We start from the raw sequence: 60,948 nt of genomic DNA on the forward strand, positions 1-60,948 counted from the left end.
GGGTAGTTTGGCCACATCTGGCCAGTGCTCAGGGCTTACTACTGGCTCTGCCTCAGAGATCACTCCTGATGGGGCTCAGAGCACCATATGCAGTGCTGGGGATGGATCCCAGGTTGGTTTACATGCAAAGCAAGCACTCTGCCCACTGTACTACCTCTCCAGCCCCAGAATCCTGCTTTTCATGCAGGAGACCTGGGTTTAATCCCTAGCACTGCAGGGTCCTCTGAACACAATCTGGAGGGACTCATGAGCATTGAGCAGCAAAGAGCACATAGCATCCTCCAGAACTTTCGGAGGCAGAGGGGAAGCACCACTCAATGTAATATTGAATAAGCCAGAGTCTCTCTCGTCTGAGTTTGATAAACTATGGCTTCTTAGAAAACCGAATGATTAGGGAAAGGTCTTCTTCCGGTATTTAAACATTGTTTGTATTATCTCCTGCACTCATTTATTTAATGAATTGGGAAGAGAAGAACATCAACCTTTGTTTGCTCCAGCTGGGTTTCTTCGGAGGTGGGGAGAAGACAGGGCCACACCCAGCAGTCCACAGTATCACTCACGGCAGTGCACTGGAGACCATATATGGTGCTGGAGATTGAACCTGGGTCAGCCCAGGTATAATGAAAGTGCCTCATTGTAAATCAGTCATGTACAATGAAAGTACAAGATAGTACCCTTGTACTATTTCTCCAGCCTCCCTTCCACTGATTCTTGTGTAAGAAGATGCATTCTTTCAGGGTCAGGCATGTGGTTGTGAAACAGAATATATTCTTACATGTGTGAAGCCCTGGATTTGATTTTTTGCACCAAAAATATATCCCAGCACTTCAGTCTTGTTCCATGGGACGTCAAAAGACCGCGTGGCCACCACCTATGAGATGGTCAGACTTCTTTGTCAAAACACTGAATGAACGATTTGAGGCTCTTCCTGTTCCTGGAGCGAGCCCATATCATTGGGCTACACTAGCACACGACAGGGACAAACGGAGATGTTACTGGTGCTCGCTCAAGCAAAGCGAAGACCAATGGGATGACAAATGACAAGTGACAAGTGACTTCAGTCTTATAAGGTTTATTGGAGTAAACCCTATAAAGGACCCCTCTTCAATCTGTGGAAGGGCATTTGGGGGACCTCCTGGTGAGGCTGTTGAGGTGAGACTTTTTTTTGGGGTCATACTTGGCGATGCACAGGGGTTACTTCTGGCTCTGCACTCAGGAACTACTCCTGGTGGTGCTCAGGGGACCATATGGGATGTTGGGAATTGAACCCAGGTCGGCTGTGTGCAAGGCAAACGCCCTCCCCGATGTGCTATCACTCCAGACCCTGAGGTGAGACTCTTGAGTCTTAACTCTGGCCTTGAATCTTGCCCCAAAGAAATCTTGACCAAGTCCTTCTTTCTCTGGCCTGAGCTCTCTTATATGCAGAGTGCTAATAGTACCATGTCTTGTAATACTATGTTGATGGGGATGAATTACATAAAAACACTCACAGCAGTGGCTGGCATAGTATATGCACAATCAATATTCATTATCATTAAATAATTCTCTTCAAGAAGTTTTCTCTCAGGGGGCCAAGGTTGTAACCGAGGTGGTAGATCACATTCTTGCACAGGCAAGGCCCCAGATGGTTCGACTTGCACATCCCACCACCCCACCAACACTGAAGGTGTAGCCCAGGTGGCCCTCAAGTTCCCCACAGACACACATTTCCAACATCACTGATGAAAAATCTCTGAAATAACTATTTCAGATCAGGGTTTCCAATCAGAACAGGATTCTCTATGGAAGAAACTTCTCTAAGAATTCTTAAAGCATCAGAGAAGGGAATCCTACCATTCAAGTAAGAATCAACAGATGGACTTTCTTACTGTAGGGCACAGTTCCCTATTCTTGGAAAATGGTACCCACCTCCCAGCTTGGGATGTATACTTTTCCCCCCACTCCCACTCTGGAGAAGCCCATATTCTCTCTTAAACATGAATCTTTACCTCTCTCTTTCCCTTTATTTCCCAAATAGTTGTCTTATTTACAGAAAAAGAAAAGAAAAATTTCCAGAGAGCCTGAGAATAGGATCAAAGCAGCAAGAATTAATATCCTGCTAAAGTTTATTTAAATAATAGTTTTATAATTCAAACAGGCATGTCCCCATCAAAAATATGAAGCAGAGTGTTTAAAAATAATAAAACGAGGGACAGGGATGTAGATTAGGGGGAGGGAACTTGCCTTGCATGTATGAGGCCCTGAATTCAATCTCCAGCACTGTAATAGTAATAGTAATTCATCACTAATAAAAGGATAAATCCTACTATAACATAGCAATTTATTTCCATTATATGAAAGATGGTCCATCAGAACACACAGGGTTTGGGCCACACCTGGTGGTATTCAGGGCTCTGCACTCAGGGATCACTCCTAGTAGGGCTCTGGGGACCATATGTGGCACCAGGGAATCAAACCCGGGTCCATAGTGTGCAAGGCAAGCACCTCCCCTACCATCTCTCTGGTCCCAGGACAAATTCATTTTAAGAAAGGAACCATAGTGACCTAAGAGGCAGTGATATGCATGTATGATAGACAACCTCACATTTATGAAAGATCATAAATTTCCTTTTCACCAGAGATCACTTTTCTCCCAGAGAAATTTTATATGGATATGCTTGAAATAAATGAGAACTCCACCAAGTCGTGAAGCATATGAGATCTCTTTAAATTGGCAGTTGACATTCTTGAAAGCAACGGTTCAATGATCGCTATAAATGATGCACTACTTTAAGTAAAACATAATTCTAATACTTGACAAAATTACAACCAGCCAATAGAAGTTGAATGCAAGCCACATTTGAATAACCAAGGCAGTTCAGCCATTTTTCTAGAATACACTCTAAAGTTACCATATAACCCGTATATGACAATATTGCTGTCTTTAGTCTTTTTTTATACTGAAGGGTCTAAGATATAGTGTGTTCACAAGGTAACACTGTTGCCTTTTTGCAATTTCTATTCCTTCCTAAACAGCGTACTGGGCCGGGACAGGGCTCACAGGCTGAGTGTGTGTTCTGGATGCAGGGGTCTGGGTTTAAGCCCCAGTACCACATGCTTCTCCCCCAGCAGCCCCTGGCTGAGTCCTGCACAGGATCATCAGCCCACACAGCTGGGCCTAGTATTGCTGAGTGGCTCCCAGGCCCCCCTGAGCACTGCTTGGGAGCCCCCCCACTCCCCACCCCTGGGCCAAACCAAACAAAAACACTTACTTTGGCTCTACACTAACACTAAAACACATCACTACAAAGAACCTAAGATGGCATTCTGAAGACCCTCATCTCCACATAGAAGTTCGAATTGTCCCAGAAACCTGTAGGTCATTATTACCCTTTAAAACTGAACAAGTCTTCCCCAGCCACACCTCAGGGCCTTAGATCTGAGACCCAAATGTGGAACACGCTTTGTCATCAGCTTAGTTCTCTACTCAAGAGAAAATTCCAAGGGACTCAAGACTTTCTGATTCCCATAGCAAAATAAGAATACTTGTAAGTATTCAGTAACTTATGTATAAGTATTCATTTTCAATAACGAATACTTACACATAAGCCCTACCTCTCTCTTTTACTAAGAAGACAGGGCCATGTTTTTAGGTCTGAGGGGCCCCAATCTACACATTAGTAATAAGGTTGCGTGTACCCACATCTATTAACTCAGGTCCTACATCATCATAAGATTGATTAATTCTGCCTTTCCCCCAAAGCATCATTTGCTCCTGAAGTAATAGGCATTTCATTTAAGGCACATAGAAAAAAACAAACCCCCATCATATACTCAGCTCAAAAATGGAAGTACTGCTTGTTTACAATTATATAGATACTGAGTAATATGATATACCAAGATAGGCAAGTCTCTCTACTTTGAGGATACAATCGCATTAGAAAAGCAATTCTCTGTTTATTCTAAGTGTAAAAGAAAAATCAGAATTATATTTGTAGGAATAACCCACATATACCAGGCTTATTGGCAAAGGTCCAATGTATTAATGTTTAAAAGTTAGGACAAAGACTTTCTGGTACTCCTATTTCTTCCTCCTCAGGATTCTGAGTAAGAATCATGAGGAAGGTAGATAGGGTATTACAATTAAGTTTTAGATTCTCCCCCCCCCCCAAAAAAAAAAAAAACATAGCCCTGGGAAACTCAATCAACTACTGTTCTAAACTGTCCTTCCCATCTTACCGGAGCAGGACTTAGGAGAAGAGGGGAGAAGCTGGACGGAAGCCCCAGTTAAAAGTGGGGCAGTTTCAGGGACAAGTTGCTTTAGGAACTTGATACATTTGCTCCGATGTCCCATCCAGGCTTCACTAAGACACAATTTTTCCCCCTAGTACCTGCAGGCATGCCCTCAGGATGGACATATTAACCATCTATATGGAAGGGCTTGGGGGGGATGGGTTTAGCTGTCTTTTAACTTCCTGATCACCTAAACTCGAGAGCAGGATTTTCAGATACCATCACGTGCTCACACCAGCTCCAAGCTCTGCCTGACCATGAGGAGAAAGCTCAGGTGACTGCTAGGCTGGGCGGGGCCTGCTTTGGGCGAATTGCTCAGGCCCAGCTCCTAAGGGCGGTCCAGACACAGGTTCCAGGACACGCTCTCACAGCTAAAGAAACTATGTGCCCATCAGAACTGAGCTCTGTGATAGAGCCCCGAGACAATTCTGTGGAGCAAAAACAGCTGAGCCAAGAAACACACTTCAAATGTTATACAACAAACAGGCCCATTTCACAGGACACAAACATACAAGATCAGATATTACATGTATGCATATCGATGTATGTGTACGTGTGTATTGTGTGTGTGTGTGTGTGTGTGTGTGCGTGTGTGTGTGTGTATCTGCAGTTGCCAATCCGTTACACTTAGAGTATCACATGGCCTCTAAATGTGGGCCCTGGGTGGGCAGGAAAGAAAGAGCTTCCTGAAACCCTTCAATTCAGCAACTTCTCATTTTTTTAGTGGTGCTGGTGATCCGACCCAGGGCTTCATCACACATGAAGGCAGGTGCTCTACCACTGGGCTATCTCCCCAGCCCTCAGCAATATTCTGGTTTCTCTCCAATGATCGGCACCATTTTGGAAATCTGGTCCCAAAGGTTTGAAAGAACAGCAGTGCATCAAGAAGTGATGAGTCTGTATAAAATGATCATAGGTGTGCATTTGAGGTAAAAAGCTTTGTAAAACTGTCAAGCAGGGAAGCACAGTGGTGGCTATAGAAACTTTTAGGTAAGTTCAGTACTAACATTGCTCTACAAAACTCCCTTTATACCAATTATAAACGAGAAAGCTCTTATTGCTCCTGGAGTTTAACCTCCAATCTTTCTCTAGTTCCATTGAAAAATGTGTTTTCTCAACAAGTGATAACAAAGAACTCCAAATTTATAAAAAGTCACTGCCAACGCATCATTCTTTGATTAGCTTCTACTGGCCACAACTATATGGACTATTCTATGCCTGGCCTTGACACTGAGTACAGAAAAGACCTTAGAAAAGTTCTTTTATCAAAGTTCGGTTCAATGAGGAATAAAACAACAACACCACCAAGAAAAGGGGCAAAATATATACAGTTCCTGGCGTTTGCACACAGGATCTTTCTGACCAGAGACCATAGAAGTTTACATTTGTGTCATGAAATTACAGGGGATTTCACGTGACTGTGAGTATACAAGATTTTGCTTCAAAGTGCTGACTTTATTGAAAAAAGGGGAAGATCAAGAGGGCTCTAGGGATTTTTTTTTTTAAACAATATATCCGGGTCACATGTCCCAGGCTCCGGGGTTGGTGCTCTTCTGGCTTCGTCCCCAGCACTGCAGCCGTGGCAGGTCTGATTCCCACTGGTGCTCCTAGATCTCACCTACAGCAGCACCCGTGGGGTCCCATTGGGGGTGGCTCCTTTTTTCTTCTGGAGCCGATTCTGAACCTTCCGAGATTTCACCACCTTCATTCTCACCTCAAAAACTTCATGGATGGCCTTCCGAAAGCAATGGAAATTGTAGTCTATTAGCCCTGGAGGTAGAGGGAAATAAAATAATTTAGAATGTCACCTTCCCATGTTGTGCATATCAGGACTGGCCAGTAGGGGGCAGAAGAGGAGCGGCCCAGGCCAAAGGACCCGCTTCCCCCACCCCCTAAAGAAAGGTTCTGAAATACATGACACATTTTCTTTCCGGCAGGTGGGCTACAGTGGTGCTCAGGGGCTTTTTGTGGCTCTGTGTCAGGCGATCTATGATCCAAAAGATTTGGAGAACAAACTAGACTGTTTCCCCTTTTATTTTTATTTATTTATTTATTTATTTTTTGGTTTTTGGGTCACACCTGGCGATGCACAGGGGTTACTCCTGGCTCATGCACTCAGGAATTACTCCTGGCGGTGCTCGGGGGACCATATGGGATGCTGGGAATCGAACCCGGGTCAGTCGCATGCAAGGCAAACGCCCTACCCGCTGTGCTATTGCTCCAGCCCCTGTTTCCCCTTTTAGATGAAAAAAATTTTTTTTTCTTGGGGCAGGAGCGATAGCACAGCGGGTAGGGCATTTGCCTTGCATGCAGCCAACCCGGGTTCGATTTCCAGCATCCCATATGGTCCCCTGAGCACCGCCAAGAGGAATTTCTGAGTACATGAGCCAGGAGTAACCCCTGTGCATCACCAGGTGTGATCCAAAAAGAAAGAAAAAAAAAAAGATTTCTTAGGCCAGAGAGATAGAACAGGGCTTATAGTGCTTGTCCTGCATGAGGCTAACCCTGGTTTGATCCCCAGCACCACATGAGGTGGTACCCACGAGTGAGTCCTTATTACAGCCAAGAGTGTTTCCTGAGCACAGAGTCTGGAGCAAATCCTTGGGCACCACCAGGTGTGTCCCCCTGCTTCCCAGAAAGAAAATAAATTATTTGTTATTATTTTTATTAAATGGCATTATTTAAAAAACAGTCTTGACTGAGTGAAGGCAGACCTTGACGTGCAGTGTGGCTGAGATTTCAAAATTAATCCGTCAGTACTCACTGAATTTCTAATACTGTTTAGGCCAGTGCTACAAAGGCGAGTATGGCCAGGCAAGAAACAACCTCCCTGGTTTTAACCACCAGTCACATTCTCATTCTTTCAGTGTCAAGTGTTTTATTTTTGGTAGTTTTGGGGGTTGGGCCACATCGAGTGGCACTTGGGGACTGACTACTCGCTCTGTGCTCAGGGTAGCACACACAAGCCGTGCTAGGATTTCCAGCCAGTGGCATGCAAGGCGACCTCTTCCATGCTTGTGTTGTCTCTCCAGTCGCTCGGTGTTAAGTTTTAATGGAGAAATAGTAGGACAGAACTCTACTCAGATTAAATATTGCCTTTTGCTACAATGGAGATGGAACTGGAGGATAGCTTACCAAGTAAAATAGAACAGCAAAATAATAACAAAAACCTGACTACTTCTTTCACAGATGGTACAAAAATAAACTGAATCAAGGGTATCCATAAAAGGGATGACCATGGATATAATATTATCTAAAGTAATGGGAGTTCAGTCGCAATTATCCAATAGACTCTGTGACGTTTTATCTGGGCATCACATGGCAACTATGACATATAAACATTTATATTATTGAATACCAGTGTTAAGTCAGTAAACATAAAATTTAAAATATCTATTTTTTGAAAAAAGAAATAGTAGGAAAGAATCATCTTGCATTTTCAGAAACCAGTAGTAAAACAAAATAAAAAGGAGAAAATATAATTCAACTATTATACATTTTTATCACTATCATTCATTAATTATACCATTTAGGATAGGTAGTTGGTTCTATTTACTAGATTTATTTTTATTTATTTCATTATGCCAAAAACAGTAACAACAAGTCTCATAATAGAGATGTTACTGATGCCCGCTCAAGCAAATAGATGAGCAATAGGATGACAGTGTTACTTATTTATTTGCTTTTTGGGCCACACCTGCCAATCCTCAGGGCTTTCCACCCAGGAATTACTCCTGGCAGTGCTCTGGGACCATATGGGATGTCAGGGACTCAACCTAGGTTGGCCACCTGCAAGGCAAATGACCTACTGGCTGTACTATCGCTCTAGTCCTTATTTGCTATCTATTTTTTTCAAGGTTTTATCATTTATTCACTTATTTTGCTTTCTGGCTCTGCACTCTGGAATTACTCCTGGCAGTGCTTGGGGGACCATATGGGATGCTGGAAATCGAACTTGGATTGGTCGAGTGCAAGGCAAATGCCTACCCGCTTATTTGCTATCTTTAAACTTACTAAACTTGGGCCTGGAGTGGCCAGGGTGGAACAGTGGCTAGGGTGGTTCCTGTGCATGTGGGGACCACCTGGGTTCGATCCCCAGAGCCCCATATGGTCTCCTGAGCCCCTTCAGGAGTGATCCCTGAGTGTAGAGTCAGAAGTAAGCCCTGAGCATTTGCCGGGTGTAGCCCCCAAACAAACAAACAAACAAAAATTACTAAACTTAATAAAATTAGCCCAGTGATTACTCCTATCAATCCATGATGTTTCCAGACACCCAAACAAAAACAAAGGAGAGCTGGGATTCCAGCCAAGGATGAGATTCCTCAAAGCAGTCTCTTGCATACAGAACTGGGGAGAACACGACCCCCCCCACCCCAGCCCCCTCCGCCCGTTTCCAGGAGCAACGCCTTCTGCTGCTTCTGCATTGATGCGAACTCCAGAGCAGGGAAACTCAAACTCAAGAGCAGGGAAACTCGGTGACCAATCAGAAGACTTACTCTACCCTCCTAGTACCTCCTGCTCCCAAGCTCTCTCTGTTTGTTTTGGGGGCCACATGTTTTGGGTATGCTCAGGGCTTCCCCCTGGTTCTGTGCACAGGGATCACTCCTGGGGGTGCTGGGGGAACCATACAAAGTACCTGGGACCAAACATGGTCGGCCACATGCAAGGCAAGCACCTGTATTTTACCCACTGTACTATTACGTCTCTGGCCCTCATACATGCTTTGGGGGCCACACCCTATGGTGCTCATAACACAGCGCTCAGGGGGTACATACAGTGTCCAGAATGGAACACGGGGCTCCCACATGCAGAGAATGCACTTCAGTCCTCTAAGCCATCTCCCATGCCACAGGAGATTGTTTCATCAAGAATGAGGCACACCTTGGGGCTGGAGCGATAGCACAGCGGGTAGGGCATTTGTTTGCCTTGTACGCGGCCAACCCGGGTTCGATTCCCAGCATCCCATATGGTCCCCAGAGCAGCACCAGGAGTAATTCCTGAGTGCATGAGGCAGAAGTAACCCCTGTGCAATGCTGGGTGTAGCCGGAAAAAAAAAAAAAAGAATGAGGCACACCAATGAGGCACTTTTAGGGAAAGAAATATAAATAAAAAAGCAAGGAGAAGAAAAAGGGATATGATAGTTCTCTGCCTGTCACATGTGAGATACACTGGTCAGGAGAAGCTCTGAAAAAGGACTGGGTCTCAACATGATACAGGGACAACTTGGGGGATTTCAGAGACAAACTATTCTTGGCAATAGTGCTTGACCATCTTAAATTTATTCACTCTGGCCTGTTGTTAGAGATGACTGTCATCTCGCTGGATTTGAAGTGTTAATATTCACAGGTGGGGAGGAGGGAAGCTCGAAAGGCCAGAGGGCAGGCTTTGCATGCAGGAGCCCTGGGTTTGATCACCGGCACCACAGGGTCCCCTGAGCACCAGGAGGGACCCTGAGCACTGAGCTGGAAGCAGCTCCTAGACGCCTCGAGTGTTACCTATAAGCAAACACAAACCAAATCCCAAAAGACAGAATAGAGATTTCTTTTTTTTTTTTTTGGTTTTTGGGTCACACCTGGCGATGCACAGGGGTTACTCCTGGCTCATGCACTCAGGAATCACTCCTGGCGGTGCTCAGGGGACCATATGGGATGCTGGGAATCGAACCCGGGTCCACCGCGTGCAAGGCAAACGCCCTACCCGCTGTGCTATCGCTCCAGCCCCAGAGAATAGAGATTTCTAAAGAAAGTAGTCATACAAAATATTTCGATTGGTTTCAACCCTTTTATGAAAGGTAGTTGAAAGTATAAAAAATCATGAACCAAATAAGCTCATAACTCAACCCACACAGCCAGGAGCTATCCCACCTCCTCCTCTGTTTAGTGTGTTCAGTGGCTCTTTTTTTTGGGAAGATGGGGGTACATCTGACTACCTCAGGGCTTACTCCTGACTCTGCTCTCAGGGATCATTTCTGGTGACCTTGGGGAACCATGTGGGGTGCCGGGGATAGAACCTGGCTTGGCTGCGTGCAAGCAAGTGCCCTACCCACTGTACTATCATTCCAGTTCCCATTCAGTGGGTCTTAAGCCTAGCAGTACAATAAAACCTTCCAGAGAATTAATAGTGCGCGTATGGGCTAGAGCGATAGCACAGCAGTTAGGCGTTCGCTGACCCGAGTTCGATTCCTCTGCCCCTCTCGGAGAGCCCAGCAAGCTGCCGAGAGTATTGAGCCCTCGAGGCAGAGCCTGGCAAGCTACCCGTGCGTATTGGATATGCCAAAAACAGTAACAATAAGTCTCTCAATGAGAGTTACTGGTGCCTGCTCGAACAAATCGATGAGCAACGGGACGACAGTGACAGTGACAGTGTGCGCATTCTCCCTACACACCAGTCCTCTTCCTAGGAATGCTACAGTATTGGAGAAAGAACCTAAATGTTCACTTTATCCACCTCCCTTCCCAAAGGGACAGAGAGCTTGCACTTTCTCCACCCCTGATATCATGAGGGTGACCCATTCAGATCACGTGCTTGGGATTTTCCAGTTTCCCCCCAAAGGTCTCTGTCCTGAGCAAATACAGAGGTTGGTCACGCTAAGATACACATGTTTTGGGCCAGAGAGTTAATACAGGGGTAAGGCAATTGCCTTGCATGCAGCCAGCCCTGCAAGGCAAGCATTTCCTGCCACTGCATGATCCCCCAAGCACTGTGTGGCCTAAGACCCTCCACCATCTCCCAAAAAATTCACAAAGAATTTTTAATTTTATTTGTTTTTTCTTTTTGGGTCACACCTGGTGATGCACGGGGGTTACTCCTGGCTCTGCACTCAGAAATCACCCCTGGTGGTGCTCAGGGGACCATATGAGATGCTGGGAATTGAATCCGGGTCGGCTGCATGCAAGGCAAATGCCCTACCCGTGTGCTATTGCTAGAAAGGATTTTAATAATGCCTGCCCGGACTAGAGAGATGGTTCAAAGAGTTGGCGTGTGTGCATTAACTAGACCCCACCCCTCCTATCCCCAAAACTTTCTACTTATTTATATCTGAGAGATTACATTAAACTAACACTTAGAGGCCACAGAGATAGTTCATGTGACAGGGCAAATGCCCAGATGGGATGGAGGCCTCGAGGTGACCTCTAGCACCATATCCCCTCAGCAGCCCCCTGCTTGTTTAGCCCCAGAAAGGCCCAGCATCACCGGCCCACAGGCGCCAAGCGCTGCTGGATGTGGCTCTGACAGACACCCTAACACCTAGGTTTCAAGCTGACTCAATAAACACTACCAAATCTAGCTACTCTCAGGCTTAATGCCACCTAAGTGGATTAATGATCCATTACCAAAGATGCCCGCAATGAATTCCTGTTTACACTTACTTCCACAACCATAGATCAAGGCTAATTTTAGCGGGCAAAAGTGCGAGGAGAAACAGGTCATGCGTACTTTGAGAGTAATTATTAACTGCAAAGAGAAATACAGTAACTTTCCAGTGGAAAGAGCTAGACAACACAGTCTTCACGAAATCCTGGCTGGCCTTGCCAATAAGAAGGGTGCGTGGATACCAGGAGCCCTTGGACATGAGATGCCAAAGGCCCCCATTACCTCTGTGGACTCAGGCCCACGGACAGAATCTCATTCCAATTGTATGAAAGTATTCATGGGCCCCATTCACAGGTCACCCTACAGAATGATCAGCACTTCTCAAAAGTGACACCATTGTGGAAAATGAGGAATTGTCACAAATTGGAGGAGAAAAAGGAAAATTATTTGGAACCAGATTAGGAAAAATGGGCATTTCTGGGAGGAAAATAAAAACAACAACTAGGGAAATTGAACTAAGGACTATTGTTCAGTTAATAGTACTATATCAAAGTTAATTTTCTAGTTGTAATAAGAGTATTAAATTGAAAATCAGCACAGGGGAGGCCGGAGTGATAGGAGGGGGGTGGGGGGGATTTACCTTGTACGCTGCCAATCCGGGTTCAATCCCCAGCATCCCATATGGTCCCGCAGCACTGCCAGGAGTGATTCCTGAGTGCAGAGCCAGGAGTAACCCCTGAGCATCAGTGGGTATGACCCCCCCCCCGCAAAAAAAAAAAAAGAAAGAAAATCAGCTCAGGGAGATAGCACAATGTATCTATCTACCAGATAGACAGATGGTAGATGACAAACCTAGCAAATATGAGGCCCTGAGTTCCATGCCCTGCCCACAGCCTCAGGCTTTTCTCCACCCCTCCCCAACATCATCAGGCCCCTAAGCATAGCCCAACTGACACCAGGTATGGCCCTGAGCGGTCCCCAAGGAGCAGCAGGCTGAGTTCAGCTGGGAGTGGCCCCAGGTTCCCTAAGCACCTGTGAAAAGAATCAGTTCAGGGATGGGAGCAATAGTACAAGAGGGAGGGCATTTGCCTTGCACGTGGCTGACCAGTGTTCAAACCCGGCATCCCAAAGGGTCCCCTGAGCATTGTCAGGAATGATTTTTTTTTTTTGCTTTTTGGGTCACACCCGGCGATGCACAGGGGTTACTCCTGGCTCTGCACTCAGGAATTACCCCTGGCCGGGCTCAGGGGACCATAGGGGATGCTGGGATTTGAACCTGGGTCGGCCGCGTGCAAGGCAAACACCCTACCCGCTGTGCTATCTCTCCAGCCCCAGGAAAGATTCTTGAGTGCAGAGCCAGGAGTAATACCTGGTAATCATTGGGTGTGGTCCAAAAACAAATCAAAAAAAGGGACAATTCAAACTAGGATTAGGAAAAAAAACCTGGAAATTCTTAGCTCTGTCTGTCAATCACTGGTGTTGGGGTCTTAGTAGATCATCACCTCTATTTTCTGAGTCTGGGTAAAATCCATTAAACCAGAGAATGAGGGCAGCTGAGACAGTGTAGCTGGTAAGGTGCTTGCGGTGTAGCTGACATGAGTTTGAACCCTGTCACTGGCTCTCTCCTGCCATCCCCTCCGGTGTAACCCCTGAGCAAAGAGCAGGAGGAAGCCCTGAACACAAGGGGATGTGCCCCTCTCTCCGAAAAATGTGCTTTTCTCATGAACATGTATTGCTCGAAAAGCAGGCTATCTTGTTGGGAAATTTTTTTGCCCGACATATTGGTAAATCGTATCAATAATTTGTTCACCCATCAAACCAGTGAATTGTTCTCAAAAAACTAGAGGTTGAGCTCCCATTTGACCCAGCAATACCACTGCTGGGAATATATCCCAGAAAAGCCAAAAAGTATAGTCGAAGTGACATATGCACTTATATGTTCACCGCAGCACTGTTTACAATAGCCAGAATCTGGAAAAAACCCGAGTGCCCTAGAACAGATGACTGGTTGAAGAAACTCTGGTATATCTATACAATGGAATACTATGCAGCTGTTAGAAAAAAATGAGGTCATGACGTTTGCATATAAGTGGATCAACATGGAAAGTATCATGCTAAGTGAAATGAGTCAGAAAGAGAGAGACAGACATAGAAAGATTGCACTCATCTGTGGAATATAAAATAATAGACTATAAGACTAACGCCCAAGAATAGTAGAAATAAGTACCAGGAGGTTGTCTCCATGGCTTGGAGGCTGGTCTCTCATTCTGGGTAACTCAGGGAAGGGACCACCAAGTAAAATGTGGTTGGAGGTCATGTGGGGGAAGGGCGATGTGGGCCGAATACAGATTAGAGACTGAACACAATGGCCACTCAACACCTATATTGCAAACCACAACACCTAATCAGAGAGAGAGAACAAAAGGGAATACCCTGCCATAGTGGCAGGGTGGGGTGGGGGGGAGGGATGTTGGGTTTACTGGTGGTGGAGAATGGGCACTGGTGAAGGGATGGGTTATCGAACTTTGTATGGGGGAAACATGAGCACAAAGATGTATAAATCTGTAACTGTACCCTCACGATGACTCTCTAATTAAAAATAAACTAATAAAAAAAACATAAAAAAAAAAAAACCAGTGAATTGTTAGCAAGCATCTCTGGACGCATCATGCAGCAAGCATTTCTGGATTTAGTTAGGGGAACAAAGTTGATTTTACAAGGTTGCTTTTGCCTTGAAATCAAATTTAATCATGAAAAGGTAAACGATGTTTACCAAGCACCTTCCCGCACTCTGTCTTTGGGGTCACAACACTGTCCCTGTCTTCTGAGGTGTTAAGTGGTACGGAACAACATGGCTCAGTTTTAATAATGCATGAGCCTGGCATCCCCTCTTTCCTGTCATCTCAGGAGGGTCCTTCAGACTGTCTGAGCAGAGGTTCCCAACTTTATTTGGCCTACCACTCCCTTTTCAGAAATAAAATAAACAAGTTTCACTGTGTGTTTACAGGACCTTGAACCTTTAAGCAAATAATCAAAATAATACCTGGCATCTGATATGGTTCCCCCAACACCTCCAGGGTAATTCCTGAGCGCATAGGCAGAAGTAATCCCCAAGCAGCACCAGGTGTGACCCAACAATCAATCAATAATCAATCAATCAGCACTGACACCCCTTCCCAGTGCACCTGTGGATACTTTCATCCCTGCACCATCAGTCCACTTGCACCCTGGGGAGGTATTGCCTAAGGCAAGGGGCGCAGCTCTAGAGACCTGGACAGACAGGGGGGTTGCACCTCCCCAAGAGCCTGGTCCCAGAGTCCCCGGGTCCTCTATTCACTGGCATCAATGCTGGGCCCCCTGCAGGGAGAGGCTAGTGCCGCCTGCCCCCAAAACAGGGCAGAGGCTGGTTCTGTTGGCAAAAGCCTGGCGTAAATGTGCAGGATCTCAGCCCACAGCCGCCCACCCCACCACATTCAACAAGCGCCGAAGGCCCTCAAGTGGCCAGGCTGCCCCGAGCCAGGCCAGAACCAATACCTTTCCTTTCAAAGCTCTCCTCTCGGACAAAGCAAACCAGGGCCAGGAACTTGGTCACCTCCTTCAAATAAAGAACCGTCGTATTATTCAGCTTGATAATGGCGGTCGATTCTTTGTCATAGGGGGTGCCAGCTCCATCTTCTTTGAGACTAAATGGGAAGAGAAAACCAAAACATATTTGACCACTAAAAAGAACTAGAAATTGAAAACTTACATCTCTCTAACACACACAGACACACACAGACACACACACACACACACACACACTCCCCCAACCCAACCCCCAGCTTTAGCACAAAATGTGAGGATCACTAAGACAACTTTGAGTATCTCTCAACCAAAGGGCTCAGAAATATGTGGCCACACTGCTGGACCCAGAAGGCCACAGGCACCTTCCTATGGACACAATCAGTGGCTGCTGTAGTAATGAGTAAGTTCTGCTGCCTAAAATCACAGGTGAGGGGCTGGAGCGATAGCACAGCAGATATGGCGTTTGCCTTGCATGCGTCCGGCCCAGGTTCAATCCCTGGCATCCCATATGGTTCCCCAAGCACCACCAGGAGTAATTCCTGAGTGCAGAGCCAGGAGTAACCCCTAAGCATTGCTGGGTGTGATCCAAAAAGCAAAAATAAATAAAATTAAAAAAAATAAAATCACAGGTGAGGGAGAGAGGGTAGCGTTCCTTTCCTCCATGGCCCCTGAGGTTTCTTGCTTTTCCACTGTCTGAGGAAACTGTGAGAGCTGAAGAACATTCCAAATGAAAGGTGGCTGAAGAGACATGATGGCCAAATGCTGGGCCAGGTTCTGGATCCGGAATGAACTCATAATATATAAGATTAAGATATGTGGGGGCTGGAGTGATAGCACACCGGGTAGGGCATTTGTCTCGCACGCGGCCGACCCAGGTTCTATTCCCAGCATCCCATATGGTCCCCCGAGCACCACCAGGAGTTATTCCTGAGTGCATGAGCCAGGAGTAACCCCCGTGCATCACCAGGTATGGCCCAAAAAGCAAATAATAATAATAATAATAATAATATGTATCTGGATCAGGTGATACACATTAAGAGCAAGTGTAGCAGGTGAAGGTGGTCACTTGGAATGAAACCGTGATCCTCTGAGAGAACTTCTTATGGGCCTGAGCAAGAGCACACGTTCAACCAAGGTTTGATCTTCAGCACTCCATATGGTCCTTAGGAGTGATCAGTGAGCACAAAGCCGGGAGTAAGCCCTGAGCAACCATGGGGTATGGCCTTACCACCACGCCCCTACCAAAAAGAGAGAGAGAGAGAGAGAGAGAGACTGACTGAACGACCGACTATGTTCATAAGACACAGATGCTCAAGTAGCTAGGGTCAGAAAAGCATGTCATGTGGGTTAAAAAGGGAGAGCAAATACAGCACATTGATTATTTTAAAGAGGACCAATGAATTCCAGTGAAGGATATATGGGAATTCACTTATCTTCTTACACAATTTCTACAGGTTTGAAATGCTCTCAAACTAGGATGTTCAATGACTGTGTTGTCTGCCGAGAAAGAGGTGTGTGGTCTGCGGGCACGGGGCCTGGGTTTGAATCCCAGCTCTCTGACTATGTCAACTGGGGCAAGCTGAGCAACTTCTTTGAGCCATCATTTCTTCACTCGTATTCTCACAGCAATTACTTCAGAATTTCCCAATGGAACGAAATGATGCACACACAGCACTCAGCACAGTGCTGACGGCATATGAAATGCACGTGCATGCCACGCTGTCATTTAACCCTGACCTTACTGATTCAAACTGGCCCCTCTATAGACAGTGACAGATTCAACTGTGATTCCTTCCCTCATAGAGGCAGAGGCCTACTTCCCTACCCTTTCCCCTTCATCTGAAACTATAATACACATGTTAAGGGGGGACACACCCAGTACTGTGGGGGTGGGGGGGCAGGGGCGTGGAAGGGTGGTGGGGGGAGACAAACTCCCAGCATTGTACCCAGGAGACTGCTGTGGACTGTGGTCATAGGACAGAAGCTGGGGCACCCACAGACATAGCCTATGCTTCAGCTATTTTGACTATGCCCCATCTCTTGGGCACACACTCATTTTACTTTCCGTCTGTATGAACAATTGACCACAAATGTGACTTAGCTGGAACTATGCTAAAGTAAAAAAAGTGAAAAAAAAAAGTAATGTGCTGAGAACAACAAGCTGAAACATTAAACATTTTTGCACATATGGCCAAGTGTGTAGATCAAGGCGCTGAGGCTGATTCAGTGATTTGCATGTTGGCCAACCTCCACCCACAGAACAAAATAAACAGAAATGGCAATGGTGACACTTTCTAGGGAAGGTAAAGACTAAAGGTTCTTTTCATTTCCTTTTCATCGTTTTACATAGCTTCTATAGTGAGCATGTATTTTCTTCATCATGCACTGCACTGTCGTCCTGTTGTTCATCGATTTGCTTGAGCAGGCACCAGTAACGTCTCCATTGTGAGACTTGTTGTTACTGTTTTTGGGATATCAAACACTCCACGGGTAGCTTGCCAGGCTCTGCTGTGCAGGCAGGATACTCTCGGTAGCTTGCCAGTCTCTCCAAGAGGGACAGAGGAATCGAACCCGGGTTGGCTGCATGCAAGGCAAATGCCCTACCCGCTGTGCTATATAATCATGAAAAAGTTAAGACCAAACAAATTAGGAAAACAAAAAGACCATAAAAAAAGCCACAAGATATTGATGAGGTTTAACAACTACCACAACCATGTGTTACTACTTTTGCTTCCGTTCATGAAGCAAAGGATGCACATAAAGATAGAATGCAACAGCTCAAGTGTGTGTGCGTGCGTGTGCGTGTGCGTGTGTGCGTGTGTGCGTGTGTGTGTGTGTGTGTGTGTGTGTGTGTGTACACACAGCCACAACTCCAGCTGCCCCTGTCTGCACTGAGTCTGGCTGGTACTGGTCCAGCAAACAATCCGAGGAACCCCAAGTCTCATTCTGCCTCAGACTGGTTCTTACTGCTCCCAGTGGCTTCCTGGGAACACTGTCCTCCAGGAAGAAAAAACAATCTGCAAACAGGACACAGCTCCAGGCTCCTTCTCCCTCCCCATGTTTGTTTTCACTGCTTGTGAGTAACTGATGAACAACATTTACTTGAACAACCTACCACTTATTATGTCTAATTACCATATGGCCCAAGGAGGACTCTGAATATCGTTAAGTATGGGCCAGATTAATTGTGTTCTTCCTGTATCTGATTATGACAGCAATCTAGCCTATAATCAGGGTACATTCAGCTTCAAGGAGTATTTCAAGGTCATCCTGTTATTATGTAAAAACAACAATACTGCAGGGCAGTCATCTTGGGGGAAAGGATCTCCTGCCGAAGGCAGATGGCAGTGTTGAATAAACAACAATAAGACAAACAAGAAGATTCGTGGCAGCCACAATTTTACAGTCTATCTACCTAATGATGTTTCGTCTTCTAGATAGTTCTGCACTCCTGTCCTGTTCCATAAAAGGGACTGTGAATATGCACAAATGTAGAACAGAGTTAACAAAATCTGCAAAGGATTTCTAGATAGTGAGGGAAATGGTGAGGTTGAGAGTTCTACAAAATCAACAGGACAGAAGAGACTGTTTAAAGTGGGACACACCATGAGTGAAGAAGAAAATACACAAAAGCCTTGATGAGGCTCTGAATCCAATACAGGGCCAGAGCGATATAATAAAGTGGGTGGGGCATTTGACTTGCATGCAGCCTACTGGGGTTTGTTCCCCGGTATTCCATAGGGTGCCACAAGCCCACAAGGAGTATTGCTAAGTGAAGAGTTAGGAGTAATCCCTAAGCATTGCCAGGTGTGACCCCCCCACAAAACAAACCATCAGTTATTTCCAATAATGAAGATAATAAAACTATTGTTACTATGAGCTATTTATTCAAGGATCCTATTAATCTCTCTGAGTGTAAATGGCATGATGATATGAAGACAAGAATCAGACTAGAGTTCAAATTCTAGTTCTTTGTCTAACTGAGTTATTAGAAGCTCAACCCCTCTTGGCCTCACATTTTCCATCTCTAAAGCGGCATGGAATAATGGATAATTTGATAATATAATGTATACAATGAGATTATTAGAACAATGCAGCATTTACTCAGTAATTGTTATTATTTCACGCCAAGTGATTTGCATATTTATATGAAAGAAAAGTATGCCTTAAGTGTAACCCTTAAGAATGTTTTACTGGGGGGCTGGATCGATAGATAGCACAGCGGGTAGGGCGTTTGCCTTGCACGCGGCCGACCCGGGTTTGAATCCCAGCATCCCATATGGTCCCCCGAGCAATGCCAGGAGTAATTCCTGAGTGCAGAGACAGGAGTAACCCTGTGCATCGCTGTGTGTGACCCAAAAAAGCCAAAAAAAAAAAAGAATGTTTTACTTACTACAGTTGGTAAGGTGCTTGCCTTATACACAGCCAACCCAGATATGGCCTCAGTACCACATACGGTCCCCTGAGCCTCACCAGGAATAAATGATTCCTGAGAACAGAGCCAGGAGTAAGCCCTGAGCACCAGGAAGCATCACCAAAAAGACAAAAGAAGTTTTATTTACATAGGGGCCAGGAAGATGATACCTTAGTGGGCTGGAGTGCATGCTTTACAAGTCAGACATCTGGGTTCAAACACTAGCAATGTATAATCCCCTAAGCACTGCAGGGAACACCCCAGAGTACTAAGCTGGGAGGAGCCCCTGAGCACTGCCAGGTGTGTCCCCCCAAAATTAGTGTTTTACTTACCCATAAATACAAGAGATGTCAATAACCACATCGATCATATCACAGCAGAGCTCGTAGGTTTGCATATCCACGGGGGTACTATCAGTTGCAATATAAATTTTACTGACCACATCAAATAGAAATGCCTTTTCAATTCCAGAATTCTGAAACAAAAAAGTAAATGCTGTCTTTAATGGGATGCCTGAGTTCATACTATGTCACGGTTATATACACATCAGTCTAAACTTGGTATAAAATATGACAGAGCCAGGAATTGCTCCTGAAAGCTTCTTTGGTGTGGTCCCAACCACCCTCCAAAATAAAATATAAAAAAATTTGTTCCTAAAAGTTAAAAAAAATTAAATAACTCAGGTGGTTCTATTTTATTGTAATTAAAACTCATAGCAATAAACTTTATAATGGAGTTCCATAAAAATGAAAAATGAATTCATTATCATGAATTGGGCATTATTTCCTGACTCCAGAGATTTATCTGCTTTAGGGAAAAGGTCAAATAAGAATATTTATTTTACAATTGTAGCGATAGTTTTCTTGTTAGGGATCAAGCCCAGGGCCTGATTCATTCAAGGTATTGTTCTAACACTGAGCTACGTTTCTGCCCTCATTTTAAATTACAAGTCAATTAGGGCTGGAGTGATAGCACAGCGGGTAGGGCATTTGCCTTACACGTGGCTGACCCGGGTTCGATTCCCAGCATCCCATATGGTCCCCTGAGCACCACCAAGAGTGAGTCCTGAGTGCATGAGCCAGGAGTAACCCCTGTGCATCGCCAGGTGTGACCCAAAAAAGTGGGGGGAAAAAAGTCAATTAAAAATCTAAACAAACTCAAAATTGTGCAGTGAGAATAAATCTGAATACAATCACTAGGTCTACTTTAATTCTGCCCTGCAAGCCTGACTAGAGCTGAAAAGTATATAGACTCACTCAGACAGTGCAGTGATCAAGTGTTTTGTTGTTGCTCTGTTAATGTTTTCATGTGTTGAAAATACTAAAATTGGGCTGGAGCAATTTGCATGCGGGTAGGGCATTTGCCTTGCACACAGCCAACCCAGGTTTGATTCCCAGCATCCCATATGGTCCCCCAAGCACCACCAGGAGTAATTCCTGAGTGCAGAGCCAGGAGTAACCCCTGTGCATCGCTGGGTGTGACCCAAAAAGCAAAAAAGCAAAAAAATAAAAAAATAAAAGGAAAATACTAAAATTATTTTTTGGAGCTGGTGAGATAGTACAGAGACTAAGATGCTTGCCTTGCACCTGACCCCAGCATGCCGGGAGCACTGATCCTCCCGAGCACTGCCAGGATTGATGATCTCTAAGCACCACTTAGTGTGGCCTAAAAACCAAAAAAATTTTTTAGAGCCAGGCAGATAGATAGAGCACATATTTCTTTCTTTCTTTTTTTTTTCTTTTTGGGTCACACCCGGCAATGCACAGGGGTCACTCCTGAGGCTCTGCACTCAGGAATCACCCCTGGCGGTGCTCAGGGGACCATATGGGATGCTGGGAATCGAACCCGGGTCAGCCACGTGCAAGGCAAATGCCCTACCCGCTGTGCTATCGCTCCAGCCCCAATAGAGCACATCTTTCATGCAGCCAATCAAGTTGGATTTCCAGCACCACATGGTCCTCTCATCATCAGAGGCAGGAATAAGGCCTGAGCATGGCTGGGTATGGTCCAGAAAACAAACATAATAAAATATTAAACTATATTTCCTAATGACAGAAAAATGGTTTCTATCCCAGACCTCTGATAAAGTTCATCTACTGCTGAATGAATGCCGAAGGCCCAATTCCAGTAAACATTGCAGTTATACCAGTAAACTACAGGCTCCTATTCTGGGAGTTAAAAATTTAATGAAATGAAAGCAATGTGGAGGAATGCCTTCTAAAGCAATATTTCAAAGTTGGAGGCTTGGATCAAAGGACAGGAGCTTATCATTTATGTGTAGGAGGTGTGGGTTCAATCTTTAGCACCTCATGATCCTTCAGACACAACCAGGTATGGGCAAAAATGCAAAAAACAAATTAACAAAACCAGTAACCAAAGACATAGTTCCAGGGGTAAGGCATTTTTCTTTTCTTTTTTTTTTTTTTGCTTTTTGGGTCACACCCAGCAATGCACAGGGGTTACTCCTGGCTCATGCACTCAGGAATTACTCCTGGTGGTGCTCGGGGAACCATACGGGATGCTGGGGAATCGAACCTGGGTCGGCCGCATGCAAGGCAAATGCCCTACCCGCTGTGCTATTGCTCCAGCCCTGGTAAGGCATTTTTCTTGCATGTGGCCAATCTCCAGTTTGATCCCTTTCATCATATATGGCCCCCTTCTCTGAGCCCTACTAGGGATAACCCCTGAACACAGAACTGAGAGAAGCCCCGAAGGACTACCAGCTATGGCCCCCAGACTCCAAAATAAATAAAAACTAAACACTTCAGGGGCCAGAGATGTAACTCAGTAGTGCTTTGAATGTGTGAGGCACTGGATTTGGTCCCCAGCACCAAGGGGTGGGGGATAATACTTCTATAACTTTGAAAGGCTAATAGAGCAAGCAGAATTCAGATCTTTTTTTACTCTGGAATTTTATTCTCAAATTCTAAGACCAGTTTAACAGGGTGATATTATTTACTTACGGAGATAAAGATGTTTAGCAAATTCTCCAGGGTGGGGAGTTGAGGAATCAGTTTCTGAACCACTTTGCTAAAAGCTTCAAATATTGAGTGATCGTATATGCTCGTCAGATAGAAGCTGCAAGAGGAAGTGGTATTTTGTCATGGTTTCCTTTGAGGAGTAGATTGCTTCGGCTATGTCACAACCCCTGCCTTCTGCTCCACCGCATGCGAAATTCCACATGACACAGCCCCAAAATGCACACATCCCTAACTCCCCCAAAGCAAGTGACGAGCCATTCTCATCTGCAGACTCACTGCACTGGGAAGCGAAAGATACAGTGATGGAAGGGACACCGAGCTCAAAAGGCTGAGTGCATGCCTGGCAGGCAGGAGGCTGGGGGCGATCCCTGGCACCACCTGGCCCCCCAAGCACCATGGGTAGCAACCCCAGAACAGCATCGGGAGTAAACCCGAAGCACCACCCAAATAATAAACAAATTAATAAGAATCTTTTTTAAAAAGGGAGTGGTATGTGTCCATACCAGCGTCCTTATGGTTTGTGAAAGAATTCATACCAGATCATCTTCATAAGACTACGAGCCGAGCAAGTTATATTATTAAAACCGAAGTGCTCATCTTCTTCATTTTCCACTCAAATTTACAAATGGAATGAGGCATATACCACTCCATCGAAAATAAATAAATAAAAAGACAGGAGGGCCAGAGAAATAGTACAGTGAGCAAGGCGCTTATCTTGCATGAGGCCAACCTGGGTTCAATCCCTGGTATCCCTGATGGCCCCCTAAGCACCTCCAGGAGTTATCCCTGAGTGCAGAACCAAGAGTAACTTCCAAGCACCGCTGGGTGTGCTCCCAAAACAAGAGTTGTAATTGTCTCTATAAAATATAAAATGAGTACAGGAAAAATAATTTGTGTAACGGATAGAAATTATTTTCGTCTATATTTCTTTTATTTGAATTAGTTTCAGTTTTTTTTTATTATTATTACTGTTTTTGGACCACAACCTGGCAGTGTTCGGATATTCTGCTCACTCCTGGGAGGCTTGGGACCATATGGGGTGACAGGGATTGAACCCAGTCAGCCGTGTGCAAGGCAAGCACCCTACCCACTATATATGATCGCTCTGGCCCCTCATAGTCTTCTTTTACTTATGACTACAGGTACCATCATACTGATCAGGAAATAGAAATTTCAAGGGCTGGAGAAATAGAGCAGGAGTTAAGGCATTTGCCTTGTATGCAGCTGACCTCTGGGCACTGGAGAATGTGGACAAAAACCACATCCTCCCCCCACCAAACAGAACTAGAAACTTCCATCTTGATTGACTTCCTGGCTTAGATCCAGAGGTTTTATGGCAGCTGTCTTCCTTTATTTCATGGAGGGGTGGGAGGGCGGAGCGCTGGGCTATACCAGGTGTGATGCTCAGGGCTTACTCCTGGCTCTGCACTCAGGAATCACTCCTGGCAGAGCCCAGAAACCATGTGATGTGAGACGCTGGGAACTGAACCCGGGTCGGCCTGTGTGGTGCTGTATTATTTCTCCAGCCCCGTGGTGTCTCTCGTATGGTACAAGAGCCTTAGTTTTGGCCATCTGCTAAAATGGTTTTTCTATCACCTCGTTGCTTTTGCCAAAGATTAAATTAGCACATGCAAAGCTAGCTTTCCCCAAATAATATCCCAGCATCTCTAGCACAAAACAGGATCAACAGGCGGATCACTGCCCAGGCCAAACCACCAGTCACTTCAGACTCCAAACCTGCTTTCACCCCTGCCTTGCTGGGTGATTTACCGAGGGGCGGGGGGGTGGGTCTTGGCTCTCACCTCAGGTGAATTTTCTCTAGTCCAGCATCTGCAAGGTCATCGTTTGCTCTCTGGTGAATGTCTCTTTGGGTTTCGATTTTGTGGTCGTCTGACAGACCGTCCACTTTGTGAATAAATACCTCAAAGTTGATGTCAGTGTTCACTTTGTAGGCCCTGGTCACAGTGAGGTGCAGCCTGGCCAGGGCTTCCATGTAATCGTCCTGGGAACAAAGGGACCGTCAGAGCAGGCCGCACAACTTCCTCAGCCTTCCGACTCTTCCTGAGCCGCCACCTCACTGAAGTTAGGATGCTCTAAGCCAGTTGTTCTCAACTTTTCTTCACCCATGGCTTCCTTCCGGCCCTGTTTTCTTCCTCCGGTCTCCTCCTCCTTGTACTACCGCTGGTCCCCCTCTTACGGAATTTTCAACTGTGGCCCCTTGGCATATCCCCGGGTTCCTGGCTGAGAAACATTGATCTAGAGTAATGGCCACCTAGTCACATGGAACTATCTTCCTCCTTCCTGCAGATAATGGCCAAGTAGTGCCACAGTGAATCCCTGTGCGTGCTTCTTCAGAGTCAAGCGTAGACCTGAGATCACATGCTCTCCCCTCTCCTGCAACTCTATCCCTCACTCTCCCCTCTCCCCTCCAGGGCAACCGCCATCTCAAATTCAGTGTTTATTCTCATTCACATTACCACAGACATAGGTTTCCCTAGACATGAGGAATGCATTTGCCTGGACATAAATTGACAGAAACATCAAGCTACAGGGGCTGTAGAGATGGTACAATGGGCAGGGCGCATGCAGCTGACCAGGGTTTGATCCCTGGCATCCCATATGGTCTCCTGAACACCATCAAGAGTGATTCCTGAGTGCAGAGCCAGGTGTAACCCCTGAGCATTGCTAGGTGTGGCCCCCAAACAAACAAAAACAAGCAATAGTTACATTTTTTTTTTTTGCTTTTTGGGTCACACCCAGCGTTGCACAGGGGTTACTCCTGGCTCATGCACTCAGGAATAACTCTTGGCGATACTCGGGGGACCATAAGGAATGCTGGGAATCGAACCCGTGTCTACCACATGCAAGGCAAATGCCCTACCTGCTGTGCTATCACTCCAGCCCTCATTTTTTGCTTTTTTGACCACACCCAGCTGTGCCCAGGCCTTACTCCTGGCTCTGTGCTGAGGGGTCACTTCTGGCTCCTGGCGCTGCTCGGGAGATGAAATGCAGTGTCAGGGATCAAACCAAGTTCAGTCTCACACCTCCAGTGATGCTCTCTTCCCCAGCCCCTCACTCAACATTTATCGAAGAGATTTATCTACAGAGATGTACATATCTCCTTTCAACGTGTCTACAAAAGTGCATCGTGGGGATGGTCTACGCCTGCCACTATGTATTCCAATGTGCCAAGACCGACAGTGACACTGAACAGTGTCGCGCTCATTATCTGTGTGCCTCTCTCCAAGGCTCTGAAGGCTGACTAGCAGGGTGAGAGAAATGAGCAGTCTTGCTTGGCTGGCCCCCGGGAAAGAACACCACCCTCTCCAGGTTCCAAACTCAGCACTCGGAGTTGCCACATCTCTTAATTATGGCTCATCTGCAGGGTGTGAGCAGGTCATCGTTACAGCAAAGGAGAGGCACTGCCAGCACAGAACTTCAAGCACTTTCACCCTCTATTCTGGTGTTGCTGGTTTTGGGGTTTGTTGTGCTTGGTTTCATTTTGTTTTAGTTTCAGGTTTGGGGGCCACACCCAGCGGCCCCCAGGGCTTCCTCCTGGCTCTGTGTGGGACCCTGTGCAGTACTGGAGATCAGAATGGATTCAGTCACATGCAAGGCAAGCGCTTTAACTATTGACCTATCTCTCTAGCCCTCACCTTCCATTCTGACTCCAAATCTGAATACAGAAAGCCAATGAGACAGGGATGCTGTGAGACCCTCGGATAGATCCCCAGCAATGAACAAAAAAAATGTGGAGAGAGGGGCTGGAGCGATAGCACAGCAGGTAGGGTGTTTGCCTTGCACGTGGCCGACCCAGGTTCAATTCCCAGAATCCCATATAGTCCCCCAAGTACCGCCAGGAGTAATTCCTGAGTGCAAAGCCAGGAGTAACCCCTGTGCATTGCTGGGTGTGACCTAAAAAAAAAAAAAACAAAAACGTGGAGCGGGTTGTTTCTTGCCATTCTTCTATTTCCCAAACTAAATTAATAGTTCCTAGTCTGAAGAGAAATAAAAATATTAGATACTAACTGGAAACTATGAAAAGGGAAATGTTCTCTTTTATCCTTCATGCTTTAAAGAACTGTTAAGGAAATGGTGCTGGCACAACTGGACAACCACATGCAAAAAAATGGGTTTAGACCTTGACCTGACACCATGCACAAAAGTCAGATCAAAATGGATTAAAGACCTCAACATTAGACCACAAACCATAAGGTACATTGAAGACAAGGTCGGCAAAACCCTCCACGATATTGAAGATAAAGGTATCTTCAAAGGTGACACGGAACTAAGCAATCTAGTAAAAACAGAGATCAACAAATGGGACTACATTAAACTAAAAAGCTTCTGCACCGCAAGAGATACAGTGACCAGAATACAAAGACTATCCACAGAATGGGAAAGGATATTTACACAATACCCATCAGATAAGGGGTTGATATCAATGGTATATAAAGCACTGGTTGAACTCTACAAGAAGAAAACATCCAACCCCATCAAAAAATGGGGCAAAGAAATGAACAGAAACTTTACCAAGGAAGAAATACGAATGGCCAAAAGGCACATGAAAAAGTGCTCTGCATCACTAATCATCAGAGAGATGCAGATCAAAACAACCATGAGATACCACCTCATACCACAGAGACTAGCACACATCCAAAAGAACAAAAGCAACCGCTGTTGGAGAGGATGTGGGGAGAAAGGGACCCTTCTTCACTGCTGGTGGGAATGCCGACTGGTTCAGCCCTTCTGGAAAACAATTTGGACGATTCTCAAAAAATTAGATATTGAATTCCCATTTGACCCAGCAATACCACTGCTGGGAATATATCCCAGAGAGGCAAAAAAGTACAATTGAAACAACATCTGCACATGTATGTTCATCGCAGCACTGTTTACAATAGCCAGAATCTGGAAAAAACCCGAATGCCCCAAAACGGATGACTGGTTGAGGAAACTTTGGTACATCTATACAATGGAATACTATGCAGCTGTTAGAAAAAAGGAAGTCAAGAATTTTGTAGTTAAGTGGATGGGCATGAAAAGTTTCATGCTGAGTGAAATGAGTCAGAAAGAGAGAGACAGACATAGAAAGACTGCACTCATCTATGGTATATAGAATATCAGAGTGGGAGACTAATACCCAAGAACTGTAGAAATAAGTACCAGGAGGTTGACCCCATGGCTTCGAGGCTGGCCTCACGTTCCGGGGAAAGGTCAACTCAGAGAAGCGATCACCAACTACATTGTAGTCGAAGGCCATGTGGGGGAAGGGAGTTTCGGGCTGAATGAGGGCTAGAGACCCAGCACAGCGGCCACTCAACACCTTTATTGCAAACCACAACAGCTAATTAGAGAGAGAGAACAGAAGGGAATGCCCTGCCACAGTGGCAGGGTGGGGTGGGGGGGAGATGGGATTGGGGAGGGTGGGAGGGATGCTGGGTTTACGGGTGGTGGAGAATGGGCACTGGTGAAGGGATGGGTTCCCGAACTTTGTATGAGGGAAGTATAAGCACAAAAGTGTATAAATCTGTAACTGTACCCTCATGGTGATTCTCTAATTAAAAATAAATAAATTATAAAAAAAAAATAAAGAACTGTTAAGGGCCAGAGTGAGAATACAGCAGGTATGACACATACCTTACATGTGGCCAACCTGGGTCCCCCATATGGTCCCACATGGTCCACCTCAATGTGGCTTAAAAAACAGAAGTAAAAATAAAGAGCTGTTGAGAGTTGCAGAGATAGTGCAGTGGTTAAGGCACTCACCTAGCATGCAGTCGAGCCCGGTACAATCCCCAGCACTACATGCTCCCCCAGGCACTACCAGGAGTAACTACTGATACAGAGCAGCGAGTAGCCCCCTGAGCACTGCAGGCATCCCCCCCACCAACAAAAAAATGAAAAAACTAAAAGTTGTTGTAAATAAAAGACAAATTTTAGGCTCTGACTAGTTCCTTAATTTAGTAATCGGGAACAATTCTAGATTAATGATTTGCAGTCCTTCTTTAATGTCATTAAAAAAAAAAATCTCATCTAGAAACTAAAACTATTACCAGGCTGTTATCTTTTTTTTTTTTTTTTTTTTTTTTTTTACTTTTTGAGTCACACCCAGCAATGCTCAGGGGTTACTCCTGGCTCTGCACTCAGGAATTACTCCTGCCGTTGCCTGGGGGACCATATGGGGTGCTGGGGATCCAACCCGGTCGGCCCTGTGCAAGGCAAACACCCTACCCGCTGTGCGATGGCTCTGGCCTCACCAGGCTGTTTCCTAGGAAACACAGACAAGGGTAAAGAAAGCATATCAGAGCAGCTTCCTGGGCTGGGGTGTGAGAAAGAATACAAAATAATCCTGTAGGTGGTGGAAATAGTCTCTATCTTGAGTATGCGGTCATTCTATCTCCATCTATCGATATCTATATATATGATAAATTCAACCGATCTACTTAAAACCAGTGCTTCTATTTTATATATATTAAAGTCCAAAAAAAAAAAAAAAACCAACCATGATAGCTATCTGTGGCTGAAGAGGGGCATACTGTACACGTCTGTGAGCAAAAGTGGCCAATGTCAAGAAAGCAATGTCAGTCTCAGAGGACTAGGATGTCTGCTCTAACTGTCTGCTAAGCATATCTAATAGTCTGATTAAAGCTGGATCGATAGCACAGCGGATAGGGCATTAGCCTTGCATGTGGCCAACCTGGGTTCTATTTCCAGCACCCCATATAGTCCCCCAAGCACCGCCAGTAGTAATTCCTGAATGCATGAGCCAGGAGTAACCCTTGTGCATCACCGCGTGTGACCCAAAAACAAAACAAACAAAAAAAAAGAAGTCTGATTAGTGGGACGGAAGAGACAGTCCAAGAGGCTGAGCACTGCTTTGTATGCAGAAGGTCCTGGGTTTGATCTCTTGCACCAAGATCCAACAGGGCAGGAGCACCCTGGAGCAAACCCTGAGCACAGAGCCAGGAGTAACCCCCAGGCACAGCCAGGTGTGACCCAAAAAACAACAGCACAAAAAACAAAATGTCTCATTACCAACCAACTGGTGAAGAAGAGGCATATGGCTACAAGAAACAAAGAATGACATTATTAGGAGCTGCATGAGGAAGTTGTGAAAGATTTTCTTCTGCTGTGTTGATTATCTTTCTTGATTAATACAAACAAAGGGGAAATAAGCTGTCTTGTTTCGCCCCCAAAATTAGATTAAGGATTGTGGGAGGTCAGTCCCCAACACAGATCCAATTCATTGGGATCTGGGATCCCAAAGCAAAAATGTGACACAGCAACAGGGAGCTGAAGGTGGCCCGGGAGGAACACAACGTGGGTTCTGTAGGGCCACAGGAAGTGTCACACTTTCAGCCTAGGAGGAATCACTCTGGATGCTTCCATGCACTTGTACTGTGCAGACTTTTGTAAAGGCCTCATCTTCTCCTCGCCAGCACAGCTATCTGGCTCTCGAGAATATGAGCAATCCGCAAGCCCACAATAAAAATATGAGCTTTCGGAGACACAGAGCATTGCTTAGAGGGAAAGGCAAGAGCATTCAAGCATGACGAAGTGACACGGCTAGTTGCTCTTCCTTTGGCTGGCTGTGATGGCATCCTGGAAAACAGTCCACACAGGCACCTGGGTGCTCCGGGGGTGGAGTGCAGGGTCTGCATGTAGGAGCACCGGGTTCTATCCTCAGCACACAGGGTCCCCCACTACCACCCTGGGCATCTCACTGGAAGTGGAAGGGTTTTAAGATTCCTACATGTGTGATTCTTAACCTGTTACAAAAGTACCTAGACTCTGCAACACCCTATTTACTTATTTCTTATTTTCAATAAACAACTGTTCCCCCTAATGTTTTTTCCTTTTACAAAAGTTTGACTTACTACAGCAGGTAGGGCACTTGCTTTGCACGAGACTGACCTGAGTTTGATATCTGGCACCCGACATGGTCTCTTGATCCCTGCCAGCAGTGATCCCTGAGTCCAGAGCCAGAAGTAAGCTCTGAGCTCTGCTAGGTGTAGACCAGAAACAAAAACAAAGACTATGGGGCTGGAGTGAGAGCACAATGGGTAAGGCATCTGCTTGCACGAGACTGACCCAGGTTCAAATCCCAGGATCCCATATGGTCCCCTGAGCACTGCCAGGAGTAAGTCCTGAGTACAGAGCCAGGAGTAATCCCTGTGCATTGCTGGGTGTGACCCAAAAAGAAAAAAAAAACACAAAGACCACCACAACAAAAAATGTGACTTAAAAAGATGAATTTTGGGAGCCAGAGCAATAGTATATAGCTGGTAGGGCTCTTGCCTTGCCTTCCACTCAGTCGACTGGGTTTGATCCCCAGTACCCCATATAGTCCCCTGAGCACCACCAGGAGTAACTCCTGAGTGCAGAGTCAGGAGTAATCCCTGAGCACCACTGGGTGTGGCCCAGAAACACCCCTGCACACCCCCACCCACAAATAAGATGAATTTTGTAGGCATATTCTCTGCTATCTGTATCACCATCTGCCATGTGTGCCTTCTCTCTTTCTCTTCCTCTCTGTCTCTGGCTCTCCTTATATTTTTCTAAATAAAACTATTTTACTTCAGAAAAAAAGTGAATTTCAGGGCCAGAGAGATAGCTCAATGAACTGAGTACATGCTTAGCTTGTACCTGACCTAGGTTCAACCCAGGACCATGTGGAGCCTTCACCTCTACCCAATATCCTCTATTCTCATGCCATCCCCCACTACAGGGTCCTTCCGGTGCAGCAGCTTCAGACCCTTGCATGGAACTGCCGTCCTGGTTGGCAGGGCATCAACAAGAGGGTCCCCAGGTCTCCTGAGCACTGCCTGGGAGATACCCCTGCACAAAAGATGCATTTCTCAGCTTTTTTATACCTTTCTCTTCTTTGCAGTTAAAAACAAGTAACAATAACAACAACAACAACAACAGCAACAACAACAAAAAAACCCTAACTGAAAACAAATTTTTCACGTTTAGGTAAAATTAAAGTTAAGTTACTGCTACAGCTTAGAAATAAGCGTCCTGTGCCCGGAAGACAGCTCAAAGGGTTAGTGCACATGTTCTGCATGTGGGAGGCCCGATTCCATCCCCCGTACTGCACAGGCCCCCCTGAGCATATCTGGAAGCAGCCTCCCCACTCCTGAGCGCTAAAATCCAAAAATAAATGAACAAAAATAAGCAAGGGTTCTTATTTTAGCTACAGTATAGCCACACTACCAACACCAGAGATACGTCTGTGATGGGAATGTGAATTCCATAAACGCAAACTGCTATATTAGCACGGCTCGGCGGTGAAGTCCTTACTAAGTCTCTCTGCAAATAATCAATCAGCACCCTGGTCCGAAGCTATGACACATGGACTGGGATCTGGGCCCCCAGGCTTAGAGAGCAGAGACTCAAGAGAAGAGTTTTTGACCCCTGCCATGCAGCCGTGTGTATAAGCCCTAGCCGCCGCGTGCTCCAAGCTCCTAATTTAGGTGCTGGCAGACCTGAGGCAGGAAGGCAGGAAACACAGCCAGGTCACAGATGGGCCAGAAAACAGGTCAGTACGATGGGGACAGCCAGGAAAGCAGGGACTGGCAGCCTGCCCTGGTCCCGAGGCACACATCCAGGACCGAGCATTTCAGTGTGGGCGCGTGGGAGGAAGACACTGGGAGAAAGCATAGAGCAGGCAAGGGGCTCCAAGTCTCCCCTCTGCACGCCCTACCCCTGACAGGAGGAGCCTGCTCTAACCACTGTACCACCTGGCCGCAGATGCTCAAGGAGGAGCGATGCCAGCTCCTGGAAAGGAAATGCTCAGTTGAAAATTTCAGGGCTGGGAGAGATGCCTCCAGAAGCTGCGCCAGGCTAAGCCTCATTTCCGGGGCAACTTAGAGGGGGGCGGGTGAGCCCAGCCCCAGCCCCAACAGAGCCCCAGCAGCCAAAAACCTGCAGAACCCAATCGCCACCATGCTCACAGCTGATCTCCACAGGCTCCGGGCAAGCCTCATCCATAAGAATGAATCTGCTGGGGCTGGAGAGATAGTACAGCGGGTAGGGCATTTGCCTTGCACACGGCCGACCCGGGTTCAAATCCCAGCATCCCACATGGTCCCCTGAGCATGGCCAGGGGTAATTCCTGAGTGCAGAGCCAGGAGTAACCCCTATGCATCACCAGGTGTGACCCAAAAAAGCAAAAAAAAAAAAAAAGAATGAATCTGCTGGGGCCGGAGCGATAGCACAGCAGGTAGGGCGTTTGCCTTGCAAGCGGCCGACCCTGGTTCGATCCCCGGCATCCCATATGGTCCCCCAAGCACCGCCAGGAGTAATGCCTGAGTGCAAAGCCAGGAGTAACCCCTGAGCATCGCTGGGTGTGATCCAAAAAGAAAAAAAAAAAAAAAGAATGAATCTGCTGAAAAACTCGGGTACGCGGCATCTTTTGTGACCGAAATCTCCAGGCTCTCATGGAGTTGGGAGTGGGTGACCTCCCCTCATTTTTCTCTTTTTCCAGGAGCCTGGCAGTCATGCCCACAAACTGCCTCTGATGCCATGTAAGCTCATTAATGATCATGATCCAGAGACTCACAAATTCATCTCAGAAAAGGGCAACAAGCTGCAGAGATGCCTCCGGACCCCAAAGTCATCTCTAGTTGTATCACCCTATTTAAAATTTTAGAAGTCCTGGAGTGTTGGATATCAACCCTAAGTGCTGTAGTCTTTATCAGTGTATTGCCCCCTTTACTCCTCCCAGAGAAGCTTACCATGCCCTTGCTAACATCCTTAATTTAGTCAAGTCTATCTTCAAGCTCCCCTTTGTGTTGGATATTAACCCTAAGTGCTTTAGGCTTTATCATTGTATTGTCTCCTTTCCTCCTCCTAGAGGAATTTATATTACCCTTGCTAGCATCCCTAATTTAGTTAAAGTTTATCTGTAATCTTTCCCTTGTATTTTACCTCGCATTGTCACAGTCCCCCATGTCAATCTCGATTGCTTATAAAACAAAACTTTCTGGTAATTCTGAACTTGTACTGATACTGCTTTGTATTTGAAGTGCTGTAGATTTGTACTTGCTTTTCTGTTTCCCCTATAGCCTTTTTATGCGTTACCATAGAGCAATGTTCTTTGGTTAAACACAGAAAGACCATTACTACTATGCTCTTGATATTCGGGAGTTGTTTGACTCTGAAATATATCTGTTCCTGGGCATAATCACTTGGTCATAACTACTTGACTCAGGCTTTAGTTTCTGTAGTTCCTAACACCCCAAAGGGGAGGTCCTGCCATGGGACTGGGATGGACCGGGGGCGAGTGGCAAAACCACCTGGCAGCGAAATGGGACATTCTAGAAAGCATAAATGCACGGTTTTCATGCAAACTGTTACAACTTAAGAGACAGGACTCCCCTGGGGAAGGACCAGCTGAATTGGCCTGAGGACTTAGTCTGGGATTTACGGTAAAAGCCTTGCTTGCTCTCAGCCCGGAGAACTAAGTGTTGGAATCTTTGTCTCTTACTGTGTTTATCCAAACAACTGCTAGTATCGATAACTTTTACAATTAGAAGGAAACATAAAAGCAATGTAGTTGTCCCTGGGAGACAGAGTGTCTCCTAGAGTTGATCTCCCTAAATAAGAACTTCCTCTGCCAAATGTTTATCTATGTAAATGACCACCACACTGGTGCTTACCTCAACCCCCCTTCAGATGTTCTATAAGTATGCTAGCAACTCTGCATTAAAGGGCCATTTTCACCATCAGACTGTGGTCCCCAGCCTCCTGTCTCCCTGTCTCTTGGTGTCTCTGTTGGGGAGCCCTGGGGAGGTGGGGAGGCGGCTCAGGGCCACCCAACGCACACACGTGTCCAGCAGCAGCAGCAGCCCCGAGGATTATTCATTTTCTTTTTTGTGACCACACACTGGAGCGTGCTGCCATGAATGTGGTTTTTGCAGACATTTTATACTCTACTGCACTGATGTACCAAGAGTAGCACAGCACACTTGATGGGGTGTAACGTAGAAGGCAACCGATCGTGATAAAAAAATAAATAACTAAATAAATATTAGCACACAAAGCTCAACCTGTAACAACATGTTAGTAATCTCTTAGATAAGGGCTTCATGGCACCAGGGTGAGATACAACAATCTTCACTTTAATTTTCTTCTAAGGAAACTTTGTGGGTCATTTTTAATGGCTAATTCATAACAAACAATACTAAAATAAGTTATTTAGGACCTGTTTTGGTAGTGGTGGGAAAAATTTGTAATAATGGTGGGAAGGTTTAATGGTGGTGGGATTGGTGTTGGAATATTGAATGTAATGAATTATTGTGAACAACTTGAAAAAACAAGAAAAAAGAAAATGTCAGGGCTGGTGATATAGCACAGTGGGCAGGGCACTTGTCTTGCACCCCCAGCATCTCCTATGGTCTCCCAAGCCCCGCCAGGAGTGATCCCTGAGTGCAGAGCCAGGAGTAAGCCCTGAACATAGTCAGGTATGCCCCCCCCCGGACTCCCCCCCCACTCCCAAGAAAAAGAAAAAAAAAATTTATTACTGGGGGGGAAGGGAGAGATGGCTCAAGGGCTGCAGCATGTGTTTTGCCTGCAGGGAGCCCAGGTCTAATCCCCAGTGCCTCGTGGCCACCCAAGCACGGAGCCAGGAACAGCCTCCAAGCAGCAGGGGGGGGGGGGTGGCCCCAATCTCCCTTCCCAGATAGGAGAGCTGAGGTTTCTCGCTGGAAGCCCAGGGACTCTCTCTGAGCACTGGGCTGCAGGTTGGAAGGTCAGTGCTCTCACCAGCTACCGGTAGCCTCTTATGCCACTGCCCAAACCAAACCCCTGAGGCATCGCTTCCTCGGCTCCCCTACAGCCAGGAACTTCAGCCCACGGCCACCTGTTTCCTTATGTGACTAGGGCGCTCTGTGCTTTTGTATCTCGACAACCCCCAGCCTAGCACTGATACTGACTCCTGTCTTCTCCAGACAGATACAGGAGTTAGACAGGAAAGTAAACATCGCCTTAATTAAGAGAGTTCATCTCTCAAATCTCGCTACAGAAATACCAAAGAATGGGACTCGGGCTTAGCAGACGCCCTCCCCCTCACCACCCTCCACCCAATGCCACGGGAAGCTTTAGTTTCTCTCCTCTTTCATTCAATTCTCTTAAATAAAACCTCATCTGAATTCAGCCCGCCAAATAAATAACAATTTCTTTTTTTTCCTTTTTGGGTACACCTGGAGATGCACAGGGGTTACTCCTGGCTCTGCACTCAGGAATTACTCCTGTCCATGCTCAGGGGACCATATGGGATACTGGGAATCGAACCCTGGTCAGCCGTGTGCAAGGCAAAAGCCCTACCCGCTGTACTATCGCTCCAGCCCCTAAATAACTATTTCTTAAAAGAGGGGATGGGGAGATAATATCGAAGATAAAGTGCTTGACTAATACATGGCCACCCAGGTTCGACAGCCCCCAGCATCCCATATGGTCCCCTAAGCACCATCAGGAGTGATCTCTGAGCATACAGCCAGGAGGTAATCCTGAGCGCCGCCAGGTATGAACCCTTCCAAAAAAGGAAAATAAAAAAGGAAAAGGAAATGAAACAAGTAAAAAAATTTAAAAGAAACACAAAAAAGTTATGTTGTGTTCCTTGTGTATTAGTTTTAGTAACAATCAAATTCAGAAGAGAAATACTCTTAGAACTTTGTCTTCAGAGGAGATGGCAAACTTTTAAAAACACATATCTATGCCTCCATTTGTGACAAGGGACCCGGAACCTTTTATAGCTCTCCACCATGAGTACTGGGGGAGGGGGTACAGGCAAGTGGTAACACCCTCAGCCTGCCAGTAGTCCCCCCACGTGTGAGATTGCAGGGTGCGGATGTGCAGAGGGGCCCGAGCAGCCTGCAGGGAGCAGCTCCTAAAGCTCCTAAGCCATAACAAGAGCTCCCCCCACGCAGGGGCTGAAGCAATAGCACAGTGGATAGGGTGTTTGCCTTGTATGCGGCCGACCCGGTTTCGATTCCCAGCATCCCATATGGTCCCCTGAGCACCGCCAGGAGTGGTTCCTGAGTGCATGAGCCAGGAATAACCGCTGTGCATCACTGGGTGTGACACAAAAAGCAAAAAAAACAAAACACCAAGAGCCCCCGCTGAGAGTCGCCTGTGTGCCTGTGTCAAGCAAAGGCCTATTCCCGATCCCAGACACCAAACCAAACCTGTCATCAAGGAACTGGTCTGAACGTGAGGAAGACGCATTGCCCGGGAGGGTGGGGCGGTGACTGGCCATAGCATCAGCCCAGATGGGTCTTTACCTGGGAATCAATGACAAATATCAGTGCTCCTGTGCCCCGGAAGATCATCTCATAGTCAAAGGTAGGGTCAAAAAAGTCAATCTGTCCAGGGAAGTCCCAGATCTGAAAGTTCACGAAAGAACTGTTGGACACGTCTTCCCGGCAGATCTTGTTGGTGCTCTCCAAGAACAGGGTCTCGTTGGGCGACATCTTGTGGAAGACGACTTTCTGGATGGACGACTTGCCGCTCCTCCGCAAGCCCATGAGCAGGATTCTCGGCTTCACCTCCGTGCTGAAGGGGTCACTGAAGTCCAGGACTGCACAAAACACAAGGCAAGAAGGAGGTGAGGGCCAGTCATAGCACAGCGCGTAGGGTGCCGGCCTCACGCATGGCTCACCCAGGTTTGGTTCCCAGATCCCTGGATCCCCATACGGTCCCTCCAAGCACTGCCAGGAATGACCCCTGAGCGTAGACCCAGGAGAAAGCCCTGAGTACCACTAGGTGAGGTCTAAAAACAACCCCCCCCCCCAAAAAAAAAAGATGACTGTAGAAACCAGAGCAATAGTACAGCTTGCCTTGCATCCTTAGCACCCTACATGGTCCCCTGAGCACTGCCAGGAGTGATCCCTGAGTGCAGAACCAGAAGGATGTTCTGAGTACTCCCAGGTGTGGCCCCCAGAACTAAATAAAGAATGAGGGTTAGATGCGTTGGCGATGATGGTTCATGACAAGAATTTCACTTCCACCTTGGATATGACTGAAGACGCCTCAATCCAGGCTACTTTCCCAAGGACAGAGAGTGCTAAGTGCCTGAAATGCGCACTGAAAAGGGTTGTTTCACTACCTCTAATACCATCCCAGAGGCCAGAACCCCTGTACAATTCCATTCACATCACAAGCAAGGGCTTTGGAGCCAAAGGTCGGAAGTCAAGGCATTTCTTGGAGCCGAACGTTGGGTGGGTCACCTTCCTGAGCTAGGTCCTTTCCCTACACTGTCAGAATCCCTATGCACTAAAGGCACACAATTGTGCAAGGCTGGGCATTTGCCTTATACACGGCCAACCTGGATTCTCTCTCCGGCACTCCATATGGTTCTCCGAGCACTGCCAGGAGCAATTCCTGAGTGCAGAGTCAGGAGTAAGCCCCGATCATTGTTGAGTGTAGCCCCCCCAAGCAAACAAAATATAAAGACACAGCTTCTTTGACACTCCAAATAAACAATTCAATTTGGGATTTTACCAAAATCAAAACCTTTGTCAAAGGGCACTATCAAGAGAATAAGGGCAAGACACTGAACGGAAGGATATAGCTGCAAAGGTGACAAGAGTTGAATATCCAGAATTAATTTTTTATTTTTGTTTTTGGATCACACCCGGCAATTCTCAGGGGTTATACCTGGCTCTGTACTCAGGAATTACTCCTGGTAGTACTGGGGGACCACATGGGATACGGGGATTGAACCCAGGTCAGCCATATGCAAAGCAGATGCCCTACTCTCTGTACTATGGACCCAGCCCCCAGAATAAATTCTTTAAACTCTTTAAACTGAAATATAAAAATAACCCCATTGGAGGCCAAAGAGATAGTGCAGCAGGTAGAGTATTTGCATGTGGCTGACTCAAGGTTCGATCCCTGGCACTCCATATGGTCCCAAGTACCACTAGGTGTGCTCCCACACACCCCCAACAGAAAACATCAGGTAGCCAATAAGCACACGCAAAGGTGCGCTTTTTTTTTTTCTTTTTTGCTTTTTGGGCCACACCTGGCTATGTTCAGGGATTACTCTTGGTTCTGCCCTCAGGAATGACTCCCTGCTCGGTGGACCATATGGGATGCGGGGATCAAACCCAGGTTGGCCATGTGCAAGGCAAATGCCCTACCCGCTGTATTGTCACTCTGGCCCTGACCACATCATTGTAGCACTGTAGCACTGTCATCCAGTTGGTCATCGATTTGCTGGAGCGGGCATCAGTAACATCTCTATTGTGAGACTTCTTGTTACTGCACACCAAATACACCACGGGTAGCTCCCCAGGCTCTGCTGTGTGGGCAGGATACTCTTGGTAGCCTGCCGGACTCTCCGAGAGGGACCGAGGAATCGAACCCGGGTTGGCCGTGTGGAAAGCAAATGCCCTACCCACTGTGCTATCTCTCCAGTCCGCACCATATCATTAGCACCAGAAAATTACAAATCACGAACCAACAGAGAGTCCGGTGGTAGAGCACATGCTTGGCACATTCACGGCCCTGAGCTCCATCTCTGGTGCCAAATGGTCCCCTAGTATCACCAGGGTTGGCCCTGGAAGCCTCAGTGAACCAATATGGGTGGGTGGCCCCTATAAGAAAAAAAAAAATCTTCCCAGAAATGTAGGAATAAAAATTTTGAGATGCTTCTCCCCAACTACTAGGATGGCTATAATTTTATTTTATTTTATTTTTATTATTATTATTTTTTTGCTTTTTGGGTCACACCCGGCAATGCACAGGGGTTACTCCTGGTTCTACACTCAGGAATTACTCCTGGTGGTGCTCAGGAGACCATATGGGATGCTGGAATTCGAACCCAGGTCGGCCGCGTGCAGGGCAAACGCCCTACCCGCTGTGCTATCACTCCAGCCCCTGCTATAATTTTAAACATTAAAAAAAAAAAAGACCACATCTATGGATACAATATGCAGAAGAACATGAAATGGTGCACTCTGAAAAACAACTCTGTCCATTCCTCAAAGGACCAACAGTAATTGGCTGGAAAGACTATACAGCAGATAGAACATTTGTCTTGCACACAGCCGACTGACCCCAGTTCAATCCCCAGCGGCACATATGAGCTACGGAGCAGTGACCCCTGAGCACAGAGCAAGGAGTAAGGCCCTAAACACTGCCAGGTGTGGCCCAACCCCACTCTCCCAAAGAAAAAGATTAACAGTAAGTCATTTTATGACCCAATCATTTCCACTCTAAAGAATATATTTTAAAAGTGAGAATATAAGTCCATGCAAAAAAAACTACATGAAAATTCACAGCAGCACTATTCATTACTGGACCCACATGGCAAACAATTTGGTTCAACTTATATGGATAAATGTAGCATATCCATAGCTGGAGTAATACTCAGCCATGAAGAGAGAATGAAGTACTGATTTTATCACAACAGAGATGAATGATGAAAACGCTCTGCTAAATGCAAGGAGACAGAGATGAAGGTCACAAATTATTTTATTCTATTTGTATGAAATGTCCAAATTAGGCACACTCATTGAGACAGAAAGTACTTTGTGGTCAACAGGGATGAGAAAAGGGGAAGTGACTGTTAATAAGTATGTGGTTTCTTTGGCATGATAAAAATGTTCTGAATTAAAATAACAACCCTTCGTGGGTATACCAGAGCCAATGACCTGCATTATTTAAAAGGGCAAATATTATGGTATGTAAACTACAGCGCGATTTCTACGAAAAAGTCATCCTGGGTGACCAAAAAGAAACAAAATCAGAAGGCCCAGTGAGAAATGGAAAAATAATCAAGGAAAGAAACCAACATTTTAAGAAAAAAAGGAAGACACTGAAAAACAGACATATAGACGGGGCTGGAGTGATAGCACAGCGGGTAGGGCATTTGCCTTGCATGCGGCCGACCCAGGTTCGATTCCCAGCATCCCATATGGGCCCCTGAGCACCGCCAGGGGTAATTCATGAGTGCAGAGAGCCAGGAGTGACCTCTGTGCATCGCCGGGTGTGACCCAAAAAGAAACAAAAACAAAAACAAAAAAACCCAGAGATATAGACATATGGGCCAGAAAGAGCAAACTTGGGCCAAAGAAAAAGCAAAGTATGGGCCAGAAAATTGCATCCCTGGCCCTTCATGGTCTTCAGCACTGCTGGGAGCGACCCCCAAGCACTAGTCCCCAAGTAGACCCCCAAGCACAGCAAGTATGACCCCATCAAACAAAATTAATAAATAAAAGAAATATGTATACATCATTCTTCTTTATTTCTTGTTTCCTTCGGAATGATGCATTTCTCTGTCCCCAGTCCCAGTTTAAGCTCTGAATAATTGAAATTAGAAAGTAAACTTTTACTTCCCTTCCATTTTTATGTTTTGTTTTGGAGGCCACACCCGTCAGTGCTCAGGAGTTACTCCCGGTAGCGCTCCCAGACCATATGGGGTGCTGGGGGCAAGAGCCTTCCCTGCTGTACTATCTCTCTGGGCCTGTGCTTTTGTAGTTAGTAATTCTCTTCCAAAACCTTACAATTGTATGAAGCACATTCCAGAACAACTGAATAAATGTCATTTGAGAGAGTCATATACATACATGCCCGTGTGCATACACACGCACCGAAACATACATACAACCAAGATGCCATCATACCGCGATGTTTCATCAGCAGTAAAACACGTTTCAGGTGGAACATGTTTTACTGTTCCATTAAAGAAAGAAAAAAATCAGCAGGTGCTGGTGTGTACAGATGCTACTCCACTATGAACAACACTTCACTCCCACTCACTTACACCCACTTTTCCTGTTCAATTTAGCGTACTCCAACAAACTGCTAGTGGCACACAGGAGGCACGGATGTGAAAACAAACCACTTGAAAGGTCACCAGTGTCTTCTTCATCGGTGATTATATGCTTCCCACAACCAGTCCTGCCATTACAAGAAAATCTTAACAAAAGCAAGGCACGGACTAGAAAAGAAACACTCATTTCAAACACATTAGACAGACCGCATATCACAGTCTTCCTCTCCCACGCTGAATCCCAAAACATAATATAATAGGGACCAGCCTCAAGTTCAATCTCTGGCATCCCATATGGTCCCTCGAGAACCAACAGGAGTAATTCCTGAGTGCAGAGCCAGGAGTAATCCCTGAGCACTGTCAGGTATGACCCAAAAAGCACTCCCCCGAAAGGAAAAAAGGAATGATCAGATATGAATCTTGGGGACAAGAACCTGCCTAGCATGTGTGAGGCCCTGGATTTGATTCTCACTTCCACATACACCCTGAGCACTTACGGGTGAGTCCCTGGGGCCTTGGAGTTGGGTCCAAGCTTCATCAGAAATGACCCTTCCCCCACAATAAAAATCAATTTAAAGCAGAATCTAACAAATAAGCAAATAGATGAGAACATATTCATAGCTAAATGTTAGCTGAGTTTAAAACAAACAAAAAACCAAAACAAGAATGTTCAAGTTGACAATCTCTATGTGGTGGGATTGGTGTTAGAATATTGAATGTCTATAACAGATCATCATAAACAACTTTGTAAATCACAAAGTGTTTTTATAATGTGTAAGGGGGAAAAATTTGAAAAGGAATCTCGGTGGGGAAGAATAAAAAATTTTTCTAAAGAAAGGAATCCCTAAGAAACACAGGTCAGGTGGAAGAAGGAACCTATGACCCCTGACTGTGCCATGCAGAATTCTGAGGCAGAGGGTACAAATGACAGGAGGTCGACCAGGGAGACAGGACAGGAGGTAAGGCACTTGCCTTGCACAAAGCTGACCCCCATTCCCAGCCCTGGTACCATGCCAGGGGTCACTCCTGAGCACAGAGCCTGAAACAGTCCCTGAGCACTGATGAGGGTAGCCCACACCACCTGCAATGGGGGAAGGTCACATGAAGGGAAATGCAGACAGCCATGATAGTTATTTGGAAGATTAAATTGTGAAGCGCCCCTCTCCGCCCCAAACCGGAACCCTGGCAGCTGAAAACCTCCAGAACCCAACCACCGCCACGCCCAAAGCCACTCTCCACACACTTGGATGAGCCTCACCCAAGATGGGATTAGACCAGCAGGAGAACCCAGATATGCAGGAACCCATGACTGAGATCCCCAAGCCTGCTTGGATTGGGACTGGGCCTCCTCCCCCCAGGTCCCCAGTTTTCCAGTAGCTTGGCAGTCATACCCACAAACTGCCCCCGGCGCCATGTAATCTCATCATGGCCAAGACCCAGAGACTATAAACTAAAGCTCCCGAAAGAGAACGACACAGAATTTCCTGGACATCATATTCTATCCATAACAAGCAATACAAAACAGTTGTCTAGCATTGCCTTTTCAGCAGGTTTGAGTAGTGGTGAGACTGGTGTTGAAATATCCCTGGTAACCAAAGTAGAGAGAGTATGGGGGAAATTGTCTGCCACACAGGCAGGAGAAGGGCTGGAATAGAGTGGGGCGTGAATACTGGGGATTTTGGTGGTGGAAAATGTGCACTGGTGAAGGGATGGGTGTTTGATGATTGTATGACCAAAGCTCAAACATGAAAGTTTTGTAACTGTATCTCACAGTGAGTCAATAAAAAGGGGGGGAAAATAATAACAAAATAATAAAATAAAATTAACATTTTGAATAAAAAAAAGGAATGTGGAGTGCATGCCCAATTCAATCAACTTAATGGCTGAATAAATAGCAGTACTCCTACATTATAAAATAAATAAAGAAATGAAATGAAATGTGAAGCACCAACCATGTAAACTCTGCATCCCACTGCCCATGGAGCCAATCCCATCCACCCACAAACACCAGAATGTTTTCCAGGTGGAGAAAGAGGAGAGTAGGGGAACGTGAGGGAAGGCAGCATGCCCAGGATAGGTGAGGCCCACAATGAGAGGGGCCAACACCTGCCAAGCACTGAGGTCTGTACAAATTCTCACTACAATGTCTGGACGGAGGGGCTGGAGCAATAGCACAGCGGGTAGGACGTTTGCCTTGCATGTGGCCGACCTGGGTTCGATTCCCAGCATCCCATATGGTCCCCTGAGCACCGCCAGGAGTAATTCCTGAGTGCAAATCCAGGAGTAGCTCCTGTGCATTGCCAGGTGGATCCATAAAAAAAATACTAATAATAATAAAAAAAACCCCAATGTCTGGATGGGTACAAACAGCAGGATTCTCCCTCCACACTTTCCTTCAGATGTCAAACACTTGATTAATATGAAGATTGTAGAAGGGAATAAACACTCAACAAATGGAAGGTTCTAAGTCCATCTGCAGGAACAGAGCTCAGAAAAGAATCAGAGAAAAATTTCAACTATGAGTAAAATATTAGTAAAAATATTTTTTATTTTATTTTATTTATTTTTTCTTTTTTGGTCACACCCGGCAATGCACAGGGGTTACTCCTGGCTTTGCACCCAGGAATTACTTCTGGCAGTGCTCAGGGGACCATATGGGATGCTGGGATTCGAACCCGGGTCGGCCGTGTGCAAGGTAAACACCCTACCCTCTGTGCTATCGCTCCAGCCCCTAAAACTATTAAAAAAAAAAAAACTATAAGTAAAAAGTGTTTTTTTTTTAAGTTAGGCACTGGACAAAAAAAAAGTCTCTTAGTATTCACGGAACAAGAACAGACATTTTCAGAACAGTCATGCAAGGGCCTTGGAGATTTTAAAGATGAAAATATAATTGGGAGTGGGGTGGGAGATACAAGGACTGAAAATCCAAATAAACACAAATGAACGAGAAAGTCAGATATTGTCAGAGAGTGGCACCAGGGGACAATATGAAGTAAAGGTGAAAGTGACATCTGGAATAAGAGTCGGAAGTCCCGTTATCAGTCCAAGTTCCGAAGAAGGAAACACAGAACATCAATAAGTAAAGCAGTACTTAGCCAACGAGAGATAAGGCTTTCCCAAACTAAGAGAAAATAAAACCCCAAATTAACAAGCTCCCAAAGCAAAAAAGGAGACATTTAAGTAAAAACTAGACTAATTAGAGATAATACTTCATACCTAGAATAATCAGGGTAATACTCCGGCCCCTGTATTATCATTCTTTTTTTTATTTTATTTTTTTTATTTTTAATTAGTGAATCACCGTGAGGGTACAGTTACAGATTTATACATTTTTGTGTTCATGTTTCCCCATACAAAGTTCGATAACCCATCCCTTCACCAGTGCCCATTCTCCACCACCAGTAAACCCAGCGTCCCTCCCACCCTCCCCAGTCCCGTCTCCCCCCACCCCAAACTGCCACTATGGCAGGGTATTCCCTTTTGTTCTCTCTCTCTGATTAGGTGTTGTGGTTTGCAATAAAGGTGTTGAGCGGCCATTGTGTTCAGTCTCTAGTCTACATTCGGCACGCGTCACCCCTCGTATTATTCTTGATGCTTTGAAGTGATAGTACAGCAGGGAGGGAGTTTGCCTTGCACACAGCCAACCTGAGTTCAATCCCCGGCATCCCATATGGTCCCCTAAGAACCCCCAGGAGTCATTCCTGAGTCAGAGTAAGGAGTAACCCCTAAGCATCACTGGGTGTGACCAAAAAGATACACACACACACAAAAGAATGATAATACAATTCTAAAAGCTGTCAGAAAGGAAGGCCTGAGAGGTGGTTCAGCAGACTCAAGTGTTTGCTTTGAAAGCAGGGGCCTGGGTTCAGTCCCCAGCACTGCTGAAGAACCGCCCCTGAGCACCAAACCGGGAGCAGCTCCTAAACACCCTCCCCCCACCCCACCTCCACAAAAATCAAGAAAACTCATGGAAAAAAAAAAAAAGAAAACTCATGACTGATCGAAACTAACTCTTAACCTTCAAAGGAATGACACAGACACCAGACTTAAACTATAGAACACAAGAGGAGTATCTTCAAAGGACTGAAGGAATTCCAACTACTCTACATGTACTCCTGGAAGAAAAAAGAAAACCAAAATGTAAATGTAATGCAATAAAAAATGGAAAACTGGGGCTGGAGAGAGTAGAGCAGGTAAGGCGCCGGTCTGGCGTGTAGCCAGACAGGTACAGTCCCGGCATACCGGGGAGTCCTCCAAGAGACTGCCAGGGGGGATTTTTGAATGCAGAGCCAGGAGTAACGCCAGAGTATGGGGGGGGGGGAGAGGAGGAGGAGGAGGAGGAGGAGGAGGAGGAGGAGGGCGGGGAGGAGGAGGAGGAGGAGGAGGAGGAGAAGGAGGAGGAGGAGGAGGAAGAGTGATAGCACAGTGGGTAGGGCGTTTGCCTTGTACATGGCCGACCCAGGTTCAATTCCCAGTATCCCATATGGTTCCCTGAGCACCGCCAGGGGTAATTCCTGAGTGCATGAGCCAGGAGTGATCCCTGTGCATCACCGGGTGTGACCCAAAAGGCAAAAAAAAGAAAAAAGAAAGGAAGAAAGAGGGAAAGAGAGAAAGAAAGAAAGAAAGAAAGAAAGAAAGAAAGAAAGAAAGAAAGAAAGAAAGAAAGAAAGAAAGAAAGAAAGAAAGAAAGAAAGAAAGAAAGAAAGAAAAGTTTACTAAAATCCATTAGCTTTTTGGGGGGCATGGGGATATACCTGGCAGTGCTTAGGGCTCGCTCCTGGCTATGTGCTCAGGAGTCACTCCTAGTGGTGCCCAAGGAACTATTCTGAGGTGCTGGTGAGCAAAACAGAGCAAGCCTCATACAATATAGACACCATACCCGCTGTATTATCTCTCTCGCCCAAGCATTAACTTTACATTGGTATTGATTTTAATTTTATAAATAAAAAGCTGTGGGGGCTGGAGCGATAGCACAGCACGTAGGGCATTTGTCTTGCATGCGGTCGACCCGGGGTTCAATTCCCAGCATCCCATATGGTCCCCTGAGCACCGCCTGGAGTGATTCCTGAGTGCAGAGCCAGGAGTAACCCCTGTGCATCGCCGGGTGTGACCCAAAAAGCAAAAAAAATAAATAAATAAATTCAAAAAATAAAAAGCTGTGACTAAAATTTCAGATAACACAAAGGATACTGCAAGAGGTTAAAGTAAAGGACATTATGGCTTTTGAGTCAGGAATGGGCTCAGTGGTATCGCACCTGACTGGCATGTGAGATGGATTCTATCCCCAGCACCAGACACAGATACACACACACACACACACACACACAAACACACACACACACACACACACATTCTCTCTCTCTCTCACTCTCACACAAACATACACACAGAGGCATCATGTGAGATGCCTTTTCTTGCAGAAAAGCATACAACAGCATTTTCAAAAATGAAATAATCATCTCAAACCACCAGAAAAAAGATTTTGGCTTTAATTCTAACCAGGAAATACATTCATGTACAGTTAAAATAAGTCTTATAAAATTTTAAACAAATACAACATCGTATGCCTGAAACTCTATTTTCAAAAACTTCCATAAATCATGGTGCCAATATAAAAAATATAAACATTCAATATATGGGGACACATGAGGGACCGATACTAGACACAACATACAATGTTTTGTTTTAGTTTACAAAGCCAAGATCATAAAATTAAACTTTAAAGACGCAGTCTCCCTGACAACCTTTCAAAATATTAAACAATATGTAAATTGTGATTTCAATTCCACATTTTTTAAAAATTGTTTTCTAAAGGTTTCTGGGTCCGTCCCCCCCACCCCCACCCCGCCAACAAATAAGCATAAGGCAGGGCTGGAGAGATAACACAGCAGGTAAGGTGCTGCTTGCCTTACACGATGACCAGCCCAGATCTGATGTCTGGCACCTCATATGGTTCCCCAAAGCACTGCTAGGAGTGATCCCTGAGCGCAGAACCAGGAGTAAGTCCTGAACACTGCCTGGTGTGGCCCAATTCTTCTAAAAACAAAACAAACAACAACAACAACAACAATAAAAATGGATGGGGGAAAATGTTACACTATCAAAACTATCACTATCTTAAGAAAAAAAAAAAGTTGCTCCTGAGGTTGGAGAGATGGTACAGGAGTGAAAGCACTCGCCCTGCGTATGGTTAACCCAGTTTTATCCCCCACAATACCAGGAGTAGCCCCCCCCCCCCCCACACACACACCAAGCACTGCCATTTTTGGCACCCAAACCACAAAAACAAAAGAAAACAAAAATTCAAAAGCCAGTACCATCCTGGGGCTAGGGAGATAACACATAGCAAAGCACATGTGCCAAGTCCCAAGTTTGATCTTTGGCATCTCATGGCCCCTGACACCAGGTGTGGTGACTATAACTAAATAGATCAAAGGTCTATAAAGTCTAAATTATGTAACTTCTGAAGGAAACTAAATATGTCCTTGTGTTGGGCAAAGATTTCTGAGTGTGGTGCTGGGGATAACACGTGATCTCCACCTCCAGGCCACAAAGATTTCTTAGTTGCGACCCCCTCCTTCCCAAAGATAAGAAACCTTATGAAAACAAAACTATATACTCCTTAAATTATACTGTAAAAATAAAGGATAGGGGCTGGAGCGATAGCACATAGGTAGGGCGTTTGCCTTGCACACGGCCGACCCGGGTTGGATTCCCAGCATCCCATATGGTCCCCTGAGCACCACCAGGGGTAATTCCTGAGTGCAGAGTCAGGAGTGACCCCTGTGCATTGCCGGGTGTGACCCAAAAAGAAAAAAAAATAATAATAAAGGAGAAAAAAATGTACACATGACATACCTAATAAAGGATATATATCCAGAAATCCAAAATTTGCAAAGAATTATAAGATAATTAAATTTTCATTAATTAATTAGAATTAATTAAGTTCTTAGAAATTGAAATTTTTTTAAATTAAATTTTTTTTGCTTTTGGTTTTGAGCCTACACCTGGCAGGTGCTTACTCCTGACTTTGTGCTCTCCTGGCACATTCAAGGGACCACACGTGGTGCCAGGGATAGAACCCGAATCAGGGCAGGACAGATAGTACAGCAGGTGGGGCCAGAGAGACGGAACAGCAGGTAGGACTCGTGCCTCGCACACGACTCATCCAGGCTCAATTCCCACATCCAAGCGTCCTCTGAGCACTGATGGAAGTCATTTCTGACAGCAGTAACCCCTGAGCACCGCCATATGTGGCCCAAACAAATAAACATAAATAAATAAAACTACATTGGGGTGAGGTGCTTGGCTGGCATATGGCTGACCTGGATTCAATTCCCAGCACCCTCTATGGTCCCCAGAGCCTACCAGGAGTGATTCCTTAGTGCAGATTCAGGGGTAAGCCCTGAGCACTTAACAAAAACATAAAAAGAAGCTGGGTCCACCTCATGTAAGGCAAATGTCCTGCCTCTCTAGCCCCAAACTCAGATTTTGCCCACCTACACACGTGCTGGTTCACAGCACAATATTTTTATTGTGGGCCACAGTAAAAATATTCTCCCCATCCTTCCCTGCAGGGTCCAAGGAGTTTCCGCTCCAGGGGGTTTCAGAGGGCCCCTGGCCCTCACTAGCTCTGCCCCTGCACCCCCATCCCTGAGCACCCCAGTCTCTCAGGTCTCCTACCAACCTGGAGAGTGTGAGAGACGTGAAACTGGCCGGGCAGTTTTAAAAGGGGCTTGTCCCTTAAAATGGAAATCGGAAGGGACCCCCAAGAGGCGCTGGAACCCCAGCGAGGGCTCTTTAAAATGCCAGCGAGGAAGCAGCAGAAGCGAGGGGGAATGTAGGAGCCGCCAGTTGGTTCTCCTTTCATGAAGGTTTGCTGGCCGCCTGCCAAGGGTTAGACAGGGCTGAGCCAGGGGCTGCAAGAAGGAAGAAAAGATTCAGACCTTAGCCATTGTTAGGGAAACAGAAGAGAAACGGACAATCACAATGCACTGCTAGCTAGATGCTATGGGCTCAAGGAGTGGGACTGTGTGGGGAGAGACAGAGAGAAAGAGAGAGAGGGTAGAAGGAGGGATTCTGCAGTTTAGGAAATGTATTTTAAAGCAAAGAAAAAAATTCTGGGCCTGGAGCGATAGCACAGCGGGTTGGGTGTTTGCCTTGCATGCGACCGACCCGGGTTCAATTCCCAGAATCCCATATGGTCCCCTGAGCACCGCCAGGAGTAATTCCTGAGTGCAGAGCCAGGAGTAACCCCTGTGCATCGCCAGGTGTGACCCAAAAAGCAAAAAAAAAAAAATTCTCCACATTGTCATATGGCTTCCTACAGCATTGAGAATAATACATGGGGCCAGAGAGAGAGTACGGTTGGGAGGCTGCTTGCCTTGCACAGTCAACCCTGGTTCAACTCCTGCCTGTGGTCCCCTAATCCTGCTCAGGAGAGATTCTTGAGCACAGAGCCAGAAGTAAGCCTTGAGCACTGCCAGCTGTGGCCCAACACACCCCATCCCACCTCCCTACCCCTAGAAACAGAGTAACAGCCAAATGTGTTCTTTAAAGGCAAAGCCACTTGCATCCCATCCTGGTTCTTCCCAAGGCCGCCGGGCTCCTCCCCTCTCCTCCCTGCTTCCACTCTGCAGCTGCCACTTCCAGCTGCCTGGTGCCATCCCCCTCTTCACAACCCCTGCATCTTCTTAACAGCATCTGTCACTACTGGAAATGATCCTTCTCCTCGCTTTAGGTTTATCTTCTTGTCTGTTTGAGTCGGTTTCTCTCTCACAATTGTAAAACACAATGAAGGAAGTGGCATGAAGCCAACAACTCTCTTTGAATACATTAGCAGCACATGAATGAGGTAGAAGGTAGCATGGCAGATACTCTGAGAATCGGGAGGCAATCCCTGAGGATTTCACAGGGATAGCAACACAATCAGATGGCTACTTCCCAAGATGGTATCCCCGGAGCGGGGTACTGTGGACACAGTGAACATTTCCACTATAAGCCACTGTGGCCGAAATGTGATTTGGGAGGGTGCCAGAGTGACGGCATATTGGGTATGGCGCTGGTTTGCACGCTGCCCACCTGAGTTCAATCCCTGGCACCCCACAGGATTCCCCCGAGCACAGCCTGGAGTAATTCTCGCGTGCAGAACTAGGAGTAATCCCTGAGCATCGCTGCGTGTGGCCCCAAAGCAAACATGATTTGCGGGCCTGGGGATATGGCGTCAAGTGAGCACATGGAACATGCCTGGCAGGTCTGAGGACCCAAGCTTGACCCCTGCCCTGCCCGTCTGCCCCCACACACCCAGGCAGAGTGCTGCCAGCTCTGGGTCCCGGTCTCACCACTGCTGGGGCAGCCCTATTGTTTTACAAGGGTGAGCTACATCCTTGGCCCTTTTTTATTTTATTTTATTTTATTTTTGCTTTTCTATTTTCTTTTCTTCAATGCAGGGATCTGAACCCAGAGCCTCACCCATGCAGAGCAGCTGCTCTACTGCTGAGCTACCGCCCCAGCTCCCCACACTCCTTTTTCATTGATTTTGGGCTGCTGGGAATTGCACTCAGGCCTCACAAACGCCAGGTAAATGCTATACCACTGAGCCACATTTCCGGTCTTCAGTAAAACCAACAACATGTTCTGGTTTACCAAGATTCCTGCACGAAGGGGCAAATATTCTTGTAAACTTGTTTTCCTGGTTGGGAGGGGGTCATTCTTGGTGCTCCTTGGGGACTATTACTCCCAGCTCAGTGCTTGGCGGCCACTGATGGCTATGTCTGAAAGTCCCGGTGGTGCTAGGGACTGAGCCCAGGGCTGCAGTATGTCAAGTATGTGCTCAGGCCTATAAAGCCATCTTTCTGAGAGCAATCCAGGTTGATTTTAGGTAACTGTCTATTTCGCACAAAATAAACCAAGCTGCTGTTTTCCCCAAAGGTTCTCAGGAAGAGAAACCAAATCAGCTCCCTGGACAATGTAAGTCGGGAGTGAAAAATCCGTTTATCTTGGGTGTCACGGCAGAACCAGGAAAGCCCTGTCACGTGGGCGCTTTAAAGGCTCTCCCAGAAGAGGGAGAGAATAAAAAGGGCTGCTTTCTTTCCCCTGGAAGCTAAAGACTACAAGAAGAATAAAACAGGTAGTGGAGGGAAAGAAAAAAAAATCAAGACAAAAGAGCAGGCAGAGGGCCAGGGAGCGCTCAGGGCACTTGGGGCAGATGCTCCGACACAGGAGACCTGAGTTTCGTTTCCAGAATGGTGTGGTCACTAGCACACCGGAAGGTGGACCCTGATCCTGACCCCCTGCCTAAGCAGAGCAAGAAAGAGTTGGCCATGGTAGGATGGGAAATCATGAAAATCATGGCAGCCACAATTCTATGGGTACCAAGGCCTGGCTTAGATAGGGTGAGGTCAGACAATTGCATGGATGGAAAAAGAGATCTTCCTTTCTTTCTTTTTTTTTTTAATGATGTAGGAGTACTGGTATTTGTTCAGCCATTGATTAAGCTGATTGAATTGGGCATGAACTCACATTACCTTTTTTTTTTTAAATTATATCACCGGGAGATAGAGTTACAAAGCTTTCATGTTTGAGATTCAGCCATACAATGATGGAACACCCATCCCTCCACCAGTGCACATTTCCCACCACCCACATCCCAGTCCTCACCCTGCCTCTAAGGCAGACAATTTCCCCCAATATTCTCTAATTTGGGGCATTATGTTTTGCACGAAATTTCTCACCACCATTCAAGCCTACCTGCCAGGGGCAGACACCAGATCATTTGTTTTCCATTGCTCATTTTGAGTATCATGAGAGCTCCCAAGGACACAACTGTAAATGTAAATCTCTAGATTGTAAATGATTGGGTTCCAGAGACACCTTTATGGATGGCAGCAATCCATTCTGGGATTCAATTGGGATCTCTGGGCCGGGCCTGTAGGTATGCTAAGATGGAGCCCAGAGGCAAATTGCGGGCATGACAGCCAGTCTGCTGGGTGGGCGGGGACCCGGGGAGGGACAGACCAAGTCTTCTCTGCCTGTGGCGGCCTGGAGATTCAGTCCTGGAGAAAAGGGATCTTTCAAACTCAGAGCAACACCCCGTATCCAGAACCCCAGAACTGGCCCTGGCCTCCTCCTCATACTAAAATGGGAGTGATTTTTGGAAAAAGCAGAGACTCGGGAGTCTGTTCCATCCCATTCTGAACCACTGAAACATGTTTATGAAACATCTATATAAAAATAAGCTCTCTAACTGGTGAAGGGATGGGTAATTGATCATTGTATGACTGACATGTAAGCACAAACGTTTGTAAGTCTGTAACTGTACCCCACAGTGATTCATTAAAAAAAAAATGGACAGTTTAGTGCCACGTATTTTTTCAACTTTTCAAAATGGACAAAATTGGACAAAGACTTTGCAAAGTGGACATACATATGAAATAGTTAAATCATATAATAATAAAAAAAAACCCAGCTCTCTAGGAGCCAGATAATATAGGCAGGAAGATGGGCAGAGAGGAAGGCGCTCGTCTTGTATGCAGCCAAGCCCAGTCTGATCCCCAGCACACTCGGTCCCCTGAGCAGCACTGCCAGCTGTGGCCCAGTGGTCACTCCTGAACAGAGCCTGGAGCTGAGTACTGCTGGGGATGGCCCCAAATCCCTCAAGTAAAACAAACTCTCTAAATATGTGTAGTCAAAAAAGCACGTGACAAAGGTGTGACTATCTGTACCTCCACCTATTCCCATGCTTCTGTGACACTAATTCCAGGGCCAGAAGCAAACCCGAGAGATTCGCTACAGCCAGCCCTGGAGTCCGCTAGGCAGGAACTTGTCTTTTTGTCAACTCAACCCTTTCCCAGCCCTGGTTCACCTTGTGGTTTGTGATATGACTACAAAGAAGTTCCCTGTGTCTCTGGGCCATGGTTTCATTATCAGAACGCTGGCCTACACTGATTGTCTCAGGAACAATCAGATGAATTCACTAATAATTTTTTCATAGCACAGCGGGTAGGGCGTTTGTCTTGCATGCAGCCGACCTGGGTTTGATTCCTCCGTTCCGCTCGGAGAGCCGGGCAAGCTACGGAGAGTATCTCGCCCACATGGCAGAGGCTGGCAAGCTACCCATGGCGTATTTGATATGCCAAAAACAGTAATAAGTCTCAAAAATGGAGACTTGTTACTGGTGCCTGCTTGAGCAAATCTGAGCATTGGGATGACAGTGACAGTGACAGGAAAGAAAAAAAAAAAAACTCGGGGCTGGAGATAGTTACTGGGCGGCCCAATCCTGGCTGCAGACCTGTCACCATGTATGGTTCACTGAGCACCACCAAATGATTCCCAAGCAGAGAGACCGTCTAGCCACTGAGCACTGCAGGGGTAAACCAAAATCCACCTTCCCCACCCCACCAAAAAAAAAAAAAAACCTGAGCTTGCTCATTTATAGATTAGGTTGCTCAAGTTACCACCTCTACACCCATGAGGAAGTATCACGTGCTGACCTTGAACTTGCGTGTCTCCAACTGTGACCCCCTAAACTCACTCACTTCCTCAGGGCTGCCAAGAGCACACAGGCCAGTACGGAAACAAGAGCGCGTGAGCTGGACTGAGGGTGAGCCACTTATCTAGATGGTTCCCCTACAACCTGGAAGGGTCTCTGGGGAGAATCAGTTTCTCTGTCTGCTTCAGTGTGATCTCCTAAGGCCCAGGGCACTATCCCAGCGGCTTTCAGTACCTGCCATGGAAGCTTTTTGGTCACGAGTCCCAGTCCCCAGCCGGTGTGGCTCTGCTCTCTGCAAGGTCCGGTGCCACCAGTGCCTTCTAGCTGCCCAGCAGTGTGGCAAGTGAGCGCCTCAAAGAGGGAGTGACCCCAATCAGCCTCACAACAACAGCAAAGGGAAGGCGGAGAGGGGATGAAGTGAAAAACTATCTCTTCAGGCACAACTAACCTCCAAAAGAGCATGATGCCACGGCCACAGCTTCCCAGGTGGACTGGTCCAGGTGACAGCTTCTCAGGATGGGGGCGGGCAGGCTCCCCTTTCTGCCTGAAGCCATACCTGCCCCTGACCCCACTTCCAAACAGCAACATAGTCTACAACTGAATAGAATCAAGCTGCCAAGCCAAATTGCTCCAGCTCTGCACCTTGAAATTTCATTGTAATGTCAGCCAGCAGGATCACAGAAGTGAGGTGGGAAAGTTGCATAGAAGGCCACCAGGCCCCGTGGGCCTAAACAGTAACACAGAGAGGGTCAGTTAGCCCTAACCAGCACCGGAGACCCCCAGACTATGCCGATAGCAACCAAATTGTGATATGACAATTATCACAAATTGCCTCTACATTTTGACAATTCCATTTACCTTTGTGTTGTAGCGAACAATCTGAAACAAATTTGTACCTGCAAGGAGGCAGGCTTGGGTGGTGGGTGGGAAAATGAGGGACACTGGTGGAGGGAAGGTCACACCAGTGGTGGAATTGGTGTTGGAACATTGAATGACTGATGCAATGGTATTATGAACAACTTAGTAAATCATGTGTTTTAATAATAATAAATATATATATACATATATATATATGTATATATATATATATTGCTTTTTGGGTCACACCCGGTGATGCACAGGGGTTACTCCTGGCTCTGCACTCAGGAATTATCCCTGGCGGTGCTCAGGGGACCATATGGGATGCTGGGAATCGAACCTGGGTCGGCTGCGTGCAAGGCAAACGCCCTACCTGCTGTGCTATTGCTCCAGTCCCAGTAATAATCTTTTTAAATAAATAAAAACTTTTATCTTTAAAAAAATCTATTCTTTCAGGGGGGAAAAGTCTGCTTAGGGACCAGAGAGATAGTATAGCAGATAAGGTGGTTGTTTGGCACGGGGGCAGCTCAGGTTTGATCCCTGATGCCCCATAGAGTCCCCTGACCACTGAGTGCAGAGCCAGGAGTAATTCCTGAGCATCACTGGGCTGCAGTTCGAAAACAACAAGGAAATCTGTTTGATGAGCTTTTACATTAGTTTCCTTCTTACTACACTCAGGGGTGCGGAGAGGAGGTGGGGTCACGCCCAGCAGTACTGGAGACCACTCCCAGCTCTGTGCTCGGGGAATTGGGTCTGGTGGTGTTTGGGGGAACATGAGGTGTAGGGGCAGGGGAGGGGAGGAGGGCAGTTGTTGAACTGGAACGTACAAGGCAGGTGCTTTAGAGTCCAGAGTAATCTCCCAGCCCTTCCTACTGTTTGAAGGAAGAGCATAATTCAGTGGGTCGGAGCTTGCCTTGCACAAGAACCCCAGCACCTGGGCACACTATCAGGAGTGATCCCTGAGCACTGCCACAGGTGTGACCCTAAACAAAAATAAGTAAAAGCACAGGCACAGTACTTGACAGATTAAATCCAGAGCTCTAAAACTAATCATTCGTGGGGCTGGAGAGACAGTACAGCACATCAAGTTCTTACTTTGCATGCTTCCAACCCGAGTTCCATCCCTGGCACCATGTATGGTCCCCCGAGTTCTGCCAGGAGTGACCCCTGAGCACCGAGCAAGGAGTAAATACTGAGCACCGCCGATTATACGGCCTCTCCAAAATGAAAACAAATTTAAAATAATCATTATCTATAGATGGAACATGATGGCCACTCAATATCTCTATTGCAAACTACAACACCCAAAAGGAGAGCGAACAAAAGGGAATGCCCTGCGGCAGAGGCAGGGTGGGGTGGTGCGGGTTGGGGTGGGGGTGGTGAGAGGGGTACTGGGATCATTTGGGGGAGGAAAATGGGCACTGGCGGAGGGATGGGTAAACAATCACTGTATGAGTGAAATGCAAACACAAAAGTTCGTAAGTTTGGGTCTGGAGTGATAGCACAACGGGTAGGGTGTTTGCCTTGCACACGGCCGGCCCGGGTTCGATTCCCAGCATCCCATGTGGTCCCCTGACCACCGCCAGGAGTAATTCCTGAGTGCAGAGCCAGGAGTAACCCCTGTGTATCGCCAGGTGTGACCCAAAAAGCCAAAAAAAAAAAAGTTCGTAAGTTTGTAACTGTACATCACAGTGATTCTCTAATAAAAAAAACTTAAAAATCATAATCTTTTAGCACAAATGTTTTTTGATGGCTTTGTTTATTGCCTCTCTCTCTCTCTCTCTCATTTTATCTGGAGCTGAGAATTGAAGGCTTGGTGCTCGGTGCTCTTTATCTCTGATTAACAACCCCTAAAAGGGTGGGTTGAAAGGTGCCCGGAATAGAACTAAAGTGCCTGAGGACAGTCCTATTATGAATGAATCAAACTTGAAGGGGAAGCCAGAGAAAGACAAGCCGTCTCTCCTTTGCTGCACTAGCATTCTGAAACTTGTCACAATGTGGTAAAACCTGTAAGGCCCTGGACTTGAAGACCAGAAGTTCCTCAGAAGACTAAGGGAAATGAAAATCACACTGCCTGCCTTCAATCCACCTACTTTTGCACAGAGTTGCTGCCGAACTGCAGCTTACCTAGTCAGGCTAGTCAAGCTGCCTCCTCCCTGCCTACGGAGATGACCGGATCTCATGGTAAAGGCTCGGGTCCCTACCAAGCACAGCCACTAACCCACCACCCCCCGGAAGGCGGGAAGGGACAGGAGTCATAAGAGAAAGGCCAGGCTCCTGGTTCAAAGGGCAACCTCACTAGCTTTCCTGGAGTAAACAGGGCCAGCCCTCCTCCGCATTCCACTCCTCAGGTTTGATAGTGGGCAAATAAAAAAAAAAAATCTCACCAAAAATAACAGAGGGTTATCACGCCACAGGCCCAGAGCCCAGCAGAAACAGGGATGACCTTTGGTGGCACCTTGAAATCAGAGGGAGAAATGCAAGGCCCAAGTTCCAACCACTCATTCTCCCTCCCCCCTCATTCCGACTCCAGAAGGGTATCAGCGGCCTGTCAGTCTTCCTGAAGCGGCTGGAGGGGAGGTGCTCCCGCTGCTAATGGAGAAAGTGAAGGTTCTGAGTGAGTCTCCGCCCTGGGGTCCAGGCCCCCAGAACCAGAGCTGCAATCAAGGAGAAGACCTCGGGTCAGAGAGCCTAGCCACAGCTGGCCCTGGTGCTAAAGGAGCAATTTTACTTGCACACCAGGCAGCACATAGCCATTTGTTGCTCCTCTGTCACATAAATACACTTCTGATATTTATTTACCATTCCACGCTGATTCCTGGGGCAGAGTGGAGAGACCATTCTGTTGCTCAACTTACAGCGAGAGAACAAATAATGGAACCTGAGCATAGCAGGGAGGACACTTGCCTTGCGCCAGGCCCACCCAGGTTCCATCCCAGGCATCCCACAGGGGCCCCCCATGCCTGCCAGGAAAAATCCCTGAGTGCAGAGACAGAAGCAAGCCCAGCTGGGCATGCCCCACCCCCAACCCCTCCACCTCTAAAAAACACGCAAACAAACAAAAGGACAAATGACTATCAGGTTGCCTTTAGATTAGGCCCTGTGGGGAGCACTCTAGAGGGGTCTTGGGGAAGTTCTTCACCCAGGAACTCCAACCCCTCCCACTCACCATTAACTTCACTAAAATTCAAGACCCCACCGTTAAAAAAGATTTAAAATGCTCCCCCAAATAAGGGCGGAATAAACACATCCCGTGCCTTTTTTTTCCAGGAAACTCTCAGCCCTCCGGGGCAATAGATCAAGTCTCTTTCCATATCAATATATCAAGCTCTTTACTTTCTTTGCTCTCTCTGGAATTTCACACGTGAGCAACTGCACGTCTTACCATTTCAAATACCTTGCAAATGCATCCCCATTCAGAATCTCTCAGGAGCCTCCAAAGAATCTAGGCGGAGCTAGCCAATGCAATTTGAATAATAATGAAGCAACTGAAGGATTTAATTATCAAAGGTAACCCTGGAGAGTCCAACAAAAGAGTTAAAAGCCTTTATCTGCAAAAATGTGGCCACAGGTTCCACTGTGGGACCAATTACTGGGCCAGTGGCGAGACGCAGACAGGTACACACACCGGCGTAAGCAAACAGGGAATTCGCTCTGAAAAGCGGGGCCTGGGGAAGCTGCCCGCAACTCACAGCTCAGTTCACTTTCGGACCACTGAAAGGAGCGCCCGCCGGCCAGAAAATAATGCAAACGGCCCGCCCAAGAGGGGTTGTGCGTTGGCAATGGAAAGTAAGTTCAATGAAATCTGTTTGAATGCCATCGGCTTCCTCCAAAGCCAAGTCACAAAGACACTCTCAGCCCTCACACAAGGCTTCACCCACAAGTCCTGTTTTAAATTGCCTCCAACTGACCTTTCCAGTGACCTTACAGTACAGGACCTGCCCCTAGCTTTGCAGAAAAAGAAAAAAAAAGATGAACCGTTCTGGAACCCTAAAAAACCGTCAACTTCCTTGGGCCCCAAGAATTAAATGCAGGAAGCTCCCCCACCCCCTCCTCCAGTGGCCGCCGCGCCCCCGGGGCTGAACAATTGCTACATCCCACGTCTGGAACAGGAAACAGAGTTTGCTTCTCCTGCGGCCCCGGGCCCCACGGAGCCCCGCGCGCACTCCCACGCCCGCGCTGCGTGACCCAGGCGGTGGCTGGAGCGCAGAGAGGGGCATCCAAATAACCCTCTTGGCAAGCAGCCTAGGAAACTCGCGGGCGCTCGGCGACTTCCCCATCATCTGGAGCCGGGCGTGGGGTGCTCACTCCCCCCACCCCAAGCACTAGGGACGGGGGCTTGAGAGGGGGGCGCGAGACCTCTCCAGCGATTCTCGGGACAAGACTGACACCCGCAGCTGACGACGACCCTGCCAGTCACGCTGCCGCCCGCTGCCTATTTTAGCCAAGACATCTGACCCCGGCTTCCCCCAGCCGCGCGCGGGGAGAGGTCCCCGGGGCACGCCGGCCGGTCCCGCCCCTCCCCGAGCCCCGAGCCCCGAGCCGGCGGGGCCAGGGCAGCGGGAAGCGGGCAGGGAACGCGGTGGCTCCACCCCAGACTCCCCCCCCCCCGCCCCCAGAGCCGCCTGCTCCCGGGGTGCCCCCCCATTTTGCAGCTCCCGGGGGCGCCTCCGACGCCCCTCCCTCCTCCCCACCCCACTCAGCCTGCAACTCTGCTCTGCTGGATCCCCTCCAAGTCGGCGGCCCCGCGCCCTCGGGCCCGGGCGGGAGGCAGGCGCCAAGACCCCCGAAGGAAGGGGAGGGAGGTCCCGGTGCGGGACGAGGACACGCCGCGCCAAGGTGCGGGGGTCCCCCCGGGGTCCCCGGCGCTCACCTCCCTCCTCTGCCCCGCTGTCCGGCTCGGCGTCCGAGGAGTCGGGCCCGTCCCCGTAGTCCGAGAGTCCCACCAGCTCATCCTCGTCGTCGTCGTCCTCGTCGTCCGGCTGCGGCTTGCCCACCACCTGGCTCATCGCGCCCACCGGGCCGGGGTCCCGGGGAGGGGCCGAGCCACCGAGCCTGCCGCGGGCACCCGATCTCGGGACTAGGGGTGAGGTTATTATTATTTTCCCTCCGCCTCTGGAGCTCGGCTGGGGTCTCACGTTCCCGGCGGCGGGCGGTGTCCAGGTCCGGGTCCCCGCGCGGTGCCCGGAGCGCCGGGAAGCCCCCTTCCCGGCCCGCCCGCCGGCAGAGAATGAGCCGAAGCGCGGCAGTTCCTCCCCGAGGAGGGAGAGAGAGACTGCGTGACCCAAGTCACCTGACACACACTGTCACACACACACACACACGCACATACAGACACACACACACACACACACACACACACACACACACTCTCTCTCTCTCTCTCTCTCCCTCTTTCCCCGCACGGGTGCGCGCGCGCTCTCGGCACCGCGCCGCCGGCTGCAGGGCCAAAGCCGCACTCGCTCGCGCGGTGGGTGGGCTGGGGGCGCCGGGTCCTTCCAAACGCGCGCTGGGAGACCCCAGTGTAGCAGCTGCTGCTGCTGCACGTGGTTCCCGCTGGGCGTGGTGAGCCGGAGGTGGGGGGAAGGGGGACTGGCACGCCCCGCGCCCCCCGCACGCACCTTAAGAACCCCGCGCCGCCCTCCAGCTACCAATCCAATGTGAGGGCTGCACCCGCAGGAGGCTGCGCCCCCTACCCCACCCACCGAATACGACCAGAGCAGCCGGGGACACCCCCGGGGAGGCTGGAGCGGCCTCAGTTGCGGAGAACTCCGGGAAAATGCAGGCGGGGGCGCCGTCTCCAAGGCTATTATTATTACCTGCCGGTGCGCGCAGAGCGGCGTTTCCCCATCCGGGCCGTCCACACTTCAGGCCTACCGTGATCTGAGTGTTTCTAAAATTAAAAAAAAAAAATAACAACACGCCTCGGGGCTGTTGGTATTCACCATCATTTAACTCCGCGGCATTTCGGGAAAGGTCTAACACGCTCAAGGGTGGGGGGTGGAGAGGTGGGGGGCGCGCTACGAGATTTTCATCCTGCATGGCAAAACGAAACGTTTTTCTTTTTGTTGTTTGTTTGTTTTATTTTAATTTTTCCCACTTGACTTTTTTGGCTCAGGCGGAGAGGGAGAGCGGGGACAATTCTCACGTAAGAAGAGCAGCGGTGACACCGACATTCCTCCACCAGCCTTCCAGTACTGGCTCTACTATTCCCACCCTTTTTTTGGGTACTGCAAAAAAAAAAAAAATCACGTGGATGCACTTCCTTCTG

General features: G+C 47.2%; 1 protein-coding gene across 1 annotated transcript; it reads right to left on the reverse strand.

The window, feature by feature from the left end:
* Nucleotides 1-2,067: 2,067 nt before the first annotated feature.
* RRAGD (Ras related GTP binding D) lies at nt 2,068-60,227 on the reverse strand. The gene is made up of 7 exons (XM_055135902.1): nt 59,551-60,227; nt 36,834-37,129; nt 24,348-24,547; nt 22,528-22,642; nt 19,897-20,039; nt 15,121-15,269; nt 2,068-6,042 (listed from the first exon to the last, which is right to left on the reverse strand). The coding sequence occupies exons 1-7, from the start codon at nt 59,684-59,686 to the stop codon at nt 5,891-5,893; spliced, it is 1,191 nt and encodes a 396-aa protein (XP_054991877.1). The 5' UTR covers nt 59,687-60,227; the 3' UTR covers nt 2,068-5,890.
* Between the last annotated feature and the right edge of the window lie 721 nt (nt 60,228-60,948).

The sequence above is a fragment of the Sorex araneus genome, chromosome 4 (genome assembly GCF_027595985.1).
Source record: "Sorex araneus isolate mSorAra2 chromosome 4, mSorAra2.pri, whole genome shotgun sequence".
NCBI lineage: Eukaryota > Metazoa > Chordata > Mammalia > Eulipotyphla > Soricidae > Sorex > Sorex araneus.

Excerpts from the sequence above, each read along its gene's own strand:
- RRAGD (XM_055135902.1), bottom strand. The coding sequence starts at position 59,686 with ATGAGCCAGGTGGTGGGCAAGCCGCAGCCGGACGACGAGGACGACGAC. Across the intron at positions 20,040-22,527 it reads TGCTAAACATCTTTATCTCC|AATTCTGGAATTGAAAAGGC; the intron begins GTAAGTAAATAA and ends TTTTTGTTTCAG. Across the intron at positions 15,270-19,896 it reads GACATCTCTTGTATTTATGG|TCTCAAAGAAGATGGAGCTG; the intron begins GTAAGTAAAACA and ends CTTCCCATTTAG.